The sequence below is a fragment of the Phoxinus phoxinus genome, assembly GCF_949152265.1.
Source record: "Phoxinus phoxinus genome assembly, chromosome: 8".
In the NCBI taxonomy this organism is placed as follows: Eukaryota; Metazoa; Chordata; class Actinopteri; order Cypriniformes; family Leuciscidae; genus Phoxinus; species Phoxinus phoxinus.
The window spans coordinates 26,699,032-26,769,183 of NC_136883.1; the positions used below are offsets into that span (position 1 = coordinate 26,699,032).

A 70,152-nucleotide genomic window follows, 5' to 3' on the forward strand; every position below is an offset into this window, starting at 1 on the left:
TGGCAGTTAAGCTCCATCCACAAAGAAATTGAGTTCAAGTCCCGGGTCATGTTTTTTTTTTTTCATACTTTTGGGATTTTGACGACAGGTCCCGGGTCATCGTTTTTTTTTTTTTTTCATACTTTCCTATCATGGTTAAAAGGCAAAAGATATTCTTTAAACTGATGGCAGTTAAGCTCCATCCACAAAGAAATTGAGTTCAAGTCCCGGGTCATGTTTTTTTTTTTTCATACTTTTGGGATTTTGACGACAGGTCCCGGGTCATCGTTTTTTTTTTTTGTTCATACTTTCCTATCATTGTTAAAAGGCAAAAGATATACTTTAAACTGATGGCAGTTAAGCTCCATCCACAAAGAAATTGAGTTCAAGTCCCGGGTCATGTTTTTTTTTTTTTTTTTTTCATACTTTTGGGATTTTTGACGACAGGTCCCGGGTCATCGTTTTTTTTTTTTTTTTTCATACTTTCCTATCATGGTTAAAAGGCAAAAGATATTCTTTAAACTGATGGCAGTTAAGCTCCATCCATAAAGAAATTGAGTTCAAGTCCCGGGTCATGTTTTTTTTATTTCATACTTTTTGGATTTTGACGACAGGTCCCGGGTCATCGTTTTTTTTTTTTTTTCATACTTTCCTATCATGGTTAAAATGCAAAATATATTCTTTAAACTGATGGCAGTTAAGCTCCATCCACAAAGAAATTGAGTTCAAGTCCCGGGTCATGTTTTTTTTTTTTTTTTTTTTCTTCATACTTTTGGGATTTTGACGACAGGTCCCGGGTCATCGTTTTTTTTTTTTTTTTCATACTTTCCTATCATGGTTAAAAGGCAAAATATATTCTTTAAACTGATGGCAGTTAAGCTCCATCCACAAAAAAATTGAGTTCAAGTCCCGGGTCATGTTTTTTTTTTTTCATACTTTTGGGATTTTGACGACAGGTCCCGGGTCATCGTTTTTTTTTTTTTTTCATACTTTCCTATCATGGTTAAAAGGCAAAAGATATTCTTTAAACTGATGGCAGTTAAGCTCCATCCACAAAGAAATTGAGTTCAAGTCCCGGGTCATGTTTTTTTTTTTTTTTTTTTTCATACTTTTGGGATTTTGACGACAGGTCCCGGGTCATCGTTTTTTTTTTTGTTTCATACTTTCCTATCATGGTTAAAAGGCAAAAGATATTCTTTAAACTGATGGCAGTTAAGCTCCATCCACAAAGAAATTGAGTTCAAGTCCCGGGTCATGTTTTTTGTTTTATTTTTTCTCATACTTTTGGAATTTTGACGACAGGTCCCGGGTCATCGTTTTTTTTTTTTTTCATACTTTCCTATCATGGTTAAAAGGCAAAATATATTCTTTAAACTGATGGCAGTTAAGCTCCATCCACAAAAAAATTGAGTTCAAGTCCCGGGTCATGTTTTTTTTTTTTCATACTTTTGGGATTTTGACGACAGGTCCCGGGTCATCGTTTTTTTTTTTTTTTCATACTTTCCTATAATGGTTAAAAGGCAAAAGATATTATTTAAACTGATGGCAGTTAAGCTCCATCCACAAAGAAATTGAGTTCAAGTCCCGGGTCATGTTTTTTTTTTTTTTTTTTTTTTTTTTTTTTTTTTTTTTTCATACTTTTGGGATTTTGACGACAGTTCCCGGGTCATCGTTTTTTTTTTTTTTCATACTTTCCTATCATGGTTAAAAGGCAAAAGATATTCTTTATACTGATGGCAGTTAAGCTCCATCCACAAAAAAATTGAGTTCAAGTCCCGGGTAATGTTTTTTTTTTTTTTTTTTTTTTTCATACTTTTGGGATTTTGACGACAGGTCCCGGGTCATCGTTTTTTTTTTTTTTTCATACTTTCCTATCATTGTTAAAAGGCAAAAGATATTCTTTATACTGATGGCAGTTAAGCTCCATCCACAAAAAAATTGAGTTCAAGTCCCGGGTAATGTTTTTTTTTTTTTTTTTTCTCATACATTTGGGATTTTGACGACAGGTCCCGGGTCATCGTTTTTTTTTTTTTTTTCATACTTTCCTATCATTGTTAAAAGGCAAAATATATTCTTTATACTGATGGCAGTTAAGCTCCATCCACAAAAAAAATGAGTTCAAGTCCCGGGTAATGTTTTTTTTTTTTTTTTTTTTTTTTTCATACTTTTGGGATTTTGACGACAGGTCCCGGGTCATCGTTTTTTTTTTTTTTTTCATACTTTCCTATCATGGTTAAAAGGCAAAATATATTCTTTAAACTGATGGCAGTTAAGCTCCATCCACAAAGAAATTGAGTTCAAGTCCCGGGTCATGTTTTTTTTTTTTCATACTTTTGGGATTTTGACGACAGGTCCCGGGTCATCGTTTTTTTTTTTTGTTCATACTTTCCTATCATTGTTAAAAGGCAAAAGATATACTTTAAACTGATGGCAGTTAAGCTCCATCCACAAAGAAATTGAGTTCAAGTCCCGGGTCATGTTTTTTTTTTTTTTTTTTTTCATACTTTTGGGATTTTGACGACAGGTCCCGGGTCATCGTTTTTTTTTTTTGTTCATACTTTCCTATCATTGTTAAAAGGCAAAAGATATTCTTTAAACTGATGGCAGTTAAGCTCCATCCACAAAGAAATTGAGTTCAAGTCCCGGGTCATGTTTTTTTTTTTTCATACTTTTGGGATTTTGACGACAGGTCCCGGGTCATCGTTTTTTTTTTTTTTTCATACTTTCCTATCATTGTTAAAAGGCAAAAGATATTCTTTAAACTGATGGCAATTAAGCTCCATCCACAAAGAAATTGAGTTCAAGTCCCGGGTCATGTTTTTTTTTTTTCATACTTTTGGGATTTTGACGACAGGTCCCGGGTCATCGTTTTTTTTTTTTTTTTCATACTTTCCTATCATGGTTAAAAGGCAAAATATATTCTTTAAACTGATGGCAGTTAAGCTCCATCCACAAAGAAATTGAGTTCAAGTCCCGGGTCATGTTTTTTTTTTTTTTTTTTTTCATACTTTTGGGATTTTGACGACAGGTCCCGGGTCATCGTTTTTTTTTTTTTTTCATACTTTCCTATCATTGTTAAAAGGCAAAAGATATTCTTTAAACTGATGGCAGTTAAGCTCCATCCACAAAGAAATTGAGTTCAAGTCCCGGGTCATGTTTTTTTTTTTTAATACTTTTGGGATTTTGACGACAGGTCCCGTGTCATCGTTTTTTTTTTTTTTTCATACTTTCCTATCATTGTTAAAAGGCAAAAGATATTCTTTAAACTGATGGCAGTTAAGCTCCATCCACAAAAAAAATTGAGTTCAAGTCCCGGGTCATGTTTTTTTTTGTTTTTTTGTTTTTTCATACTTTTGGGATTTTGACGACAGGTCCCGGGTCATCGTTTTTTTTTTTTTTTTCATACTTTCCTATCATTGTTAAAAGGCAAAAGATATTCTTTATACTGATGGCAGTTAAGCTCCATCCACAAAAAAATTGAGTTCAAGTCCCGGGTCATGTTTTTTTTTTTTTTTTTTCTCATACATTTGGGATTTTGACGACAGGTCCCGGGTCATCGTTTTTTTTTTTTTTTTCATACTTTCCTATCATGGTTAAAAGGCAAAATATATTCTTTAAACTGATGGCAGTTAAGCTCCATCCACAAAAAAATTGAGTTCAAGTCCCGGGTCATGTTTTTTTTTTTTCATACTTTTGGGATTTTGACGACAGGTCCCGGGTCATCGTTTTTTTTTTTTTTCATACTTTCCTATCATGGTTAAAAGGCAAAAGATATTCTTTAAACTGATGGCAGTTAAGCTCCATCCACAAAGAAATTGAGTTCAAGTCCCGGGTCATGGTTTTTTTTTTTCATACTTTTGGGATTTTGACGACAGGTCCCGGGTCATCGTTTTTTTTTTTTTTCATACTTTCCTATCATGGTTAAAAGGCAAAAGATATTCTTTAAACTGATGGCAGTTAAGCTCCATCCACAAAGAAATTGAGTTCAAGTCCCGGGTCATGTTTTTTTTTTTTCATACTTTTGGGATTTTGACGACAGGTCCCGGGTCATCGTTTATTTATTTTTTTCATACTTTCCTATCATTGTTAAAAGGCAAAAGATATTCTTTAAACTGATGGCAGTTAAGCTCCATCCACAAAGAAATTGAGTTCAAGTCCCGGGTCATGTTTTTTTTTGTTTTTTCATTTTTTCATACTTTTGGGATTTTGACGACAGGTCATCGTTTTTTTTTTTTTTTTTCATACTTTCCTATCATGGTTAAAAGGCAAAAGATATTCTTTAAACTGATGGCAGTTAAGCTCCATCCATAAAGAAATTGAGTTCAAGTCCCGGGTCATGTTTTTTTTATTTCATACTTTCCTATCATGGTTAAAAGGCAAAAGATATTCTTTAAACTGATGGCAGTTAAGCTCCATCCACAAAAAAATTGAGTTCAAGCCCCGGGTCATGTTTTTTTTTGTTTTTTTGTTTTTTCATACTTTTGGGATTTTGACGACAGGTCCCGGGTCATCGGTTTTTTTTTTTTTTCATACTTTCCTATCATTGTTAAAAGGCAAAAGATATTCTTTATACTGATGGCAGTTAAGCTCCATCCACAAAGAAATTGAGTTCAAGTCCCGGGTAATGTTTTTTTTTTTTTTTTTTCTCATACATTTGGGATTTTGACGACAGGTCCCGGGTCATCGTTTTTTTTTTTTTTTTCATACTTTCCTATCATTGTTAAAAGGCAAAAGATATTCTTTATACTGATGGCAGTTAAGCTCCATCCACAAAAAAATTGAGTTCAAGTCCCGGGTCATGTTTTTTTTTGTTTTTTTGTTTTTTCATACTTTTGGGATTTTGACGACAGGTCCCGGGTCATCGTTTTTTTTTTTTTTTTCATACTTTCCTATCATGGTTAAAAGGCAAAATATATTCTTTAAACTGATGGCAGTTAAGCTCCATCCACAAAAAAATTGAGTTCAAGTCCCGGGTCATGTTTTTTTTTTTTCATACTTTTGGGATTTTGACGACAGGTCCCGGGTCATCGTTTTTTTTTTTTTTTCATACTTTCCTATCATGGTTAAAAGGCAAAAGATATTCTTTAAACTGATGGCAGTTAAGCTCCATCCACAAAGAACTTGAGTTCAAGTCCCGGGTCATTTTTTTTTTTTTTTTTTTTTTTCATACTTTTGGGATTTTGACGACAGGTCCCGGGTCATCGTTTTTTTTTTTGTTTCATACTTTCCTCTCATGGTTAAAAGGCAAAAGATATTCTTTAAACTGATGGCAGTTAAGCTCCATCCACAAAGAAATTGAGTTCAAGTCCCGGGTCATGTTTTTTTTTTTTTTTTTTCTCATACTTTTGGAATTTTGACGACAGGTCCCGGGTCATCGTTTTTTTTTTTTTTCATACTTTCCTATCATGGTTAAAAGGCAAAATATATTCTTTAAACTGATGGCAGTTAAGCTCCATCCACAAAAAAATTGAGTTCAAGTCCCGGGTCATGTTTTTTTTTTTTCATACTTTTGGGATTTTGACGACAGGTCCCGGGTCATCGTTTTTTTTTTTTGTTCATACTTTCCTATCATTGTTAAAAGGCAAAAGATATACTTTAAACTGATGGCAGTTAAGCTCCATCCACAAAGAAATTGAGTTCAAGTCCCGGGTCATGTTTTTTTTTTTTTTTTTTTCATACTTTTGGGATTTTGACGACAGGTCCCGGGTCATCGTTTTTTTTTTTTTTTTCATACTTTCCTATCATGGTTAAAATGCAAAATATATTCTTTAAACTGATGGCAGTTAAGCTCCATCCACAAAGAAATTGAGTTCAAGTCCCGGGTCATGTTTTTTTTTTTTTTTTTTTTCATACTTTTGGGATTTTGACGACAGGTCCCGGGTCATCGTTTTTTTTTTTTTTTTTCATACTTTCCTATCATGGTTAAAAGGCAAAATATATTCTTTAAACTGATGGCAGTTAAGCTCCATCCACAAAAAAATTGAGTTCAAGTCCCGGGTCATGTTTTTTTTTTTTTTTTTTTTCATACTTTTGGGATTTTGACGACAGGTCCCGGGTCATCGTTTTTTTTTTTTGTTCATACTTTCCTATCATTGTTAAAAGGCAAAAGATATACTTTAAACTGATGGCAGTTAAGCTCCATCCACAAAGAAATTGAGTTCAAGTCCCGGGTCATGTTTTTTTTTGTTTTTTTGTTTTTTCATACTTTTGGGATTTTGACGACAGGTCCCGGGTCATCGTTTTTTTTTTTTTTTCATACTTTCCTATCATGGTTAAAAGGCAAAATATATTCTTTAAACTGATGGCAGTTAAGCTCCATCCACAAAAAAATTGAGTTCAAGTCCCGGGTCATGTTTTTTTTTTTTCATACTTTTGGGATTTTGACGACAGGTCCCGGGTCATCGTTTTTTTTTTTTTTTTCATACTTTCCTATCATGGTTAAAAGGCAAAAGATATTCTTTAAACTGATGGCAGTTAAGCTCCATCCACAAAGAAATTGAGTTCAAGTCCCGGGTCATGTTTTTTTTTTTTTTTTTTTTCATACTTTTGGGATTTTGACGACAGGTCCCGGGTCATCGTTTTTTTTTTTTTTCATACTTTCCTATCATGGTTAAAAGGCAAAATATATTCTTTAAACTGATGGCAGTTAAGCTCCATCCACAAAAAAATTGAGTTCAAGTCCCGGGTCATCGTTTTTTTTTTTTTTTTCATACTTTCCTATCATTGTTAAAAGGCAAAAGATATTCTTTAAACTGATGGCAATTAAGCTCCATCCACAAAGAAATTGAGTTCAAGTCCCGGGTCATTTTTTTTTTTTTTTTTCATACTTTTGGGATTTTGACGACAGGTCCCGGGGTCATCGTTTTTTTTTTTTTTTCATACTTTCCTATCATGGTTAAAAGGCAAAAGATATTCTTTAAACTGATGGCAGTTAAGCTCCATCCACAAAGAAATTGAGTTCAAGTCCCGGGTCATGTTTTTTTTTTGTTTTTTTGTTTTTTCATACTTCTGGGATTTTGACGACAGGTCCCGGGTCATCGTTTTTTTTTTTTTTTCATACTTTCCTATCATGGTTAAAAGGCAAAAGATATTCTTTAAACTGATGGCAGTTAAGCTCCATCCACAAAGAAATTGAGTTCAAGTCCCGGGTCATGTTTTTTTTTTGTTTTTTTGTTTTTTCATACTTCTGGGATTTTGACGACAGGTCCCGGGTCATCGTTTTTTTTTTTTTTTTCATACTTTCCTATCATTGTTAAAAGGCAAAAGATATTCTTTAAACTGATGGCAATTAAGCTCCATCCACAAAGAAATTGAGTTCAAGTCCCGGGTCATGTTTTTTTTTTTTCATATTTTTGGGATTTTGACGACAGGTCCCGGGTCATCGTTTTTTTTTTTTTTTCATACTTTCCTATCATGGTTAAAAGGCAAAAGATATTCTTTAAACTGATGGCAGTTAAGCTCCATCCACAAAGAAATTGAGTTCAAGTCCCGGGTCATGTTTTTTAGTTTTTTCATACTTTTGGGATTTTGACGACAGGTCCCGGGGTCATCGTTTTTTTTTTTTTTTCATACTTTCCTATCATGGTTAAAAGGCAAAATATATTCTTTAAACTGATGGCAGTTAAGCTCCATCCACAAAGAAATTGAGTTCAAGTCCCGGGTCATGTTTTTTTTTTTTTTTTTTTTTTTTCATACTTTTGGGATTTTGACGACAGGTCCCGGGTCATCGTTTTTCTTTTTTTTTCATACTTTCCTATCATGGTTAAAAGGCAAAAGATATTCTTTAAACTGATGGCAGTTAAGCTCCATCCACAAAGAAATTGAGTTCAAGTCCCGGGTCATGTTTTTTTTTTTTTTTTTTTTTTTTCATACTTTTGGGATTTTGACGACAGGTCCCGGGTCATCGTTTTTTTTTTTTTTCATACTTTCCTATCATTGTTAAAAGGCAAAAGATATTCTTTAAACTGATGGCAATTAAGCTCCATCCACAAATAAATTGAGTTCAAGTCCCGGGTCTTTTTTTTTTTTTTTTTCATTCTTTTGGGATTTTGACGACAGGTCCCGGGTCATCGTTTTTTTTTTTTTTTCATACTTTCCTATCATGGTTAAAAGGCAAAAGATATTCTTTAAACTGATGGCAGTTAAGCTCCATCCACAAAGAAATTGAGTTCAAGTCCCGGGTCATGTTTTTTTTTGTTTTTTTGTTTTTTCATACTTTTGGGATTTTGACGACAGGTCCCGGGTCATCGTTTTTTTTTTTTTTTTCATACTTTCCTATCATTGTTAAAAGGCAAAAGATATTCTTTAAACTGATGGCAATTAAGCTCCATCCACAAAGAAATTGAGTTCAAGTCCCGGGTCATTTTTTTTTTTTTTTTTTTTCATACTTTTGGGATTTTGACGACAGGTCCCGGGGTCATCGTTTTTTTTTTTTTTTCATACTTTCCTATCATGGTTAAAAGGCAAAAGATATTCTTTAAACTGATGGCAGTTAAGCTCCATCCACAAAAAAATTGAGTTCAAGTCCCGGGTCATGTTTTTTTTTTTTTTTTTTTTCATACTTTTGGGATTTTGACGACAGGTCCCGGGTCATCGTTTTTTTTTTTTTTTTATACCCTCCTATCATTGTTAAAAGGCAAAAGATATTCTTTAAACTGATGGCAGTTAAGCTCCATCCACAAAAAAATTGAGTTCAAGTCCCGGGTCATGTTTTTTTTTTTTTTTTTTTCATACTTTTGGGATTTTGACGACAGGTCCCGGGTCATCGTTTTTTTTTTTTTTTCATACTTTCCTATCATTGTTAAAAGGCAAAATATATTCTTTAAACTGATGGCAGTTAAGCTCCATCCACAAAGAAATTGAGTTCAAGTCCCGGGTCATGTTTTTTTTTGTTTTTTTGTTTTTTCATACTTTTGGGATTTTGACGACAGGTCCCGGGTCATCGTTTTTTTTTTTTTTTCATACTTTTCTATCATGGTTAAAAGGCAAAATATATTCTTTAAACTGATGGCAGTTAAGCTCCATCCACAAAGAAATTGAGTTCAAGTCCCGGGTCATGTTTTTTTTTTTTTTTTTTCATACTTTTGGGATTTTGACGACAGGTCCCGGGTCATCGTTTTTTTTTTTTTTTCATACTTTCCTATCATGGTTAAAAGGCAAAAGATATTCTTTAAACTGATGGCAGTTAAGCTCCATCCACAAAGAAATTGAGTTCAAGTCCCGGGTCATGTTTTTTTTTTGTTTTTTTGTTTTTTCATACTTTTGGGATTTTGACGACAGGTCCCGGGTCATCGTTTTTTTTTTTTTTTTCATACTTTCCTATCATTGTTAAAAGGCAAAAGATATTCTTTAAACTGATGGCAATTAAGCTCCATCCACAAAGAAATTGAGTTCAAGTCCCGGGTCATGTTTTTTTTTTTTTTTTTTTTTTTCATACTTTTGGGATTTTGACGACAGGTCCCGGGTCATCGTTTTTTTTTTTTTTTTCATACTTTCCTATCATGGTTAAAAGGCAAAAGATATTCTTTAAACTGATGGCAGTTAAGCTCCATCCACAAAAAAATTGAGTTCAAGTACCGGGTCATGTTTTTTTTTTTTTTTTCTCATACTTTTGGGATTTTGACGACAGGTCCCGGGTCATCGTTTTTTTTTTTTTTTTTCATACTTTCCTATCATTGTTAAAAGGCAAAAGATATTCTTTATACTGATGGCAGTTAAGCTCCATCCACAAAGAAATTGAGTTCAAGTCCCGGGTCATTTTTTTTTTTTTTTTCATACTTTTGGGATTTTGACGACAGGTCCCGGGGTCATCGTTTTTTTTTTTTTTTCATACTTTCCTATCATGGTTAAAAGGCAAAAGATATTCTTTAAACTGATGGCAGTTAAGCTCCATCCACAAAGAAATTGAGTTCAAGTCCCGGGTCATGTTTTTTTTTTGTTTTTTTGTTTTTTCATACTTTTGGGATTTTGACGACAGGTCCCGGGTCATCGTTTTTTTTTTTTTTTTCATACTTTCCTATCATTGTTAAAAGGCAAAAGATATTCTTTAAACTGATGGCAATTAAGCTCCATCCACAAAGAAATTGAGTTCAAGTCCCGGGTCATGTTTTTTTTTTTTCTTCATATTTTTGGGATTTTGACGACAGGTCCCGGGTCATCGTTTTTTTTTTTTTTTTTCATACTTTCCTATCATGGTTAAAAGGCAAAATATATTCTTTAAACTGATGGCAGTTAAGCTCCATCCACAAAGAAATTGAGTTCAAGTCCCGGGTCATGTTTTTTTTTTTTTTTTTTCTCATACTTTTGGGATTTTGACGACAGGTGGTCATAATTTTATTTATTTTTTTCATACTTTCCTATCATGGTTAAAAGGCAAAATATATTCTTTAAACTGATGGCAGTTAAGCTCCATCCACAAAGAAATTGAGTTCAAGTCCCGGGTCATGTTTTTTTTTGTTTTTTTGTTTTTTCATACTTTTGGGATTTTGACGACAGGTCCCGGGTCATCGTTTTTTTTTTTTTTTCATACTTTCCTATCATTGTTAAAAGGCAAAAGATATTCTTTAAACTGATGGCAGTTGAGCTCCATCCACAAAGAAATTGAGTTCAAGTCCCGGGTCATGTTTTTTTTTTTTTTTTTTTCATACTTTCGGGATTTTGACGACAGGTCCCGGGTCATCGTTTTTTTTTTTTTTTCATACTTTCCTATCATGGTTAAAAGGCAAAAGATATTCTTTAAACTGATGGCAGTTAAGCTCCATCCACAAAGAAATTGAGTTCAAGTCCCGGGTCATGTTTTTTTTTTTTTTTTTTTTTTTTCATACTTTTGGGATTTTGACGACAGGTCCCGGGTCATCGTTTTTTTTTTTTTTTCATACTTTCCTATCATTGTTAAAAGGCAAAAGATATTCTTTATACTGATGGCAGTTAAGCTCCATCCACAAAAAAATTGAGTTCAAGTCCCGGGTAATGTTTTTTTTTGTTTTTTTGTTTTTTCATACTTTTGGGATTTTGACGACAGGTCCCGGGTCATCGTTTTTTTTTTTTTTTTCATACTTTCCTATCATTGTTAAAAGGCAAAGATATTCTTTAAACTGATGGCAATTAAGCTCCATCCACAAAGAAATTGAGTTCAAGTCCCGGGTCATTTTTTTTTTTTTTTTCATACTTTTGGGATTTTGACGACAGGTCCCGGGTCATCGTTTTTTTTTTTTTTTTTCTTACTTTCCTATCATTGTTAAAAGGCAAAAGATATTCTTTATACTGATGGCAGTTAAGCTCCATCCACAAAAAAATTGAGTTCAAGTCCCGGGTAATGTTTTTTTTTTGTTTTTTTGTTTTTTCATACTTTTGGGATTTTGACGACAGGTCCCGGGTCATCGTTTTTTTTTTTTTCATACTTTCCTATCATGGTTAAAAGGCAAAAGATATTCTTTAAACTGATGGCAGTTAAGCTCCATCCACAAAGAAATTGAGTTCAAGTTCCGGGTCATGTTTTTTTTTGTTTTTTTGTTTTTTCATACTTTTGGGATTTTGACGACAGGTCCCGGGTCATCGTTTTTTTTTTTTTTTCATACTTTCCTATCATGGTTAAAAGGCAAAAGATATTCTTTAAACTGATGGCAGTTAAGCTCCATCCACAAAGAAATTGAGTTCAAGTCCCGGGTCATGTTTTTTTTTGTTTTTTCATTTTTTCATACTTTTGGGATTTTGACGACAGGTCCCGGGTCATCGGTTTTTTTTTTTTTCATACTTTCCTATCATTGTTAAAAGGCAAAAGATATTCTTTAAACTGATGGCAGTTAAGCTCCATCCACAAAGAAATTGAGTTCAAGTCCCGGGTCATGTTTTTTTTTGTTTTTTTTGTTTTTTCATACTTTTGGGATTTTGACGACCGGTTCCGGGTCATCGTTTTTTTTGTTTTTTCATACTTTCCTATCATGGTTAAAAGGCAAAATATATTCTTTAAACTGATGGCAGTTAAGCTCCATCCACAAAGAAATTGAGTTCAAGTCCCGGGTCATGTTTTTTTTTTTTTTTTTCATACTTTTGGGATTTTGACGACAGGTCCCGGGTCATCGTTTTTTTTTTTTTTTCATACTTTCCTATCATGGTTAAAAGGCAAAAGATATTCTTTAAACTGATGGCAGTTAAGCTCCATCCACAAAGAAATTGAGTTCAAGTCCCGGGTCATGTTTTTTTTTGTTTTTTCATTTTTTCATACTTTTGGGATTTTGACGACAGGTCCCGGGTCATCGTTTTTTTTTTTTTTTCATACTTTCCTATCATTGTTAAAAGGCAAAAGATATTCTTTAAACTGATGGCAGTTAAGCTCCATCCACAAAAAAATTGAGTTCAAGTACCGGGTCATGTTTTTTTTTTTTTTTTTCTCATACTTTTGGGATTTTGACGACAGGTCCCGGGTCATCGTTTTTTTTTTTTTTTCATACTTTCCTATCATGGTTAAAAGGCAAAAGATATTCTTTAAACTGATGGCAGTTAAGCTCCATCCACAAAGAAATTGAGTTCAAGTCCCGGGTCATGTTTTTTTTAGTTTTTTTTTTTTTTCATACTTTTGGGATTTTGACGACAGGTCCCGGGTCATCGTTTTTTTTTTTTTTTTCATACTTTCCTATCATTGTTAAAAGGCAAAAGATATTCTTTAAACTGATGGCAATTAAGCTCCATCCACAAAGAAATTGAGTTCAAGTCCCGGGTCATTTTTCTTTTCTTTTTTTTTTTCTCATACTTTTGGGATTTTGACGACAGGTCCCGGGTCATCATTTTTTTTTTTTTTTTTCATACTTTCCTATCATTGTTAAAAGGCAAAACATATTCTTTAAACTGATGGCAGTTAAGCTCCATCCACAAAAAAATTGAGTTCAAGTCCCGGGTCATGTTTTTTTTTTTTTTTTTTTTTTTTCATACTTTTGGGATTTTGACGACAGGTCCCGGGTCATCGTTTTTTTTTTTTTTTTCATACTTTCCTATCATGGTTAAAAGGCAAAAGATATTCTTTAAACTGATGGCAGTTAAGCTCCATCCACAAAGAAATTGAGTTCAAGTCCCGGGTCATGTTTTTTTTTGTTTTTTTGTTTTTTCATACTTTTGGGATTTTGACGACAGGTCCCGGGTCATCGTTTTTTTTTTTTTTTTCATACTTTCCTATCATTGTTAAAAGGCAAAAGATATTCTTTAAACTGATGGCAATTAAGCTCCATCCACAAAGAAATTGAGTTCAAGTCCCGGGTCATTTTTTTTTTTTTTTTCATACTTTTGGGATTTTGACGACAGGTCCCGGGTCATCGTTTTTTTTTTTTTTTTCATACTTTCCTATCATTGTTAAAAGGCAAAAGATATTCTTTAAACTGATGGCAGTTAAGCTCCATCCACAAAAAAATTGAGTTCAAGTCCCGGGTCATGTTTTTTTTTGTTTTTTTGTTTTTTCATACTTTTGGGATTTTGACGACAGGTCCCGGGTCATCGTTTTTTGTTTTTTTTTCATACTTTCCTATCATTGTTAAAAGGCAAAAGATATTCTTTATACTGATGGCAGTTAAGCTCCATCCACAAAAAAATTGAGTTCAAGTCCCGGGTAATGTTTTTTTCTTTTTTTTTTTTCATACTTTTGGGATTTTGACGACAGGTCCCGGGTCATCGTTTTTTTTTTTTTTTCATACTTTCCTATCATGGTTAAAAGGCAAAAGATATTCTTTAAACTGATGGCAGTTAAGCTCCATCCACAAAGAAATTGAGTTCAAGTCCCGGGTCATGTTTTTTTTTTTTTTTTTTTTTTTTTCATACTTTTGGGATTTTGACGACAGGTCCCGGGTCATCGTTTTTTTTTTTTTTTTTCATACTTTCCTATCATTGTTAAAAGGCAAAAGATATTCTTTATACTGATGGCAGTTAAGCTCCATCCACAAAAAAATTGAGTTCAAGTCCCGGGTAATGTTTTTTTTTGTTTTTTTGTTTTTTCATACTTTTGGGATTTTGACGACAGGTCCCGGGTCATCGTTTTTTTTTTTTTTATACTTTCCTATCATTGTTAAAAGGCAAAAGATATTCTTTAAACTGATGGCAATTAAGCTCCATCCACAAAGAAATTGAGTTCAAGTCCCGGGTCATTTTTTTTTTTTTTTTCATACTTTTGGGATTTTGACGACAGGTCCCGGGGTCATCGTTTTTTTTTTTTTTTCATACTTTCCTATCATGGTTAAAAGGCAAAAGATATTCTTTAAACTGATGGCAGTTAAGCTCCATCCACAAAGAAATTGAGTTCAAGTCCCGGGTCATGTTTTTTTTTTTTTTTTTTTTTTTTCATACTTTTGGGATTTTGACGACAGGTCCTGGGTCATCGTTTTTGTTTTTTTTTCATACTTTCCTATCATTGTTAAAAGGCAAAAGATATTCTTTAAACTGATGGCAATTAAGCTCCATCCACAAAGAAATTGAGTTCAAGTCCCGGGTCATTTTTTTTTTGGTTTTTTTTCATACTTTTGGGATTTTGACGACAGGTCCCGGGTCATCGTTTTTTTTTTTTTTTCATACTTTCCTATCATGGTTAAAAGGCAAAAGATATTCTTTAAACTGATGGCAGTTAAGCTCCATCCACAAAGAAATTGAGTTCAAGTCCCGGGTCATGTTTTTTTTTTTTCATACTTTTGGGATTTTGACGACAGGTCCCGGGTCATCGTTTTTTTTTTTTTTCATACTTTCCTATCATTGTTAAAAGGCAAAAGATATTCTTTAAACTGATGGCAGTTAAGCTCCATCCACAAAAAAATTGAGTTCAAGTCCCGGGTCATGTTTTTTTTTGTTTTTTTGTTTTTTCATACTTTTGGGATTTTGACGACAGGTCCCGGGTCATCGTTTTTTTTTTTTTTTTTTCATACTTTCCTATCATTGTTAAAAGGCAAAAGATATTCTTTATACTGATGGCAGTTAAGCTCCATCCACAAAAAAATTGAGTTCAAGTCCCGGGTAATGTTTTTTTTTTTTTTTTTTTCATACTTTTGGGATTTTGACGACAGGTCCCGGGTCATCGTTTTTTGTTTTTTTTCATACTTTCCTATCATGGTTAAAAGGCAAAAGATATTCTTTAAACTGATGGCAGTTAAGCTCCATCCACAAAGAAATTGAGTTCAAGTCCCGGGTCATGTTTTTTTTTTTTTTTTTTTTTTTTCATACTTTTGGGATTTTGACGACAGGTCCCGGGTCATCGTTTTTTTTTTTTTCATACTTTCCTATCATGGTTAAAAGGCAAAAGATATTCTTTAAACTGATGGCAATTAAGCTCCATCCACAAAGAAATTGAGTTCAAGTCCCGGGTCATTTTTTTTTTTTTTTTTTTTCATACTTTTGGGATTTTGACGACAGGTCCCGGGGTCATCGTTTTTTTTTTTTTTTCATACTTTCCTATCATGGTTAAAAGGCAAAAGATATTCTTTAAACTGATGGCAGTTAAGCTCCATCCACAAAAAAATTGAGTTCAAGTCCCGGGTCATGTTTTTTTTTGTTTTTTTTCATACTTTTGGGATTTTGACGACAGGTCCCGGGTCATCGTTTTTTTTTTTATTTTATACCCTCCTATCATTGTTAAAAGGCAAAAGATATTCTTTAAACTGATGGCAGTTAAGCTCCATCCACAAAAAAATTGAGTTCAAGTCCCGGGTCATGTTTTTTTTTTTTTTTTTTTTCATACTTTTGGGATTTTGACGACAGGTCCCGGGTCATCGTTTTTTTTTTTTTTTCATACTTTCCTATCATTGTTAAAAGGCAAAATATATTCTTTAAACTGATGGCAATTAAGCTCCATCCACAAAGAAATTGAGTTCAATTCCCGGGTCATGTTTTTTTTTGTTTTTTTGTTTTTTCATACTTTTGGGATTTTGACGACAGGTCCCGGGTCATCGTTTTTTTTTTTTTTTCATACTTTTCTATCATGGTTAAAAGGCAAAATATATTCTTTAAACTGATGGCAGTTAAGCTCCATCCACAAAGAAATTGAGTTCAAGTCTCGGGTCATGTTTTTTTTTTTTTTTTTTCATACTTTTGGGATTTTGACGACAGGTCCCGGGTCATCGTTTTTTTTTTTTTTTCATACTTTCCTATCATGGTTAAAAGGCAAAAGATATTCTTTAAACTGATGGCAGTTAAGCTCCATCCACAAAGAAATTGAGTTCAAGTCCCGGGTCATGTTTTTTTTTTTTCATACTTTTGGGATTTTGACGACAGGTCCCGGGTCATCGTTTTTTTTTTTTTTTCATACTTTCCTATCATGGTTAAAAGGCAAAAGATATTCTTTAAACTGATGGCAGTTAAGTTCCATCCACAAAGAAATTGAGTTCAAGTCCCGGGTCATGTTTTTTTTTGTTTTTTTGTTTTTTCATACTTTTGGGATTTTGACGACAGGTCCCGGGTCATCGTTTTTTTTTTTTTTTTCATACTTTCCTATCATTGTTAAAAGGCAAAAGATATTCTTTAAACTGATGGCAATTAAGCTCCATCCACAAAGAAATTGAGTTCAAGTCCCGGGTCATGTTTTTTTTTTTTTCATACTTTTGGGATTTTGACGACAGGTCCCGGGTCATCGTTTTTTTTTTTTTTTTCATACTTTCCTATCATTGTTAAAAGGCAAAAGATATTCTTTAAACTGATGGCAGTTAAGCTCCATCCACAAAAAAATTGAGTTCAAGTCCCGGGTCATGTTTTTTTTTTTTTTTTTTTTTTCATACTTTTGGGATTTTGACGACAGGTCCCGGGTCATCGTTTTTTTTTTTTTTTCATACTTTCCTATCATGGTTAAAAGGCAAAAGATATTCTTTAAACTGATGGCAGTTAAGCTCCATCCACAAAGAAATTGAGTTCAAGTCCCGGGTCATGTTTTTTTTTGTTTTTTTGTTTTTTCATACTTTTGGGATTTTGACGACAGGTCCCGGGTCATCGTTTTTTTTTTTTTTTCATACTTTCCTATCATGGTTAAAAGGCAAAAGATATTCTTTAAACTGATGGCAGTTAAGCTCCATCCACAAAGAAATTGAGTTCAAGTCCCGGGTCATGTTTTTTTTTTGTTTTTTTGTTTTTTCATACTTTTGGGATTTTGACGACAGGTCCCGGGTCATCGTTTTTTTTTTTTTTTTCATACTTTCCTATCATTGTTAAAAGGCAAAAGATATTCTTTAAACTGATGGCAATTAAGCTCCATCCACAAAGAAATTGAGTTCAAGTCCCGGGTCATGTTTTTTTTTTTTCTTCATATTTTTGGGATTTTGACGACAGGTGGTCATAATTTTATTTATTTTTTTCATACTTTCCTATCATTGTTAAAAGGCAAAAGATATTCTTTAAACTGATGGCAATTAAGCTCCATCCACAAAGAAATTGAGTTCAAGTCCCGGGTCATGTTTTTTTTTTCTTTTTTTTCTCATACTTTTGGGATTTTGACGACAGGTGGTCATAATTTTATTTATTTTTTTCATACTTTCCTATCATGGTTAAAAGGCAAAATATATTCTTTAAACTGATGGCAGTTAAGCTCCATCCACAAAGAAATTGAGTTCAAGTCCCGGGTCATGTTTTTTTTTTTTCATACTTTTGGGATTTTGACGACAGGTCCCGGGTCATCGTTTTTTTTTTTTTTTCATACTTTCCTATCATGGTTAAAAGGCAAAAGATATTCTTTAAACTGATGGCAGTTAAGCTCCATCCACAAAGAAATTGAGTTCAAGTCCCGGGTCATGTTTTTTTTTTTTTTTTTTTTTTTCATACTTTTGGGATTTTGACGACAGGTCCCGGGTCATCGTTTTTTTTTTTTTTTCATACTTTCCTATCATGGTTAAAAGGCAAAAGATATTCTTTAAACTGATGGCAGTTAAGCTCCATCCACAAAGAAATTGAGTTCAAGTCCCGGGTCATGTTTTTTTATTTTTTTCATACTTTTGGGATTTTGACGACAGGTCCCGGGGTCAACGTTTTTTTTTTTTTTTCATACTTTCCTATCATGGTTAAAAGGCAAAAGATATTCTTTAAACTGATGGCAGTTAAGCTCCATCCACAAAGAAATTGAGTTCAAGTCCCGGGTCATGTTTTTTTTTGTTTTTTGTTTTTTCATACTTTTGGGATTTTGACGACAGGTCCCGGGTCATCGTTTTTTTTTGTTTCATACTTTCCTATCATGGTTAAAAGGCAAAAGATATTCTTTAAACTGATGGCAGTTAAGCTCCATCCACAAAAAAATTGAGTTCAAGTCCCGGGTCATGTTTTTTTTTTTTTTCATACTTTTGGGATTTTGACGACAGGTCCCGGGTCATGTTTTTTTTTTTTTCTCATACTTTTGGGATTTTGACGACAGGTCCCGGGTCATCGTTTTTTTTTTTTTTTTCATACTTTCCTATCATTGTTAAAAGGCAAAAGATATTCTTTAAACTGATGGCAATTAAGCTCCATCCACAAAGAAATTGAGTTCAAGTCCCGGGTCATTTTTTTTTTTTTTTTCATACTTTTGGGATTTTGACGACAGGTCCCGGGTCATGTTTTTTTTTTTTTTTCATACTTTCCTATCATGGTTAAAAGGCAAAAGATATTCTTTAAACTGATGGCAGTTAAGCTCCATCCACAAAGAAATTCAGTTCAAGTCCCGGGTCATTTTTTTTTTTTTTTTCATACTTTTGGGATTTTGACGACAGGTCCCGGGTCATGTTTTTTTTTTTTTCTCATACTTTTGGGATTTTGACGACAGGTCCCGGGTCATCGTTTTTTTTTTTTTTTCATACTTTCCTATCATGGTTAAAAGGCAAAAGATATTCTTTAAACTGATGGCAGTTAAGCTCCATCCACAAAGAAATTGAGTTCAAGTCCCGGGTCATGTTTTTTTATTTTTTTCATACTTTTGGGATTTTGACGACAGGTCCCGGGGTCAACGTTTTTTTTTTTTTTCATACTTTCCTATCATGGTTAAAAGGCAAAAGATATTCTTTAAACTGATGGCAGTTAAGCTCCATCCACAAAGAAATTGAGTTCAAGTCCCGGGTCATGTTTTTTTTTGTTTTTTTGTTTTTTCATACTTTTGGGATTTTGACGACAGGTCCCGGGTCATCGTTTTTTTTTGTTTCATACTTTCCTATCATGGTTAAAAGGCAAAAGATATTCTTTAAACTGATGGCAGTTAAGCTCCATCCACAAAAAAATTGAGTTCAAGTCCCGGGTCATGTTTTTTTTGTTTTTTTGTTTTTTCATACTTTTGGGATTTTGACGACAGGTCCCGGGTCATCGTTTTTTTTTTTTTTTCATACTTTCCTATCATGGTTAAAAGGCAAAAGATATTCTTTAAACTGATGGCAGTTAAGCTCCATCCACAAAGAAATTGAGTTCAAGTCCCGGGTCATGTTTTTTTTTGTTTTTTCATACTTTTGGGATTTTGACGACAGGTCCCGGGTCATCGTTTTTTAGGCAGAGGGGGCTGGTATGCGCGGCTAAATTCCGTGCTATCGTCTCCCCCGGTTTCAAAACATCTCTTCGTTATAATTTTCTGCTCGTCTGGCACTTTGCAACAACACAACCATGTTTCGGCAGATTGTTTTCTATTACAACAAGTAAGGTTTACATTTTACGTGGTGTGAGAAAGTCATATAAACTAAGCAAAATCAAAATCACATATAACTCCATCAAAGCAGTCAGACTGAAACGGTTTTCCAAAAGAGATTTGAATAGGATTTCAAATCACATGTGAATGTAGCTATAAACCGATTTGTAAAAAATAATTTAATGTGATTTATGTTCTTTCTTTCCCATACACACTATAGCTAAATCTGATCAGATTTGCACAAAAATCGAATTTTGGACGGACAGCCTGAACATAGCAAAAGTAGCTGGAGCAACTTTTTTCTTGTTGAACGAACAACATTTAGATCTATGGCTACGGGAAAGGCCTACGCAATTTCCCGCGAAAACCATCCTATCCTATCGGGTCTAAAATATGAACACAGAACACTTAAAGGGTATATTGCAGGGGGTTTTCCCCCTCAAAATTAATATATAAACTTCTGAAAATACCACATGAAAAGTTCTTGCAAGACATAGGGCACAAATTTTGTAGAAAACTTGACTGTTTGCATGACCATGTTGAAAAAACGCTTTTTGACTGCTTTCACGTCACGAGAGGGAGTCGTTTGAGTTATCAGCCAATTAGGGTTGATTGATTAGTTGCAAATTCTTTGAAATTGGTTCATTTTGAACAGAATAAGTTACACAGTTTAACTTAAAGGATTGCTAGCCTACACATAGATTGGAGGAGGTGGATTTTTGGAAAGGGTGGAAAGAGACTTTTTTTTCATTTTATTTTTTACCACTTTTTACACTCTCTTACTTCCTCAGGATGTGAAAATCAGGTGTGAGAAAACCCTGTATGCTTGACAACTTTTTAAGGTTTCTCAGACAAATCAAAATCTATTGCAGGAATGATTTAGGCAGATTTAAATGCTTTAGTGTCAGTGTGCTGCCCTCGAGTGTTTGATGCCCGAATTGCAGAATACAAAGCTTTGCTCTTTTTTTTTTTATACCTTTTTAAAATGTAATTAAAGGTGAAAGGTGAAAACGTAATTTTAAACGTAATTTAGGTTTCGGTGTCTTTCCGGGGACATTCCACAGATGTAATGTTTTTTATACTGTACAAACTGTATTTTCTATCCCCTAACCCACCCTACTACACATAAACCTACCCATCACAGAAAACGTTTTGCATTTTTACATGTTCAAATAAACATCGTTTAGTATGTTTAATAATCCATTTCCCTCGTGGGGACTTCTGGTAATCCACAATGTTTTACTAAACTTGTGAGGACATTTGATCACATTGAACACCCCCCCCACACACACACACACACACACACACACAAGGAAGTAACACACAGGGTCACATGAGCTCTGAGGTCACCTTCACACAATTGTAGTAGAAAACATACCTACAGGAACAATAATGGTAAATTATCTGCGCTCACGCACATACACACTACTGACACACTCCTTGTCAAGTTCAATGATTAACTGCAAAGATAAAGAGAAGGCAGGTCTGCTTAAATTGAAAAGAGGAAGATATGAACTAGAAATATAGAGACAGGAAAAGGACAGGAAAAACAAGTCAGTCCACTTAGCTGCTATTCATTGCACTTACATGGAGGAGAGAGCTGAACAACCTAGGACGATTGAACTAAATGATGGCACACGCATGCCACTACTGGGACTTGGAACATGGAAACCAGAGGTAGCATTCCATTTCTATAATGGCCTCATACTAACTACATATATATAGGATAAATTCAGATCAATCTGGAAACTGTTTTACATTGAAATGACACTCAGAATTACCTGAATATGGGGTAGGGGACATTACAAGGGCTAAACTCACATTGGGAAGTTATATGGAAAACTACAAGAACTACAAGTTTTGTTGCACAAATGCTAGCAGTAATTTTTATGTTGGTTTCAATGATTATAATTATAAACAACAATAGGCTTTTCAATGTCAGGTTTCCATTGTGACAACATGCCCCACCACCCATATATGTGTGTGTAATATATGTGTTATTATTGTTATATATGTAATTATTAATTGCTTGTCTTTCCTTGTATCATTGAATTTTGTTAGATTTTTTCCCTTGTTTTAATTTTGTGATTTGTTTTTCTTAATACTTTACCAACATATGCATTACACTTTTTCAGGACCAAAGGACAGCCATCTTGTAATGTTTAACAGTGTAATAATGGCATAATCTTATGAAACAGAAACTAGCAATGTTTTAATTGTTCTAACATGGTAAACAGGCCACTGGAGCAGATATGTGTCAAAGGGCAGCTGAGGCAGCGATCGCTGCTGGATATCGGCATATAGATACAGCCTACTGCTACCGGAATGAGACAGAGGTGGGGAAGGCCATCCAGTCCAAGATACAGCAGGGCATCATCAGACGCCAAGACATGTTCATAGTCAGTAAAGTAGGTTTAAGTAATGTTGGTGATCTAAGATGAAATAGACACATTTAAAAGGAGCAAAAACATCATACATGCAATAATGATGCCTCTCTTTTCCAGCTGTGGTGTACTCACCATGCTTCTGAAGACATTCCAGTTTGCTTCAATAAATCTTTAAATGACCTTCAGCTAGACTACCTGGACCTTTACCTAATGCACTTTCCAGTAGGACTTAAGGTAATACAAGAATCAGTGACCTTACAATTCTTTGGACATTAAAGTCACAATTAAAAATATTTTGTATCAATGTATTTTATTCATATATACACTCCAAATCATTGAATTCAGGTGTTCCAATCACTTCCATGGCCACAGTTGTATAAAATCAATCACCTAAGCATGCAGACTGCTTCTACAAACTTTTGGGAAAGAATGGGTCGCTCTCAGAAGCTCAGTGAATTCAAGCATGGTACCGTGATAGGTTTTCACCTGTGTCCATTCGAGAAATTTCCTCACTATTAAATATTCCACGGTCAACTGTTAGTGGTATTATAACAAAGTGGAAGCAATTGGGAACAACAGCAACTCAGCCAAGAAGTGGTAGAAGTGGAGTCAATAGCTACAGACCTCCAAACTTTGTGTGGCCTTCAGATTAGCTAAAGAACAGTGCGTAGAGAGCTTCATGGAATAGGTTTCCAAGGCCAAGCAGCTTGGTGCACCAAGCCATCACCAAGTGCAATGCAAACGTCGGATGCAGTGGTGCAAAGCACGCCGCCACTGGACTCTTCACGCTTCTCTGTCTGGCAACCCAATGGACGAGTCTGGGTTTGGTGGTTGCCAGGAGAACGATACTTGCCTGACTGCATTGTGCCAAGTGTAAAGTTTGGTGGAGGGGGGATTATGGTGTGGGGTTGTTTTTCAGGTGTTGGGCTTGTCCACTTAGTTCCAGTGAAAGTAACTCTTAATGTTTCAGCATAGCAAGACATTTTTGGACATGCTTCCAACTTTTGGGGATGGCCCCTTCCTGTTCCAATATGACTGCGCACCAGTGCACAAAGCAAGGTCAATAAAGACATGGATGAGCGAGTTTGGTGTGGAGGAACTTGACTGACCTGCACAGAGTCCTGACCTCAACCCGATAAAACACCTTTGGGATGAATTAGAGCGGAGACTGTTAGCCAGGCCTTCTCGTCAAACATCAGTGCCTAACCTCACAAATGTGCTTCTAGAAAAATGGTCAAAAACTCCCAATAAACACATTCCTAAAAACCTTGTGGAAAGCCTTCCCAGAAGAGTTGAAGCTGTTATAACTGCAAAGGGTGGGCCAACTCCATATTAAATCCTACTGATTAAGAATGGGATGTAATCCCAAAACTTTTGACAATATAGTGTATAATAAGTGTCATTCATCCATTTTAAGTGTGATCTAAGTGCCCAAATAGATTTTTTTACCTCTCTACATGAATATCAAGATCAACATCAAATGTATTAGTAGCCTCCCAAACATGGTGTTCAGTTTCTTACAGTTCTAAAAAATGATGTAGATATGAACATATGAACTTTATTTATTGTATTCAAGTTAAAATATACTTATTGTTTGCTTTATAATGACTTACAGAAAATGGGCGATAAGCTTTTCCCAGAAAAGGATGGAAAGGTTCTCACAACGGACATAGACTATGTTGATGTCTGGAAGGTAATGCTAACCGCTAACACTCAGCATATACCGGTAATGTAAATACGTTGCTAATGATGAGTGTGCTGCTGTCTGTTTCAGGGAATGGAAGCTCTAAAAGCCACAGGAAAGGTGAAAAGTATTGGGGTGTCTAACTTCACAATCGAGCAATTAGAGAGATTGCTATATGTGGCCAAAATCCCACCTGCTGTTAATCAGGTGAATGTAGCCTACATCATATGATTGTCTACCAAGTGGTAGATCAAATGAGGTTTGGGTTTGCTGTTCACGCCATGTCATTACAATAATTAAGAGATCATAACACATAACTTTCTACTCTGAGTTGTTCATAGCCTGGTTTACACCAGACCCTTCTCAGTTGTAACTGAGAGTGGGTCTGGGGAAGGTTCATTCACAGCCCATTTCTAAAGGGGCGTCACCAACAGACGTCGCTCAAATGCCTCTGGGCGCAATTGGATAGACCTAAAACCAATCAGAGCGATCGTCGTCGTGTAAAGCCCACCTCAACGTTTGTGATAGGTGCCTCGATTTGGAAAAATTGGAAATGGGCTTGAATGGGCTCTTGGCCAGACGAACTTGCAGAGCTAATCTCAAATTTGCCAGAAGTTCGTCAGGGTTTTCCCAGGCTAAATTGTTCATGTCCTCGGACTCAAAATGAACGACAAAACGACAAAATTAATCTGCTGTGGTCATGTCAGCGATCACATGGTACAAGTCTGAGCTCTCAGAAAATTCTGAGTTTACAAGCTATAATTACAAGTTTGAAGAGGATGTGAACGCTTTTTACAAATAGGAATCTCAATTACAGTAACTCTGACATGGCCCACCTTTAAATAAGGAACTATGAGTCAATAAATAATATTAGCATGATAAATATTCAGTATAGATAATTGTTATTACCAACATTGTAAATAGCTGTTTGTTTTACAGGTGGAACTTCATCCTTACCTGGTTCAGTCTGATTTGATTGACTACTGTAAGTCCAAGAACATTGCTTTAACAGCATACAGTCCATTTGGTTCACCTGGGAGACCTTCAGAATAGTAAGTTTAAACTATGTAATTGTACAAAGACAATTAAAACACGGGTCAGATCTAAATCTTATCAGAGCAAATGAGAAGGGTGGGAATGACGAGTCCATTAAAAACATTTCTTAAAGGTTATAACCTAAACATCAGATGATATTTTATACCTCTTTCCCATTTCCTTACCTCTGCAGCCAAAGAGGAGATACGGATCCCAAGACATTACTGGAGGATTCTGTTGTCGGGGATATTGCCAAGAAGCACAGACGGACCCCTGGACAGGTCATACCTTTTCTACGATTACAAGTATCGTATTGTATTGTATTGTATTGTATTGTACCGTACCGTACCGTAATCCACTTTTCTCTTTTGGGGTTTTAATGTTGTATTTGATTGTCCTGCAGGTTCTATTGAGGTATCACGTTCAACAGAGCATTGCAGTGATCCCGCAGAGTATGAAACCCCACCACATTTTAGAGAACTCAAAGGTAAAATTCTGAATATTCCATTTATTCCAATATTACATATCATTTCTGCAAATGATGTCAGCTGTAACCGTAAGCTTTCATCTAAGAAAAATATTAAGTGAAAAAGAGTTGGCCTAATAAAACACTTCTTGTTACTTTACATTTTCCAGTCACATTTTGATAAAAATTAGGGTGTATTTTAAATACTGTAAAACTTAACAATTGTAACTACTATCCCTATTATGTGTCTGTGTGTAGATCTTTGATTTCACTCTGGATGAAGAGGATATGAATACTCTAAGGTCTCTGAATCGAGGCTGGAGGGCCTGCATCATTACACAGTAAGAGAATATGCTAGGCTATTCTATTTTTATTTTTTTTATTTTTTTTATAGTATGTAAAAACCATGAAATATGAAACTTCTTAAAGGTGCACAGTAGTTTTACATGTTTATAGTTTCAAAAATAAAAACTTTTATTTTGCATTTAAACAATTGGGAAATCAAGGAGGAGATGTTAAAAATTTATCTGATATTTTTTCCAATCAATTATTTTGGAAATGGAAGGTGAAATTAAATGCATTGCATTGTGGGATACAATGTCGCATGCAGTGACCGTAGTATACTGCATTTTGGCAAATAGCAGATAATGTGGGTATTTTGTTCATACGGAGAATTCACTGTATACTTATTAAATACTGTAAACAAACATGGCTAGCAAGCAGTTAACTGGATAGAGTTATTGCTCTTCAGATTGGAACCACATCCCTTCTACCCCTTCAAGTGAAATGCTGTTAGTCTTGGATGATTAAGAACCCACCTAGAGAAAAATGGCCAAGCACTTCTGGAAGTTGGCGTAAAGAAGATACTGTTTTTGATCGTTAGGTTCATGTATTCATGTGTGTATGGATAAACGACAACATTAAGGCACTGGAATAAAATATTTTTGAAAAACACTCACAGATGTCATTACTGTAACTTCATTGGTTTAAAATAAAGCATCAAGGAATACACCATTTAAAAGTTTGGGGTCTGTAAGATTTTTTAAACATATTTTTGAAAGAAGTATCTTATGTTCACCAAAGCTGCATTTATTTGATCTAAAATACTGTTAAAACAGTAATATTGTGATTATTACTATTTAAAATTAAAAAAATTCTATTTAAATGTAATTTATTCCTGTGATGGCAAAGGTAAATTTCAGCAGCCATTACTACAGAATTCAAGATACATTTTTTTTCAGCATTCTTTGATGAATAGACATTTCAAAAGACCAGCATTTATTTAAAACAAATATTTTGTATCAATTAAAGTTTATTTCTCTAGGTCCGAATTAAATTATTAATTATTATTATTACTTATAATAACTCACTGACCCCAAACTTTTGAATAATATTGTACTTAAAATCATAAAATAAAAAAATCACTAAAAAAACAAACAAAACAAAAAAACACGGGTGGAAACAGTCATGTAAAATGGTCACTTCAGGATGTTTTAATTGTAAATGAGAACTCCAAAAAAGCTTGTAACAAAAACTACAATATTAGTTTGTGCTTTTCAACTTCAATTCATAGTCTAACATATCACAGTATCTTCTGCTGACCTCTTTTTAAAAGGATCTGAGAGGCAGCCAATGGCATCAGGCTTATGTCAACCTACATTCAGAAAGTCAATACTCTCATAAAAGTGTTCTTCAGATCGCTTTTTTGAATCCAATAAGGTGCCCCAGACAATCACCTGTGTTGCTGTTGGCTGGAATTCTGTTTGTCTCTCTCTGTGTGTCCTGAGGTATGACCCTCAATACTATTGGTTTGCTGGGGTCTGACAAGGCACACACACGCCGAAGCTCCAGCAATGTGCTTCGGTAGATTTGGACCCAAGACCCACTGGCCCTTGTCTAGACAAAACACTTGAGTGCCCTGAGAAAAGTCCATGGCCTCCCAGGTGTACCCTCCCAGTACGTAGATCTTTCCATCCAAGACCGCCACCCCTGCCTCACTATTAGGGTACCTGAGAGGGGCTATCTTGGTCCATTGATCAGTCTGCGGGTCAAAGGCCTCCACTCCCAACACGTCAAAACGCTCCATGCTGTCCTCATGGTCATCACTGCCCCCGATGACATAGATTCTGTCCTCCAGAGATGCCATAGAGTGCCAGCCTCGCGCCAAGATCATGGCCTGTCGTTCTGTCCACGTGTCTGCAGTTTTAGGGTCATAACTTAGCATGTCACGTCTGTACGGGCCGATCTGGTAATCATGACCACCAGAGATGTAGACAATGTCCTTGAGAATAGTCCCCGCATGACCATATGTGAATCTATGAAAGATAGATTAAAAAAGGTTTTTAAAGAAAAGTTTTTTGTCCATTTGACCGTTTTTTAAAATTGAACATGAGACAGGATGAGATATGAACATCTTTTATGGTATTTTTTTGTTAATATTTTCACAAAAGTTTGTCAGCCCCAATAAATTACCTTTAGAATCAGCTTTTATTGCCAAGTACAACATGTACAAGGAATTTGTCCTGGTGCACAGGTGCATAAAAATAGTAAGAAAACAAGGAATAAAAATATTATTAATAAAAATAGACTATTTAAAAATTTAACTACACATCAGTGTAATCTGTGCAAAAGTAAAGAAGGTGCAGCATAGCAGACCGAGTGGTGTGTGATTAATGTAACGTGTATGAAACCGTGTTGATGAGGCCAGTTGCAGATGGAAAGAAAGTCCAACACATTAATTTGTGACAGTACCAAGTACACTACCATTCAGAAATTTGGTGTCGGTACGATTGAACTCTCTTATGCTTACCAAGTCTATTTATTTGATTTTCTATTTTAATATGTAATTTATTCCCGTGATGCAAAGCTGAATTTTCAGCATCATTACTCCAATCTTCACTGTCACATGATCCCTCAGAAATCATTCCAATATGCTGCTTTGTTGCTCAAGAAACATGTATTAAATGTATTAAATTTTTTTTATCAAAATTCTTTGATGAATAGAAAAGTTAAATAAAGTATTAATTTCCTTAAATAATCTTACTGACCCTAAACTTTTGAACAGCAGTGTACAATGTGGATTCAAAATACTGTACATATCCACATAAAAAATTATCAAAAACAAACAACCAACCTGGGCAATCCTGCAACATAGGCCCAGTAGTCCTCAACAGGATGGTACACTTCAACAGAAGACAAAGCACCGCTATCATTGCGTCCCCCAACGGCTATAAGACAGTCTCCCATGGTTCCCAGAAAGAAATCCACACGCCGCTGGTTCATAGGGGCACTCTGCAGATCAGCAAAACACTCGGATTAACATTCAAACTCAGGTACAATTCTATACTTGTCTCATGCTTGGAAACATGTTCGCTAATTTTGTATTATTTTTTATTAACACTTAAAGGAACCGCATGCAAGAAATGCATTTCAATTAATCATAAAATGGCCCTGATATGTCAGTAGACATTTAGAAATAAAGTGAAGTTGCAGCCCTCAACTGATGTTGATGTTGTCATGTTGTGTTTTGGCCTGATGCGCCACCCTACACCTATCTACCAATCACGAAGTCAGTAGTGTTTCGGCATCCGGGTTGCCAGCTCTGCTCTAGTCTTGCCATTGGAAGCTCCTTGTAGCAGCCTACGTTCCTGCTGGATCCTGCAACCTCGAGTCAGGGGGGAGGGGGTGATGTAAAATGATTGCAGTACCAGTTTTGGACACAATCTTACATACGGTTCCTTTAATTTGACATTTTAAATCTTCATCTATATTATTATATATATAAAATTAAAGGTCCTGTAATAACTGTGACTTCACTCTGAAGTCGGGGGCGGCATGAGGCAGGTCTACTCATTTCTCTCTTCTCTCTTCTTCCTGCAATTATACATCTTTTGAATATCATGCCATCACTTTTACTAATCCTGCCAAACTTCATCTTATTGTCATCTAGGCCTACCCCCCACCAGGTCAACTAGGCAACTTCCTGGAAGAGCTGGACGTGCTCAAGTCTAGTCAAGTCACATTTATTTATATAGCGCTTTTTACAATACAGATTGTTTCAAAGCAGCTTTACAGAGATAACAGGAAAATAATGCAACAAAGTTTGTTTCCAGAAGAAAATAGCGTCACAGTCCAGCTTAAGTAAGTTCAGTGATGTTTTATTTTTTCCATTTATATATATATATAGCCGCTCTGGAGAAAACCGTGATGCCATCGTCCAGCTCAGTTCAGTTCAGTTCAGTGTCAATGCAGGCAGATCAATATTATTGTTAAATATTAAATTAAATGTTAAATTTAGTGTCCTCTTCTCCGGGGGATGGCACGCCACTGGTAGTTCTTGGTGACTTCAACATCCACCTAGACAAACCTCAAGCAACTGATTTTCTAACTCTTCTAGCCTTGTTTGACTTCACAAGACAGCACACCCCTGCGACTCACAAAGCAGGCAAAAAGCTAGATCTCATCCTCACAAGTCCACTACATCTTTCTGACCACTTCACCAGTTCTCAGTCACTCTGCCTTCATGCTCACCACTGTATCCTCCTCTGGTCACCTTTCGCCGTAACCTCCGTTCTCTCTCCTACACACTTTTCCTCACTGGTCTCTGCATCCCTCCCTCCCACTAACCACATCTCACTCCTCAGCATTTCTTCTCCATTTATCCCATAAATGTACACATTTGACAGTAAATCATTGTTCTAGAGTTTGGATGGAGACAAAATTATGTAGTAATAAACACCTAAAAATAATAAATAGTGATTAGCAGCCATAATCTGGAGCCCTGTGGCTGAAACTTAAACATGGCTGACTTGTCAGGAGTGAAGCTTATTACCTTAACCCACACGTTGCTTCGGGGGTCATATCGATACAGCAAGTTGCTTGCAGAATCTCCCCCATTGTCCCGCGAGGAGCTCCCGCCTGCAGTGAAGATAAATCCCCCCAAAACTGCAACACAGTGGTGACTCCTCTGAGCTGGCAGCTGTGTCTCGACAACCCACTTTCCTGCTTCTTCATCCAGCCAGCACACCTCGGCACTCAACTCCTCTCCACGTTCAGACACCTCCCCTCCCACCAACAGCAGGCGCTCCACACCTCCTCGAAGGCCTGTGCGTGTTGTCTGGAGTACAGGTTGGGCACTCAGTCTCGTGTGGTAGCCCACTGCTTCCTCCACTAATGCCTCACAGCCTGCGTCCGGAGGCAGCAGGGAACGTACGGCTGGCAATATGCGCCCTATGAGGTCATCTGGCGGGATGAGAGCTAAGCGAATGTTGGAGAGAAGCTGCTGGGCGAACGCAAGACGTTCGGGTCTATGACTCAACCACTGCAAGGTGACCTGCAGAAGAGCTTGCTCATTCTCGTGCTGCACCTGCTCATCTGCGAGGTAAGCACACAGCTTGGGCAGCCGCACGTCTTGGAGGAACTCGGATGTGACGGAAAGCGTGGTGAAATGCTCCAGGATAAAGCGGTCTATGAAGGCATCCAGGCGGTCTAGACTATAAAGGAAGGCAAGCTCCTGAAGGTACAAGTAGTTGTCCTCACGTACCTCTTTCTCCAGATATTGGCAACAGAAATCGACAGCTCGCCACACCTGCAGCAAGTGAGCAGTTTCCAGGACGTAGTCAAAGTTTCCACCATCGAGTGGTAACTCTCCGCTGTACAGGAAGTCCACTACTGCTTTAACACCAATGTATGAGGCTCCCACCAGCTCTACCTCTGCCTCGTGTTCCTCTCGCATTCCCAGGGTGAACATCGCCTGGAAGTAGGGGCTGGACACCGCAAGCAAAGCCCGATGTGCAGGGATCCGCTGGTCATCGGCCACCAGAACGACATCACACAGCTGGCCATGCTGCCTTTGCTCATTTAACCCTTGAAGGAGGTAGTTAGCCTGGTCTGCCCATCGATACACCTGTTGTGCATCAGAGTTAGTTAGTGAATGATAGTTTCAAGACACTTATAACAGACTTTTTTAAAGTTTCGATAAGTATAAAATGTGCAGGTTTTCTTATCTCAATTCTTATCATCCCAGTGTTTTAAGACTTTATACTGACTGTGTGCATGAGGTTTGTTAGCTAGTCATGTGACATCAACATGGTGTATCATCGTGGCGCTCATAAGAAAGGCCACTCCTTGAAGTAGCCTATACAAAAGTTTTCTAGCAGACTGATATAACAGGAGTCTTCATTTCGTGTGAAAGGAGACGATTAACTTAACTTTAACTTACTATAAAAAAAAAAAAGTATTGCTTTTATTAAAAATGCAATCATTGAGAATCAATAATTGAGTAACAATAAATGTTTATTTCATATTATGAATTAGAATTATTATTTATAAGAACAAAATATGACAGGGTGGTGCATCAGTTATTTTATGATATTCTTTTTAATTAGCTTTATTATATTTTCTGTTTTAATTTTAGCTTCAGTTTTAATTTTGTTATGTACTTTCGTCATATTAATTGTTTTATGTTTCGATTTATTTTTATATCAGTTTTAGTCACGTTAGTACTTCAACTTAAACTTGTTTCAGTTAGTTTTGATTTAAGATTTTATATTTGTATTGCAGTTTTATTTCAATCATCGAAAATGATTTTAGCTAACCATAACAACACTACTGTTATGCATACCTTTGAATATTCACTTATTCTGTGAGGACGTGAAAGACGAGATTGCTTTCCAATGTCCATTGTGTCACCTGCCATAGGACTCTCTGCAAAATATCGTAAAAAATAAAATAAAATTATCGGGAGTAATTAAATGTAGCCATGTATAATATACAATTATATAACGCTCAAAACAGGAACAGACATAGTAAAAAAGACAAAGGCTGAATACAAAAGGAAGGGGCATTTACACATGCACAATAACTCGTGACTACGTTTCACTGATATTCAATTTAATTTTACATATTTTATCGATACATCTTGGACACAGCCGCACAGTCAAATGCAGATATTATTTTACCATTTTTCCATTCTTTGTCCGTATTAACTACTAGTTAAATACCCGTTCGTGACTATAAACAAGTTATTTTGACCGTGGCACTGTGAAGCTGAGTTCTCACTTCCGTGTTGACCTTTATTTCAAAATAAAAGTTTTATTTTTGTGCTCAATTTCGCACTGAAGAAATGTAGACTAGTGTCTAACTTACAGCTACTAACGTAACGTTAAGTTACTACTACTACTACTACTACTACTAACGTTACTACTACTACTAATAATAATAATAATAATAACAATACGGTAACGTTACATTGGCTCACTGATCATCTCCTCTAGCCTATATTGAAACGTTACAAAAAATAGTAGCCTATTGTAATGTTAAAATAATTGTGTTATTATTATATTGGTTTGACAAAACCAACATACTGAGCTAGTATTTAAGCTTATTGTTATAATGATTATATAATAATTTCGTAGACCAAATTTCTTAACTCAACAAGCTGACCACCAAACTTGACAAAGATAGCCTATATTTTTCTTACTGGTCTGACTTACGGTTTTTTAAAGCCGACGATCAAAACTCCCCAAAATCCCACATAAGTTAGACAATACAATTTTTAAATGAGTCACAACAACCCTTCAAATTTAAACTGTCAAAAATTCAAATGTAAACTCACAGAAACCTAGCCTATTTAAGCTTAAATTCTATCTATCTATCTATCTATCTATCTATCTATCTATCTATCTATCTATCTATCTATCTATCTATCTATCTATCTATCTATCTATCTGTCTATCTGTCTATCTGTCTGTCTGTCTGTCTGTCTGTCTGTCTGTCTGTCTGTCTGTCTGTCTGTCTATCTATCTATCTATTAGTCTATCATTAGTTTATTCTATTCTGAATGAGAATTTCAAGGGAAGGTATTTGCTTCTTGTAACCATGCAAATGATTTCAATAATTGTAAACTTTTATTTTTATATTAATATTTTATGTTATTTTTTTATTTAGTTTTTTTGGGGGGTCAAATTTAACATTTATTGCTGCAATTCCCCTATGGTAATTCTCGTTGTAATCCAAACATTACCGAAAAGAGCAACGTCGATGAACCCAGGTCCACAAGATGGCAGAGTAACTCAGACCAAATGTTATGACAGAACAGAACTGGGTGGATTTCATGTAGCTCAATACCCATGTTGACCATTAGGAGGTGAAAAGCTCTCCGATTCACTGGAACAGCAACCTGACAGACAAATATCACTAACGCCCATTAAGAGGCAATAGGAAATGAATCGAGTCGTGAAATTAGTAGCCTCTCCATCCCACTGAGAGAAGAGACCTCCCTGCCACACCAGCAGCAACCTCTGCCGCACTTTGGGAATTTATCTGCGATTCCTCTCATTCCCCCGGCTTTGTTCTGCATTTAGTTACATTATCTTCCTTTGCATCGTCGAAATGGCAACGCGAATTGACAAAGAGGCTTGCAGAGAAGCATACAATCTGGTGCGAGACGACGGCTCAGATATATGCTGGTGAGTGAAGCCTTGATTTACTGTTCATCCAGATATGTGATGTTTAGCGCGTGCTGGCGAAACCCGTTACATTGTTTCAACAATTTGAATGATCCGTTTAACGCTGTTTTTAATTGATTTAATGGCATGAATGTACGTGGTGCAACATGTAGGGATGGGTCTTTTAACCCAGGGGCAGTGTCTCAGAATCTAGTCTGCACCCTAAACTAGGCAGCATTTCCCCCAAAAATGTCTAGGTAGGCTGCTTGCTAAATTTTGAGACGCATCCTTTGTTTTGGCAACAGTTAAAATATACATTTTCTGTTTAAAGGGCATCTTTTAAGTATGACGGATCTACTATTGTACCAGGTGGTCACGGGTCCGACTACGAAGAATTCAAGAGTCAGTGTACAGGTGAGTTAATTTTCTTATTTACCTGCTTTATGTTGGGAGTACTTTAGGGTATTTTTGAAAGCAGTTGTAATTAATGACTAAATCAGTTGTTAAAGAGATAGCTCACCCCCAAAAATGAAAGTTTAATTAAATATAATTTACTCACCACATGTTGTTCCAAACCTATATGACTTCCTTTCTTTCTTGTTAGGGACTGACTCAGTCACCATTCACTTACAATCAAAAAAGATGCAATGAAAGTGAATGGTGAATGAGTATTAAAGGCTCTAACCTTCCCTTCTGAGTTTCACAGAAGAAGACAAAAACTTACAGGTTTGGAAAAAAAAAACATGACTAAGTAAATTATCTGATGACAAAGGTTTCATTTTGGGGTGCACTGTCACTTTAAGTTCTACATATCACATGTTAGGAAGTAATTTATATTCCAAGGTAGACCATACCAAATATGGCTTTGTACTTGTCCTAGATGACATGGCAAGAGCTACTGGTGAGATGTTTAAAGAGAGGTTTTTACTAAATACAAACACATTTGTATTAGTAATCGATTAATCAACAGAACTCATTAGATTCAACTTGATACCTAATTTAATGTGGTTTTGAGGATCTAACGAGCTGCAGTGAATTAGTATGCTATACTGCAGTGCATAAAGTATTTTTTATAACTGTAAATAACTGTCTAGCTCCACAGAGAGAATGAAATGATGTAATTTCTCGCCTCTCATTCTGTCATCCTTCATGAACAGAGATTTGGGTGTGGTGCTCAGTTCAGTCTCCATGAGTGGATTGTGTAGCCACTAGCAGATGTAAACTTCTACAAGTGTTGCAATACCTTGGCTTTTGCCATTGTGCTCTGACAGATGATCTAGTTATGTATTCCTTTATGGAGCAGTATCATGTTACAATAAGATATTTTGCTGGAGAATACTTAGTGACAACTTTAGTCATAAAGTTTACTTATGTTTTAAATCCAAACAGAAAGTGATTTGTGCTGTGACTGCTGCCCATAAACTCTTATCCAGCAATACTTTTTTTTGTAGGTTCTTGAGTAGTTGGATAATCTTTTATGTAAATGAGCATTGCAATCCCCTCTAAAAAGCTGTAGACAGGACAATATAAAAAGATTACTGCTTTATTAAGAGGTGTCATAGTGTATGTCAGTAGCATAATGAGTTATTCTAACTTTATTATGTGTTTTTATGTGATGGTGAATCTCTGAATCTCTATCATTGCTTACATTTGTGTTCTACTTAATTTTTTTTGTTAAACTTAGATTTTTACTGTAGTCCATAAACTCAAAATGGGTTTGTGGGTCAAAGTGGCTAAAAATTATAGAGCGGGTCACATTAATAAAATAATACATTTGGCAAGTTTTAGGTGATGTCTAAGAAGTTTAGTATTTTTTATATTTATTTTTGCTGCATCATCATAGCCTGGCAACCTGGAAGTATAGAGTACACATGTAGTAGTCAGCACAAATACACTGACTTTCTGGAAGTGAGCTCTTCAGAAATGTCCTGCATACTCACAAGAGGAAGTAAAAGTGCATGGAATCATTGCCACATTTCGAAAACGCCAGTGTATAGCGGTGTCTTCACACAATCGTAAAATAATTATTTTTTTTGGATTACTAGAGTCCATGCTGTTAGCATGTTGACTCATGAGCACTGCTCACTTCCTAAATGTGGTTTGTTTAAGGTTTCAGTTCTATTGAAATACAGCAGAGGTCTCTATAATGTGACTTAGATTCACCATCCACTTTGCTCTTGAAACTTTAACAGTCAATGTGCCAAATACAACTGACAGTATTACCCATGGTTCCCTGACTTAGCTTCTTAAACCTTAAGCCTAGTTAATCAACAACAGAAAACCAGATATTATCAGTCTCAAGTAGTACCAAGGGAATTCACGTGGCATTGGTTTTCCAGGAAAGTCTGTCTATCTGTCTGACTTTTAATTAAGTTATATGTACTGTATATATGTGTGTGTGTGTATATACATCAGAATGTGTGTACATTTATTGCTATGGATAAGCAGAAGTTTCAGCAGAACTATATTCACAGATACATGCTAGAGAACAAAGTGCAAAGGTGTGTATCATTAATATGTGAATGAATGGTTTAGTAAGTGCTTTCTTCCGCATAATGCTATCTCTGATACTGTCAGTGTCTAAACAGAGGCACGCCAGAGTCAGGAGCAATTGATGTTATCTTTGAATCTTGTCCTAGTGCCACTGCAATGCAGTTGTAGCACATTTGGGAGGAAGTGGGCAGCTGTTAAGCTGTGAGAGACTGGGAGTGTTACCGTTGAATTATTTCACCCTTATCAAAGTCGGTAAACTAGATCACCTCCTTTCCTCACCCACTTACTCTGTTCCTTGTTTTTCATGTCATGTGATGTCATAGAGCTTAAATTTCCCAGCCTCGTCCACCGCTCGCACGTGATGCTCTCGCATTACATTTTATGTTGTGACTTCTTTCTCTAGAAAAGAAAACAATGCAATAGTGTAGATTCAAAACACTTGCTACAATGGGGACAGTGTTTGTTCGAATCTAAGCTCTTCCTTGTTATTTAACAACAGACAAAGTTCAGCTAAACTAGAGAGACATTAAAGAAGCACATTTAATGTTAATATTAAAGTCAACATGAAATCAAACTCGATCCTATTTACTTACCTACTCACATTCCTGGTTTTATTGTGCACAATTCATTGACGCATGCAAAAATACAGACCCAAGGCATAGAGATATTTGACACATTGACAAACTAAGTGGCAAAGTGGATTTCAGTGTACTATAGGTTTATTTTTTACATTTCTTTTCTTTTATTATCTACATAAATATATATATTTTTAATTAATATATATATATTTTATATATATTATTATTCTGTTGTAATTGTTCTTTATTGCTGGGCTTTTCAATTGGGAGAATAATCGTGTGGAATTTTAATTTGTGACCTATTTCAAAAAAGAATATTGACGTCTAAAACCACTTTTTGTAATATATATTCAATATTGTTCTCGTCTGCCAGAGTAAGGTCTGATTTATCTTAATTTAGAGGCTTTTTTCAACCAATTTTGACATGTATGTGACAAATTTAATTAATGATGTATTTAATTTGATTAATATTTTTAATCAATTTGACAGTCCTAAAAGAAACAAACAATATTTCAAGAAAATGGCACGGCATCTTCCTTGTTAAGGTTCCTCCTTGCTTTCTCTCTGACTCTCAGATGACGCCCGTCTCTTTGGTTTCGTGAGGATCACGACGGGCGACGCCATGAGCAAGCGTGTCAAGTTCACCCTCATCACCTGGATTGGCGAGAACATCAGCGGACTGCAAAGAGCTAAGATTAGCACCGACAAGACGCTGGTCAAAGACATCGTGCAGGTGGGGTTTTTTCATTCTCTCTTACGCCATCCCTCATGCCATATGCAAATTTTCCGACTCACATTTACACACTTTGACACACCCAGACGCGCAGATAACGATGTTAATTTTCACTGTAAACAAATCGGTGCGCTCATGCAAACAGTCTCACATCATGTCCCTCCATTGCTTATAGTGTGTTTGCTGTCCTTTTTCCATGCAGAACTTTGCCAAGGAGTTTATGATCAGCGATCCCCGGGAGCTGGAGGAAGACTACCTCCGCACTGAGCTGAAGAAGGCCGGCGGGGCCAACTACGACGCCCAGGCCGAATAGAACTTGGGGACGGGTTTCCATAGGGTTGATTGAGAAGGAAGGGGAAAACTTCATCTTGTACACATGCACACACAGACAAACAAACATACACACACAGACAAACGCAAATATACATACCTCACCCCTATTGCCAGTCTGGGCATGGTTGATTTATCTACTGTATTGTGCATCATCTCAATGTCATCTCTGCTAGTGCTATGAGGGTTATCTTTTTTTTTTTTTTTTCAGGGGCATTTTTGTAACACTGTAATCAGAGTTTCTGAGGATGCTCCCTTGGCTCAGAGTTGTCATCACTGTGATACGCTTCCATAATCAATGGAGGGCATACGAGTCCAGCATTGTTTTATTTAAGGGGTTTATTATGAATCTTCATCTCCCTGCTGACTCCTCTAAAACAGACCACTGTGTTTACTGTCTCAATCTCCCATGGAGAGGAAGACATCATGGAATGTGTGCATTTGTGTATGTGTGTGTTTGCAGACACTGCACTGTGACTGGCTAACTTGCATGCAGGGGGTGGAGTCTTAAAGGATCCTGTAGCTGTGATTGGCTGTTTCTCTCCACCCAACTGCGGAGCAGCCATTTCTCTAGTGTAGCCTTCATTTTGGATTACATTAAAATACCCAAAAATGTCTTTTTTTTTTCCTTTTTTTTTTTTTTTTAAAAAGTAGGTTTTATTTACATTTAAAAAATACAATCTGTGCTTCTTCCTTTACAATAAAAATGTCTCCCGAGCCAAGACAAGAAATACGATGGTCACAAAAGCAATCATGTCAGAATAAAATTGTTTTTTTCAAGACTTGTCCTTGTGTTATATTTTGCTTTGTTTGCGATTCTCTTTGACGTTATTGCGCTGTGGGTTGGCCTCTGCCCCGCTTGGGTAATGCAAGCCGCTTGGCACGGCACTGCTCCTCTGCACGAATCCTAACAATCCCAGGGGGCATATGGGGGAGTCCCAGGGGTTGTCATGGCCACCGCTGCGGTCAAGCTGCTCTGCTCCAAAGCCTGTCAATAATGGTCTCTCCTCTCCCCCCAAAACATGTCCCACCCCCCTTTCCCCCTCAGTTGTAACCTCTTTTCTTCTTCCCCCTCCTCCTTCTTACTCTCCCTGCCTTGCGTTTAGTCCAACAGATGTGATCCCAACTGCATAATTGCTTAATCCATAATCTATAAGCTTCTTCCAGGCTGCTTTTATGACGCTGAGTTTTGGTAGCACAGAAAGACGTGAGGCAGGAATGTAGATGCTGAAATTGGGGCCTGTGGAAGATCTGCGTGTTCGTGTTTTGTTAATAGTTGGTTAAATTGGGTCAGTAGACCTAAGTATTGCTAAGCCCAAGTTTGGCATGTACTGGTTGTGCTAGACATGAACGATAGGAGAGATGTGCATTTACTTTTTTAAATGCATCAAAAAAAAAAAAAAAAAAAAAAACCCAGAACGTTATTAAATGCTTTGGTATTGTTTATAATGTATATTTAATTGCACATGCTCATTTAAAAAAAAATTTCGGTCACACTTTAGTTTAGGGTCCAATTCTCACTTTTAACTAACTATATTAACTAACACTTTTGCCTCAATAAACGCCTCATTTCTGCTTATTAATAGTTATGGTAGTTAAGTTTAGGTATAGGATTGAGGGATGTAGAATATAGTCATGCAGAATAAGGCATTATTTAGTATGTGCTTTATAAATAAACAGCAAATGTCCTAATATGCATGCGAATAAGCAACTAATTAATAGTGAGAATTGGACCCTAAACTAAAGTGTTACTATTTTCTTTATTTTATTACTATTTGATTAAAGAATTTAATTATTTTATTCAGCAAGGATGCATTAAGGTGACAGACAAGACATGTATAATGTTAGAAAAGATTTATATTTCAAATTTGGTGAAGTCATAGTTCTAACAAAAATATTTAGAATTTTCGCTTTTAACACTTTAAACATTTAGGCCTGGTTTTACATACAGGGTTTAGATTAAAGGCCTTAGTTCAATTAGGACATTTAAGTAGCTTTTATAAATGTGCCTTAGAAAAAAAAATATTACCGGTGTACATCTTGAGACAAAACAATGTCACTGACGTATTTTAAGATATGTTAGAGTAAGTTTCTTTCAGTTAAAACAACTCAAACATGCTTGTCTGTAAAACCGGCCATTAGGCTTGGTTTCACAAACAGGGTTTAGACTAAACCAGGATTAGGCCTTGGTTCAATTAGGATATTTAAGTAGCTTTTATAAACATGACTTGGGGGAGAAAAAAACATTACTGGTGACCGTGTGCATCTTGAGATAAAACAACGGCACTGTCATATTTTTAGATATGTCAGAGCAAGTTTCTTTCAGTTTTAAAAAAGCTCAAACATGCATTTTAGTCTGGAACTAGGTTTAAGACTTGTCAGTGAAACCAGGTTTGTTTTTAGTTTTTTGTATTTATTTAATTTTGACAAAATAGTATTGAATTTGAATATAATGTTCAAATAAGTGGTTGTGGATATAGTTGTGGATGGGCTTTTTTTTCTTTCTTTTTTTTTAACTTGGGACAAGAGACCACCTTGCAACTGCTTTGCAACATACTAAAAAACTGCACCTAGATGAACTGTGTGTTTGTAACAGATCTTCGCTCGAATAGCTTGAGTACTGAAGCAGGTGTTGCTGAGTGACTTTGGGGACGACTTTAATGAGATAAATTAGATGTGAATGTTAATTAGTCTCTCCTGACACTGGGAACCAGGGATTGTATTGATCTTGTCAACACAAATTTCATGTTTAAGCCACACAAGCACTCAGTCAGTCAGACTGGCTAGTCCTTATCTTTATCTCCCTGCCTGTTTGTGGGGCTTTGAGTTGCTTACGTGTTCTGACAACTCCAGCGTTGCTTGCTTGCGTTTGTGCAGCTCGCTGTAATACAGAATGTGTGTTTGAGAGAAAGAATGTGTGCGTGTGTGTAGACATGTTTCTGAAGATTCTTTGGCATCTTGTTCACAAGGAAGTCAGTGCCAGCTATTCTGCTCGGATCCTTCCTGCATTCCAGAGGCCTCCCAGTTTAAGCGTATTTCATACCCCACACACATTCATGTGATGATTGTTTTTGGATAATTATTACAAAAGAGAAATGTACACTATTGTTAAAAAGTCAAGGGTCGATAACATGTTTTTAATGTTTTTGAAAGAAGTCTCTTATGATCACCAAAGCTGCATTTATGTAAACAAAAATACCGTAAATGTCCATATATGATTACAATTTAAAATAACTGTTAAAAATATATTAGAATACATTTTAAAATGTAATTTATTCATGTGACCTTCAGTGTCACATGATCCTTCAGAAATCTTTATAATACACTATTTGTTGCAAGAACATACTTTATTCAGTTGTGCTTTGAATAGAAAGTTAAAAAAAAACAGCATTTTGTTTTTACAATATGAAAGTCTTTACTGTCACTTTTGATCAACTTAATGCATCTTTGCTCAAAAAAAGTATCAAGCATTAATTTATTTTAAAATATGACACCAAATCAGTCATTCATGTACATTACATAATAAATTGTTTAGCGGCTTCAAATCTATTTTGATTGGCAATTACTGTATCAAGTAAGCAAGTAGGAGGAGTCTGATGAGAACAAACACAGTGTTCTGTTAACCTTTCATTAACATGAAGAACCCAAATGGAGAGCAAGGTTCACACAAAGTTCTGCTGTTTTGCCTTATTGCTTGCTTTCTGATGCTTCAGAGGTGTTGGCAAAGGGAAATTTGTTACATTTGTTTAAATACAAACACCTTTATTTACATTTCATGGTACTAAAGGTACAGGAAATCTAGTGCAATGAAATGAAGATGGTTTGAGAGCATGGTTTACAGGAATTGCTAGTTAGTTCGGTTGAGTCTAGCATTGGGGGAAGAGGAAGATGGGATTTTACTGGGGCGAGAAAGGGGCGCCCATTGAGTGAGTGAATGGGTCACTTCGCAATGTTCCTGTGAACCATTCAGGCTCTGGCACAGTGCTGCCATTGTCATGAGCTAACAAAATGGGCTCCAAACCTGGCTCAGTGGTCCAATTGTTACTAACCTGCTGGCCAATAGTAGGGTCGCCATCACCAACACTGACTGTACCCAACAATCCAACTTGCAATGTTCTCATATGCTCTTGACCACAAATGTTGAAAGTCCTGGAGATATTTGAAAACAGCTATATTTTTACGTTTATAAAATAATACACTCTTCTTTAGAACAAGAGCATCCCATCATTCGCTGATTATATGTTCAGTTGCGGGTTGGATTCAGCCCCCTCTTGAATGTGCTATAGAGCTTTATGAAGGTTTGTTTTTATAGAGATGCAAATTGGTAGTCTGGAAAACACCTTAAGTTCAGGATAGAAAGAAATTCACCTGCAAAATAAAAAAAAAATCTTTATTTTAGTGGAGATTTGTACTTGGCCTGCCAGTTTAACTGAATTCACCACAAAACGAATGTATTTTATTTGTAGTGTCAGAAAACCAAAAAAATAAAATGTATAAACTGTTAAAAAATTTGGGCTCAGTAAGATGTTTTGATATTTCTGAAAGAAAAGGCCCGTTCACACCAAAGACAATAACTTTAAAGATAAAGATATAGGCCTAGTTCTAAAAATCGTTCTCAATATTAAAGAATATTATCTTTATAGTTATCGTTCTTGGTGTGAAGCTTCATGCTCACCAAAGATGCATTTATTTGATCAAAAATACAGTATATAACTGTTTTTAATGTATTTCAAAATACATTAAAATATTATTTATTTTGGTGCTCAGGAAACATATCTTATTTTCATCAATGTTGAAAAGTTTTTGTGGAACCCATTAGTTATTTATTTTTCAGTATTCTTTGATGAATACAAAGTTCAAAAGAATTGCATTTATTTGAAATATATATTGTTTAGCAACAATGTAAAAGTCTTTACTGTCCCTTCAGATCAAATGAATGTTGCCTTCTAAATAAAAGTCTTATTTCCTTTCAAATTTTTTTTTTTTTTTACTGAGCCCAAATTTTTGAATGGTAATGATCAGTGAAGGTAACATGCAAATGAGAATGCAGCTTCATAAATACAACTAATATAAACAGTAACCAGGATACAGGAAGTACCAGAAATCCTGTCTGAATCTGGCTCAATTTAAATATTCCAAAACAAATCTATCAATCTCCCCATACTGTTAGCCAACTAGAAATGTCCATTTAATTTGGTCTATAGCTCTTTAGTATATGGGTCAATGAACTGGATAACAAAATGATTCATTTATTGATTGGGCCCACTTCTTGCAAGCCAATGCAGGGATACACACAATGCGATGAAAGGTCAAGCGCAAATATTAAAAGAAAAGGTCAGCTTTTATAATCTCAAACAAATTCAGCTGTTTAATTATGATCTAATTAAAATATCTCAAGTACAGTCCCTTACAATAAAATATACAATTTGACCTCACCTTTCATGAAGAGTTTATTTATATTTTAAGATGGTGCATCGTATAATTCTGTATGTACTGGAAAATAAATGTCGTATAGTAGCTATACTAAAATGGAAACCAAAATGAGTGTGTTAAGAGTTAAGGGATAATAAAGACAATTTGTTTTAAACAGAGCCCTTGATACTCTTAGCCAGATATACCAGTGCATGGCATCAGTCACGCGTGAAAGCACTCATGGCATTGTTTAATGTGCATGAGATGATATGCAAATGAGGGCAGGATAGATAGAAAAATAGACAATAGCAAGAAAGAAGCAAAGACTTTTGAGAGAATTGTTAGTTCCTTATTAAACAATGTGTCGTATTGATAACAGTAATGTGGTTAAGCATAAACACAAATGAGCACCACAGAGAAAGAACAGTGTTTGCATGCATGAGCGTGGGTGCTAAAGTTTTCACCATTTCCTGTATACTGAGTGTGCTAGACTTTTACCATATAGGGCTGTAGAACGACAGTGGCAGATAAAGGAAAGAGAAAGAAGAACCAGTCGAAAAGAAAGAGAGAAACCTCATGCCTCAACTCGCAGATTGGAGGTGCCACAGACAGTGACTACGGTTAGCCTATACCGCCACTGTTTAAGAAGCATCTGTGCTGTGCCTGGTAGAATACAAAAGAGCTATAAAATGCAAATGCAAATAGTTAAAAAATTGCTATTGTTTACATTATGATTATACATTTAAAATGATTATAGAATTAAATATTAATAGTAATAAAAGTACATAAACATGCAATATTATAATAAGCAAATGTGTGGTTATATTATGATAAAGATTAGGCTATTGAGAGTTTATCAGCTTAAAAATAAATAAATCAATATCAAGAGATAATTTTTTTATAATAATGGGAAATTAATAAATTAAGACATTCCCACATTAAAGCAATACTCATTTTAAAGAAGGGTGGTGTGATTGCTATAGGCAATCTAGGAAAGAAAACCAAATAATACAAACAGCTGCAGCATATACAAATATTGCAGTCCATAAATAACTTAGTACATCAGCGGCACAGTTGTTACGCTTCATGAAATAAAGTAGTTTACTTTTTTCCGTATTCTGTCACATTTGATTGTATGTGGGTGATGAAGCCTATCAGACCAACAATATATTTACATTGTTTAAAGGGTGTAGGTTTAGGGTAGGGTTATGTATGGATGTTAAAAAAGTCTCAAACCACATGAATACGATGCTGCTACAATCTGACAGGTATTAGGTAGCATTTTCCACAATCGATTTGTGCTGTCTGTTTTAATGGGAGGTATAGAAAAATCTGAGCGGGTAGTATAATTGTCAGAACATGGGCACAGAACTTTCACAGGAACATCAAAAGTGAAAAAGGCCGGGCCTATGCATGCACATGCTGTGAGCAGGTTGATCTGCACTCTACAGCACAATAGCGGCATTGTTGAGGTTTACACCTGCTCATTAGAGACTGCACTGTACTCAGTGACAATGTACAATTAGGTTGTAAAAACCTGTTGTTTACATGTTCTATGACCTTTACGCATATGTAATATGAACAAACCTTGAATATTTCAAGAGAACCTGAAGATAATTCTCATGAAGTAACGATTTTTACCAGTTTTGGTAAATTTATGACAAATGCTCAAACTTTTTGGATCAAAAATGACTTGTGAGGACATTTAAAGTCAATTTCACTATTTTAAAAGCTCATTATTTATCATGCTTAAAGTTGGCATGAAGGTTACAAGAGTATTTTCTTCATTTGTGACATACATGTTTATCTGAGTGAATCGGCTTCTCGAATGATAAAATCATTCTTGCTCACCTGACTTGTCCATCAGGAATTGAATTGATTGGATCATTGTGGCTTTCTATTGCTGTGATCTCATGTGAGTGAGGTTGTCCCGCCTTTACGCCTGTTATCAGAAAAATGTTGCTCCAAGCAAAGGGTTATTTTGATTTAAATGTACAAGGGGACATGAATTATAATAGTACTAACAATAATAATTAAACATTTAGCCTATAATAAATACTGAAATATTCCATAAAAACACAAGAATTATCCATTTTGATTTCATAGTGACTTTAAATCAGATCATGCTTTAAATCTAATATTGTCAACAGGTTTGAGGGTTAGATTTAAGTTTAAGATGTAATAAAGAGCCTATCACTATAAAAATAACTGCGTCTATGAGAGGCGTTATTTAACTTCGAAAGTGTTTGTGTGTGTGGTCAGTTTTGGCTTCATTGTGGAGACAAAATGTCCCCAAAGAAACAGTAAAAACTTAAATCATCTACATTGTGAGAACCAGTCACAAACAAATATGGCTTAATAAGCATACTAAATGACGTCTTAATGTGGCTAGATTTAGGGAAGGAATATGAGAAATAGCTCAGTATAAAAACATTACAAGTTTATAAAAGGTTACATACATTATAAAACAATAAACGTGTGTATGTGTTTTGACTCGAGAGAAGTAAAGAATACATTAATCAGTAGAGAGTCTCAGCCCTGAGCACTGCCACAGAGTTCAATAAGCCATGCTGGGTGGATGATTGATGCGCATGCGCAGTACATTACCGCGAGGTTTTGCCATTCATTCATTACATGTGATAGCCTGTCTTTCTGTTTCCGTCGCATCGAATTGAATACTATCCCTTCCTGCAGGTCATCTGATTTGACTATTTCCATTTCTCTTTTTTTTAACCAACAGTTTCGGTTACGGAAATGTCCTTAAACGGCTTCTTTTAAAACTTCTGGTAAGACTGCTGAACGTCGACGCGTCTGCGGGCATCACGCCCAGATCTCACATGAATCTCATGCCCTTAAAAGGCGTTTTTCATCGCCTGTTGAGAAAGATCTGTAAAGCCCCACGGAAAAGACAAAGCTGCTGCTTTAAATAGCTGTGTTAGTCTGACCTCTTGTGGTCAACAAGAGGTACTACATTACTCTTCCCAATGACACAGGCAAATTAGTTCGCTGAGCCAACCTGTACAAACTAGGCTAATTATGAACTAATTATATAACCTATATTTATATATATCTAGCCTACTTGCCAATATGAAGTGCTGTTTTATCTTTAGATAAACAGAAAGACAATGTGATAATTTAGTTCAGGGGTCTTTCAATCTTTCAGATGCCAAGGACATCATCCTGGTGCCCCGTCCTAAAATGTAAAACCCTGCTATATATTTTCATGTAAAAACACTACATTTATACTGTGAAAATTTACATTAAAATATGCTTAAAATAGTCATTTAAAAAAAATATTTAGTTTCTATGGTATTACGTTACTGTGTTGTGGTATTACTGTGCTGTAGCCTATGGTGTATTATTTATTTAGATGCATTATTCTTTTTTTTAATCAATTGATTTGATTTAATCAATGGTTTCCTAATTTTATTTAATGTATTTATTTATTTATTTATTTATTTGTTGGGTTATTTTTTTTGTAAATTTCGTTTATTTATTGTTAAATTTTTGACACTGTTTATCTTTAGACTTTTCCACAAGTAGGACTTGTGGTAAAGTCCCACTTGTGGCCCCTTGGGACTCCCCCTAAACCCAGTTAGAAAACCCCTGATTTAGTCAATTTAAGGGTAATGTATATTGTGTTCTCTGTGTTGTCTTAAAAACCCTAATGCAAATACGTTTCTATATAACCAGACACCATTTGTCATTAACAGAAAGTAGGCGGTAGGCCTAAATATTACACAAATACTTACAGTTCATAATTTTAAATAATTTTAATAAAATATCATATTAATCTACAAAACTAAGATAAAAGTAGCTACATCAACATCAGACCATCTGGCGTGACAGTATCCTTTGTCTTTCTTTTGTTACCATTCTTTTGTGTGTGTGTGTGTGTGTGTGTGTGTGTGTGTGTGTGTGTGTGACAGATTCCAACTAATTTGCCTCCATGAAACCAACTATCACTCTACGGATGACGCAACCTGATCCAGCCAATCACAGCGCGGTTTGAAGTTTCTCTCCATTCATTGGTCGTCTGCGTGTGATGTAGTGCAGAACCAGGAAATTATTTTTTGTGTGTTTACATCGTGAGTCGAAATGTCAAACCACTGAACAGGTCTGAAAATCTCACTTCAGTTTTTAAGAACTCAAGTGCGCGTTGTATTTCAGAGTTTCCCTTGAGCACTAGTTTCAGTCAGCAGCTGAAACTAAGCATGTTTTTTATGAATTAATTTGTGCCCATGACAGTCAGACTAAATTCCATGAATTAATTCATTTAAGTTCACATTCATTCGTCTTCAGGGTGATGGGGAACACTGACAGTGTTGTAGCGCAGAAACGACTGGCTCGTTTTCGTCCGGGTGAAAGACCCGTTATAGAGGGGACATTTGACAGGCTTAATGGAACTGGCTCCTCTGCTTCTTCATCTGGAAAAACTGGGAAGGTTTTATCCCTAGACATGCTGAAGGTAAGGTGAGCAGCTGTAGCATAACAGCCTACACTGAATCACAAATTTTTAGGGGGGCTAGGCAGAAGTTTAGAAGCTGAAGCCCCCCTAAAAAGGGCCTAGTGACGCCTCTGGGCATAAGCATGAAACTAGATCTGTTAAACGTAAAGTTTTAATGAATTTGAATTAAATTTGTGTATGTTTGTGTATATATTATCCTTAAAGGGAGAGTTCACCCAAAAATGAAAATTCTGTTATCATGATATTACTCGCCCTCAAATTGTTCTAAACCTGTATGAATTTCTACTTCTGCTGAACACAAAAGAAGATATTTTGAAGAATGCCAGTAATCAAACAGTTGATGACCCCGGTGACTTCCATAGTACTAAATAATAAATATAAATAATAACAATACATTCAAAATATTAATAAAAACTAGGCTATAACAGTATTTCAGTGTTACTAAAATAACACTGTCTTGAGCTGAATGATTCAAAAACCATGGAAACCGATTTTTTTGTAAGTTTCCACATATTCCTAAGTCTACCACATAATTACTAACCCATCACATCAGGACAATCATAAATGATTAATGTCCAGTAAAATGCTGTCTGAAGTCATTTGTAAGAAGGCTGAACAGTATTGTAGAATAGTATTGGGACTACAGATGAAAATTAGCTCTCTGGCTAACTCTGGCGCATTTACATTTGGACTATAAACAAAAAAAGTTGATTGATGTGGATTGTCCCTTTAAAAAAATAATAATAAAAAAAATCTAATAATATAAGCATCTGCCTAAAAACAATAATGTAATTGTTATGGCTGGTGAACAGATGCAGATCTGTCAAACATTTTCTCTTTGGATTGCATGTCAGTGCAAACTTAAGATACATTGATATGAACTTTTTGCTGTTCTTTTTATTTGTTTCAGATGACAATGGGAAAGATGGCCTCAGAATCAATGATAAAGAGAGTATTCCATGGCATACACAGCATTAATCCAGAAGTGCCACTGCCCCCTGGTGATGGGGTTAGTCGTGAGCAGTTGGTTATTTTCCTGGCAGATATTCTTAGAGGAACTGCAGAGGAACGCGCACCTTTGGTCTTGGCAATGGCAGAGGGTGCAAAGGCTACTGCTACCACAGCTGAGCAGATCAGAGGTGTAAGTATCACCAAAATCTAATTATATAAAGGGTTTCAGTATTAAGTGTGTGATATACTATTATTATTTTTGTTGTTTTAATTGACTTTAGTTTTAGTTTACGTTTTAGTTATGTTATGTGCTTTTGACATTTTTATTAGTTTTTTATATTTATATATTTGTTTTATATATTGTAGATAGAAATATTTCTATATAGATTTAATTAATTTTTATTTCAGTTTAGTTTTAGTAATTTTAGTTTTAGTAAATGTATTTGCCAGGGCACATTTTCAAGGTTTTCAGCTAACAGTTATATAGTTATAATAGGATTTTTGATTGGTTTATTTCAGCTTCATTTCAATAACCAAAGTTGAGTTCATTAACACTGTTAAACATAGACCTTAAAATATCAGTTAAACCAACTAGGCCCGGTTTCACAGACAGGGAAAACCGGACATCTAAAAACCTTAGAAAAAAACATTACTGGTGTGCATCTGGAGACAAAACAATGGCACTGACATATTTTAAGAAAGATATATCAGTGCAAGTTGCTTTCCATTAAAACAGCTCAAATGTGTATTTTAATCTAGGGCTAGGCTTAAGCCTTGTCTGTGAAACTGGAGGATAGTTTGCTAACTCGTGACTATTTAAACCCACAAAGTCAATTTAATAATGAAGCATCAATACAATTTCCAAATAATTCTTGAGATCTTATTGTGGTGATTTAATGTTTATGAAATAGTTTGTGGAAGACCTGGTTTCAGCGGCAGTGCAGACTCTAGTCCACAGGGGTCTTCTGCGAGGTTGGCAACCCGATCGCATGGCTGATGGCCATCAAGGGGTTAAACTGCTGTCAGAACATTTGACCTCTGAATTAAAATCTTCAGGTTTGTATCAGAACCCCAAATGCTGTTTTAGATTACATTCAAATGAAAATAAATAAAGTGTATTTTGGAATAATGTGAATGTGAACCATTTGAATAAATCTCTTAAATAAGAGGTGTTCTTTTAGTACTATTTATTTACTATTAAAGTATTTATTAAGATTTTGAATTAGCTTTTATTTTTATATTTTACAATTTTATTCAGTCATTTTTAATAGCTTTTGTTTTTGCTTAACACTTTACAATAATTCCATTTGTTAACATTAGTTATCCACATTAGTTAACATGAACTAACAGTGTAAAAATAATTCTAAGGCATTTATTACTTTTAGTTAATGTTAATTTCAACATCAAAAGTTGTACCTTTTAATATGATGTAATTGACCTGAGCTAACATGAACTAACAATGAACAGCTATATTTTTATTAACATTTATGCATTAACTACTAATGCAACCTTATTGTGAAGTGTTACCTTGTTTTAACTAACAGATACAGTGCACAGCAAGAGGATTATTCAATATAATTAGTCCTTATTGCTTTAATAGATCAGAGTACGTGTGACATTCCATGTCTGGAAGACTGGCTTTTCCGGATCCCGGCAATGGCCATGTTTTTGGAGCTTCTGATTGGTGAGGGGCTAGGAGTTGAGTTGCCCTCTTGTCCTCCCCCAACTCTCTTGCCCCCGTGTCGGTACGCTCCCTGGAGTGACCTCCGATGTCTCTTGAATCTACCTCTTCTGATGTTCCTGTCCCCTCAGCTACCAGCGGGACACAGCGCCCCCTGGAGGTTGTTATTCTCCACAAACATACACGGGGAAAGCTTCACCCGATTGGTGGGCAACTGCAAAAGTCGGGGTCCCACTGTCATTTTGGTAAAAGACACTAAAGGCCATATCTTTGGTGGCTTTGCGTCTCAAAGCTGGGAGGTCAAGCCTCAGTTTCAGGGTGAGTTCAGAAAGAATAAACCATATACAATGTTATGCTGTCTTCATGTCATAATTGTGGTAATTATGAGATGATAACCCGGAGTCGGAGCCATTCACATCCTCGGACTCAAAATTATGTGTTTCTTTGGCAACACTATCAGCGCCAAAATGGCTCTGTAGCAGTCAGGTGGTACATCGATCACGTAGTACACTCTTAGAACAAAGGGACAGTGTAAAAGTAACCCCAGCCATTCCGTGGGAAAAGTACTGGCTTGAACTATGGGTGATTTATAGGTTCAAATAAAACCTGCTTTAACGTTGCTATTTTTTAACTGTTAATGCATTATTGTCATGTTAACTTGCCCTTAATTCAACCCAAAAGAGATTTTCTTTACACACAGTATGAGTTGCAGTCTGAAGACGTTTTTCTTCACCATTTTGATTGGCCCTGATCATCAGCTGCTTTTAAATATTTGACCGATGGCCAATTGTGTAAAGGATTTATTTTAATGACCGATACATCGGTGCATCTCTACTAAAAAGGTTCTATATGAATAAGCATAAATTCAATAAGGAGAAATGTCTTAAATGATTACTAAAGTCATTTCTATATATTAAGCGCCTGAAAGAACCCTTTAAGGTTCTATATAGAACCTTTTTTTTCTAAGAGTGTCAGAATTTACAAATTGTAATTATGAGTTCTATGAGGACATGAACGCTTACAAGGTGAAAACATACATTACAATCAATGTTTTCTTCTTTTTTTCACTAGGCGATTCTAGGTGCTTCCTCTTCTCCATTTCTCCCTACATGCGAGTGTTCACCTGCACAGGCTATAACAATCATTACATGTACTTGAACCAGGGCCAGCAGACCATGCCAAATGGCTTGGTGAGATCATTATTAAACAGTGCTTAAGGCTTTACAACACCATGGAGCAAAACAAAACAACATAGTCACTTCTCTTTTTTAGGGTATGGGTGGTCAGCATGGCTATTTCGGCTTGTGGTTGGACTGCGATTTTGGACACGGCCACAGTAGGGCTCGACCACGGTGCACTACATATGGCAGTCCTCAGCTCTCAGGAGACGAGGAATTCAAACTGGACACCGTGGAGATGTGGGGCGTTGGGCAGCCACCTGAAGAACAGGAACAGGTCTGTGATAAAATGCTGAATTTTTTGTTTTTTTGGGTTTGCATTTTTGATACTAAAAAGGATCAAAGTAATTATGCAAAATTGAAATGTTCCTGATCTTGACATTCAGGATGAGAAGAAGAAAAGCATACTAGATGCAGATCCTGAAGTACAGGCCATGATGGAAATGACAGGGAAGACCCTGCACAGCCAAGGCCTCCGAGAACCTGAGGAGGATGAGGGACAGTGAGGATGGAAAAAAGATGAAGACAACATGGAGATCAAACCAGCAGTGTTTATTTAATTTTATTCACCACTAATATGAATTATGAAGAAACCACACTGTTAAGAACCGTTTATTAAGGTGTTATTACACTGCAGTTTTTATGTGGATATGCAAAATCAAGGAGCTGGTTTCCTGCTTTCTGTGAAGTATTAAAATGTGCACACAAAGACGTTTTGATGTTCTGCCTGACTACTGTTTAACACTGAGTATTGACAATGTGTGACTGAATTCTTAATTTCTTATCAAATATCTTGACACTATGTGATAGCATTTTGTCTTAACTGATAAATTTAGTGTCTGTAAACTGAAAGATTAATTCATTAAATGGAAATTATTATTAGTAGTGCTTGCCAAAGGCAAGGCATCACTATTGTCATTGCTCATACTTATTAGCGGTGCTTGCCAAAGGCAAGGCATCACTATTGTTATTGCTCATACTTAAAATTCGAAACGCTACTCCTCCCACACCGTTTGTTGTAAACCCATGAATGAGATGTCAAATCGACCGGTTTATTGAGGAGAGGTGTGCTATGACTTTTATAAGCGATCGGGTGTACGATGTTTGCCTATAGGGCATCCCTGGCTCACAGAGGCGTATGTCAATGATATGGCATCCACTATCCATTTGGACAGTCTCTGCTTCGTGACAGGAGCCCCCTTGGACTGGCCACTGAAGCAGACAAAGAGCTGTTCTGACTGCCTATAGGACGCGGAGTGCTCCAAATAGACCCTCAGAGCCCTGACAGGGCAGAGTAAATTGACTTCCCCATCCCCATCAGAAGGGGGAAGAGCCAACAATGAAATCATTTGTGTACTACATAGCCATGTTTAGGTTTCAGAGTGACTTTAGAGTCACCTATACCAAACTCCAAACAAGAGGGGCTCACAGAGAGCGCCTGCAAATCTCCCACTCGCTTAATAGACTCCAGTGCCAATAGGAGAGCGGTCTTTAGCGAAAGCGTTTTGAGGTCAACCGACTGAAGCGGTTCAAATGGCGGACCATTCAGGGCCCTAAGGACCGTGGAGAGGTCCCACGACGGTACAGAGGGATGTCTGGGAGGATTCATCCTCCTAGCTCCCTTCAGAAACCACACAACCAAGTCATTCCTTCCCAGTGATTGGCCAGCCACCGGAGCATGATGAGCTGCTATGGCTGCCACATATACTTTGAGCGTGGACGGGGAACGACCCATGTCCAGCAGCTCTTGTAGGAAGGAGAGTATCACTGATACCTCGCATGACTTAGGTTCAAAGTGTCTATCCGAGCACCAGCTGGAGAACACTGACCACTTTGAAGCGTAGAGGCACCTGGTAGACGGGGCTCGAGCCTCAGAAATTGTGTTCAGAATGTTCCCGGGGTACCCGTTGGAGGTCCCGGGGTACCCGTTGATGAGCCACACATGTAGGGCCCATAAGTCGGGACGAGGGTGCCAGATCGTCCCATTTACCTGTGTGAGGAGATCTTTCCTGAGAGGGACAGGCAATGGGACTTCATCCACCATCTGAACCAGCTCTAGGAACCAAGGTCTGGTTTTCCAGATAGGTGCCACCAGGAGGACTGGGCATCCGCTCTCTCTTACCCGTTTGATGACCTCGGGGATCATGGAAAAGGGGGGAAACGCATACAGAGGGAAGCTGGGCCACGCATGGGCCAGCGCATCCCTGTCCTTCGAAAAGAACACTGCGCAGTGAGAGTTGTTTCTTGAGGCAAAAAGGTCTACTCAAGAATGGCCCGTGATGAGGGGCTATCTGGATATGAAAGTATGCGTCTTTCAGATCCAAAGTGAAAAACCAATCCCCTGGGCGAACCTGCGCGAGGATTTGTTTTATAGTTAACATTTTGAACGGCCATCTCATGAGAGCTTTGTTCATATATCTCAAATCTAGTATGGGTCTGATGCCACCGTCTTTCTTTGGGACTAGAAAAAAACGGCTGTAAAACCCTGAGTGTTTTAGCGCGGGGGGAACCAACTCTATTGCCCCTTTTGATAAAAGATTTTGCAGTTCGGAGCAAAGCACGGGACACACGCTGCTTCTCACCGAAGGGCTCGAGAACCGCCTGAATATTTGGGGGTCTGCGAGCGAACTGGAGCGAGTAGCCTCGCTTTACAGTGTTTAATACCTAACTCGACACACCAGAATGGCTTGCCAGGCCAGGGCCTTTGTAGCTAGGGTTTGACACATGTTTAGGGACGGGCCGCCTAACACAGGAGGACCGGACACCTTTATGTTGTGATTTGTGCACATACTGAGTGTTTGTTTGACTGAGAAGGCCTGCGCCTCGGGCAAAGTCATAGATACAACTGGGAGAGGGCCACCTAGTGTAGGGGGACCGGGAACCTGTGTGTTGTGTGCTTGAAACATATTATTTTTGTGGTTTATTTGGGTCGCCATGAAAACGGCGTTTGTGTGCTGGGGTGCGCGCAGTGCAGCGGGCCCGTTTGCCGCAATACAAAATTCTCCAGCCGCCTGAGCTGAACAGGAAGCCTCTTCGAGGGGTGGCAACGACTCGTAGCACCTTTCCACCGCGCCGTCCACAGAGTAGAGCGTTGCAGAAACTGAGGAGCCTGTGCGTGCTGAATAGGGAGCACGCCACGTTTTCGTCAGTTCTTGGCGAGGCCCACTCGAGGTCCGAGACAGCCGCGGTGAGGATCCTGAGCATCTCCTCATCCGAGTTCGTGCTAGCTGGGATGTTAGCGCTCGACTGGGACAGGTGGGGTCGACAGAGCCCGGCCAGTCCTCTTCAGAAGCCGCGATGAGAGGCTGTCATCGTGTTTGTCGTCTGACACACCAAATGAAACCAGGCCCGCCACGTGGGTGGGGGGACGCTGGTCCGTCTGTGAGAAGAGGACGGGTGAAGGTGTCAGGGCCGGAGAAAGCGAGGCACGCGGGGACGTAGCCGGCATGGGCTCGCTAATCTCCATGCTCTCGGGCTGTTGCTGGCGGCGGCGCTTCTTTTTCCTCGGCAGAAGCAGCGAGGGAAACGGAAGAGTGGGGGGCTAGAGCGAGAGCTAGCCGCGACCGCAGCACCGACACAGGCAGAGCAGCCGCCAGCAGAGAGCGCGGCTTCGTCATGGGTAGACCCCAGGAGTTTGCCGCTGAAGTTGAGTAAATCTGGAGAGACGGAGTTTGCCGCTGAAGTTGAGTAACTGATCTGCTATAATGCCGATTCCGGGCTCATTTTATAGGCTCTGCCACGCCCTGATGGCGCCTTCGCCATTGGATGTGCAGTTGCTGCAGCACAGCCAACGTGAGCCAGTCTCTCACTGTCTAGATGTGCAGCTGCTAATAGAGAGCCTAAGTCCCTCCCCTCCTCTTCCGGCTCATGGGACCTTATTTTGGAAAAATATGTATGGTAGTCAATGGCAGGAGACAACTTCTTTTTATTCCATCTGAACTGTGCCCTGAATTACACATATGATGTTTGTCAATTTAAAAGATAATTATGAAAGTTAAGAAAGTTGCAGTTTGTCATAAAACAGAAGAGTAACGTTTAGTCTTCTGTGAAAATCGCTCAATTAACTTCTCTCGTCTCGCACTATGTACGTCACCGTTGCTCGTATGTGTGCAGTCTGGTACAAAACACTAGGCATGACGGCGTAACGTTACGATTATAACGTAAGACTAAAGAAAAAAAATACAGACGTTAGCTTCAGAAAAGTTAGCTTCATTCATTGAGAGAAAAGGTATGACGTCACATGTGCGCTTTTTGGGTTTGTAGTCTTTGTAATTACGTATTTTTACATCAAACTGCGACTTTCTTGACTTTAAAATGTATCTTTTAAATTGAAAAAAATCACGTGTAGCCTAATTCAGGGGACAATTCAAACGAGAATGCCATTGACTACCATACAATATTTTTCCAAAATAAGGTCCCATGGTGGTCCACCGGAAGGGGAGGGACTTAGGCTCTCTATGCGCTTTACATTTTAAGCTTCAATAAATCTGAGGAAATGAGTTTCCCCACTGCGTATAGCTACGCAATACTAAGTGACCGTTCGGAAAGGGAACAGTGGAATGCGCGCGCTGAAGTAATGCTAGATAAGGATAGAAAAGAACGCGACTTGAATTCGACATTCTAGGCTACGGAGCCTTTTCTCATTCGCATGTTTAAAGAAATAAACATGAGAATAAGACCAATCATTCATTACTCAAACATTAACATCATTTTGGACGACAAAATGTTCTTCTGACAGCCAGCGCCCAGCTGCAAGCAACAGGTGCTTTCATTTTCATATCACCTCAAAAGTTTACTTAGAAAGTATGTCCATTTTTATACTTTGCTTGAATGCATTACGTTAGCATCAGAGTCATACATTTCGTTTTTACCGAATCATTAATAGGTTGTTAATGAACATAAAACACTAAATGAGAAGAACTTCGTGATGTCATGATTACGTCAACACGGGAAACATGCGACTGAAACTCAACCTGAATACACACAGAAATAAACGCTTCTCCACTATCCGGATCTCGCGTTTTTTGGCATATTTACACAGGCACAAAGACACAAAAGTTTGACAGCGTGGTACACACAACGCTATCTCTTCCCTGGGGATTTTGCATAGATATTTTTGCTTCCGGATTTTTTTTATTCTCATAATGTTCTCTTCACTTCCTTGTGTTAAGCGAATAGAGGAACTGACCACATTGTGACTAGACTGAACATAGAGATTTTTTCAATACTGCATAAGGCTATTTTTTATTTTTAAAATGAGAATTAGTTAGACTACTGCAGGCGGTTTTCGAAGTGGTCATTGATTGTCTTCTCAAAACTTGGGTAAGTAATCGTTTATTTGGATGTTTGGATGTTTACATTACGGGGTATTACAGTAGCTGTTTATGTGTACATTTGATTTAAAGGCCTACATTTTTTGTTTATGAAAAATACACTGATCTAGTTTTTTTAGGTCGTTTTATAAAAATAAATATGAGTTGAAGCCCCATAGTTTTCCCATTTATCATCAATGCCAAAACTGTTACTTGAAAATTATATTTGCAACAAAATGCACAATAAGTAATGCACAAAATTGTTCTATACATATCCGTGGTCTATAAAAAGCTAATTCTGCAAAGGCAGGTGTGCCTCCTCTGCCTCTTATTGTAAATTATAACAATTACGTATTGTACTTACAGTAAAGACAAACCAGATGTGGCAAGGTGGCATATACATTTTTTGACACTGTAGAGCAACAGATCTTCACTTATTCTTGTCTTATCATTTGTGTAAAAAAAATAATTGGTTTGTTAGTTGGTTCTTTTATCTTGGTGCTTGTCTTTAAATGTTAGGAATAAGACTTTAAGTCTCAAGAGAATAGACTCTCTTTCACACAGAAAGCTCACAATGGAATAATTGAGGGTGTGAATGAGATGTACAAAGGTTTCTGAATGGAAACCACATTGAGTTTACTGGGTTAATGATTTACTTTTAAAGAGGGACTTGCTTTGGGACACTTCCACAGTACTCAGCTACTCATTTGCAATGCAAATATTGGCTTCTATGGGGAACGAGACATGAAACATCTATTTTGCTTGCCATGGTTCAGCAGTTTGGAAAACTGACTTGTCTCTGAAAGGTGTACTGTTTAGTCACAGATAACTGATGGTGATATTACTCTTTAGGTTGTGATAATTTCTATTATCAGAGCTGACGTGCATGATTGGGAAATTACAGTATTAACATTGTCTTCCCCACAAAATGTACTTCTTTAAATCCAATACTGTAAAGAGGAATCAATTGTTCTAGCAAATTCGGTTTAATGAGCACTTGTTTCATTTGACAACTTAAAAAGCTTCAGTGAATGTTGTCTATAGAAACAGTAGCTGTATAATCCATTCAATAACTTCCATGCATTTCACAACACAATGGATTCATTCAGATACAAGCATTTCAAGATATCCATCACTCATCCTTGTGTCGTCCCAAACCTGTTTCAAAACTTGAATGAATTTCTTTCATCTGCAGAACACAAAAACAATATTTTGATGAATGTTTCAACCTTTTTTGTCCATATAATGAAAGTCACTGCAAACCATTGAATGGGCAATGAAAACTGAGACATTTTTCAAAAAATCTTCTTTCGTGTTCCAGAGAAGAAAGTAAGTCATACAGGTTTTGAAACAACATGAGGGTGAGTAAATTATGACAGAGTTTTCATTTCATTTAATGTTTGATTTGTTCCATGCAGTATCTTGAAATATTTGAATATCAAATACTCCGTTGTATTTTGATATTCAAAGTACAGACATTTTCAGCCATATAATTCAGTTGTTCAGAAAGCATACCTGCCAAGTATCCCCATATGCACCCTGAGACTACATGTATTGCTGCTGCCACGCAGATTGCAATAAGTGACCAGCTGTGGCTGTTTGTTTTTGCCAGTGTGTGACCAAAGGCAGAGATGGCAGGCTGCACTCAGCAGGGAGACCTGACCGAGTACAAGAAGAGTCTCATTAAGCGGGACTTGGAGATGGGGATAGTGATGACGGTGTACAGGCAGAGGATGGAGAGGCTTACCGTGCAGGTCATCATGGAGACGCGTCAGGTGGCCTGGACGCGCACCGCCGACAAGACAGAAGGAGTGTGTGAGTACCTTGCCTCAAGTTAATTTCTTGCATTTACACTTACCTTTACATTAAAGCTGTTCATTGTTTTTGTATGTGTAAAGAAAAACCCATGTTTGTTTGACCATTTAAGTTACAGGAACTTTATGATGAAAGTTTATTAGTAGCGCTGTAAAATGTATTAATCGCATACAACATAAAAGTTTGTAAATATATATACATACACACATAAATAACACACACACACAGACATACATATATACATACATACAAACTTTTTTTATGTTGGATGCGATTAATTTTGATTAATTAATTTTAATTAATTTGACAGCACTATTTATTAGAAAATTATTGTTTTACAGAAATTTAAATGTATTACTACTATTCAAAAGTTTGGTGTTGGTTAGATTTTAATTTAATATTTTTTATTTAAAGGGTAACTCTAACCAAATTGCAACCTAGTCTATTTTTGTAAATCTACCCGAGTCAAACATTCGTGTAAAAGCATAATTAGAATGGAAACGCCACTTTTAAGACTGACCGTATTTTCGTTTTCGGTCGAAATGGCTTTTGAATGGGAGTGCTTGGGGCACTACAATGATAGCATAATTTTTATTAATTTTTTTTAAAACACTAAGGAGGCTCGACACAACATTAAAAAAAAACTGTGCTCGAAGTATCACCAGGGGCTCTACACATGAACTCTAGCATTGGCAACATTGTTTGTGTACACAAAGTTTACTAAAAAGAAAGGTTTTGTACGACTCACTTTATCAGTTATTGTTTCCGGTGGCTGAAATTTTGTCAGTCAAAAGTAGTCGATCTCAAAAATCAGTGAAGCTGAAATTTCAGCATCATTACTCCAGCGTTCTAATATGTAGATTTGGTGCTCAAGAGCCACATCTTATTATTATCAATTTAGAAAACAGTTGTGCTGATTAACATTTTTGTGGAAAACCATGATACATTTTCTTATTTGTTAAATAGAAAGTTAAAAAGAACTTATTTAAAATAGAAATCCTCGCTGAATAAAAGTATCACTTTTGAACGGAAGTGTATATCACTAACAATTTATATAAAAATCCCACGGATAAAATGAACAGTGAGATCAACTTCAACATTCCAGGTTGATCTGTTAAATAATAGAGAGCTGATTTCAGACAGCAGTCATGGGCTGTCTCAAAGTGAGCTACTTCGCTGTTTCCATGGGCAGCAACAATCTAAACTCATATGGCACCATGATCTTGTAGGAGGACACTTTTGGGGATGTGGCCAGTGAACTGACTGTCTGTTGCCAGTAATTATGGCAGTCTTTAGTGACATCACACCCATCACAATATTTTTCTCACCCTATGAAGTGCCATTTCCAGAGTTTTACTACTTCTCACCTACACATTTTTATTTTTGTTTCTTTTGCACATGACTCCTTGTGCATTTTATACTATTCGTATTCATACTCTTATTTTTAGTTTTGACGTAACATGTCATGTGCCTTGTCATGGTGCTTGTGATATTTACATATATTAATATATTTATATATATTAAAAAAACATACATTTATATTTAATTCAAAACTCTTCCCCACAGGAATTATCTCTTTCTTTTAATCAGATCTGGTCCAGTGTTGTTTTATTATTTTTTTGTATATACTATTAGAGTATTTTTTTTATATATATTTTGAATTGGCATTTATTTGTATATTTTAAAATATTTTATTTGTATATAAAGTTTTAACAAATTTGTTTTTAGTATTTTATTTATATTTTATATATTGATTCCAACAATATTTTTTCAAGTTTTTCATCTTTTTTTTTTCTCTCCAAGAAACAAAAACGATTTTTAATAGTTTTACTTTTAGTTAACAACAACAACACTATAATTGCTGTCTGTTGATCTAAATTCTGTCGGTATATACAATATGTTTATGTTGCAATCTCATTTTTGCAGTGGACCTTTTTGAGATCCGGGAAGTACGACCAGGAAAAAACTCCAAAGAATTTGATCGATTCAAGGACAGCAAGGATAAAAATACAGACCCCAACACATGCTTTACCATATTCTATGGCTCTCAGTTTGTTCTCAACACTCTCAGTCTGGGGGGTATGTGTACTTTTTATACATATTACATATTCTAAGTTATAAAACCATATAAAGATAAGGTAGGCGATTTTGAACATGCTAGCGATAGCTAACTTCACAGTGCTCTCCAAAGCCACGCCTCCTTCAAAACACACGAACGCACGCAGCAGCGTCTGCAAATGTCACGAGATGAGAGATGTTAAATTACCTCATGTCTCAACGGACATAACATTACAATAATAATGAACATATACAACTTACAGAGCTCTAGTTGTACCACCTAGCCTAGCCACTTCCTTTCTTTCAATATATACATTTTAGATTTATTTGATGTTTTGATATGTATAGACTGCTTTAAAACACATTTTGCATACCTGAGTTAATGGATATTCCATTATTTGGCTGGTTTAGAAATGACTGTTAAAGGAAGAACTTGATGTGATCCTAACATTTTCTGTGGAAAAGATTGCATTGTTTTTAGCGCTGATAGTATTTGCTGTTCCACAGCTGATTCAGTGGAGGATGCAGAAAAATGGCTGACAGGACTGGAGTTACTCAGACAGGAGACACTGGTGGCTCACACACCAGAGATTATAGAGAGGTACACACACACACTTACAGAGAGTGTACCTTGTGTATTTACGAACCGTTAACCAAATCATTGTTTGTTTCATTTTCTGTTTTTCCCTCTCACTGTAGTTGGCTGAGGAAGCAGATGTACTCGGTTGATCAGACAAAGAAAAATAGGTTCTCCTCTTTCTCTTTCACCTGCTTCTCACCCAGTTTCATTACAGTTTTTGTCTCTCCTCTTTACCCCTCTTTAATGCTCTTTCATGTCTCTCACAGCATTACCTTGAAAGAGCTGAAGTCTCTTTTGCCACAAATGAACTTCAAAGTACCAGGTGGACGTTTTTTGAAGGACAGAATTTCGGTATGAATGATTCATTGTATACACATCATCTTGACGGAAGTGTATGCTTTGCATCATATGGAAAACTTTATGGCAACTGAATGGGAACATTTCCTCTCCTGATGTTTTGCAAATGATGATCTGTGTTTATCCAAAAGTTTGAATATATACATATACTACAGTATATATAATTGTTTTTTTTAAAGACATGTTTAGTTAATGGCTTTGCACTAAAAGTATAAACTTCATAATTTCAGCTGGTGGGAGCAAAGAAAGATGTCCTGGATTTTGAGCAATTTCACAAATTCTACAATCTTTTGATATATGAAAACCAAAAGATGGTAAGAGTGCAGTTTAGTTTAGCTGAATAAAATATTTATGTATATAAATTACACCCAAAGCATGTTTAATTTAGCAAAACTATATATATATATATTTAAACTACTGTTCAAAAGTTTGGGGTCGGTAAGATTATTTAAAAAAACTGGTAACACTTTACAATAAGGGTGCACAGAGTTACATGATCCTTCAGAAATTCTATGCTGATTTAGTGCTCAGGAAATAATTATTATCAATGTTGAAAACAGTTGTGCTGCATGATATTTTTGTGATTGGCAGATGGCATTATAACTGTAAAACATATTTTTGTTTATTTTGTAACATTCTAAAAGACTTCACTGTCATGACTTTACTGAATATAAGTATTAACTTCTTTGGGGAAGAACTTTTGGACCCTTAACTTTTGAAATATATATATATATATATATATATATATATATATATATATATATACATTTTGTTACATGCATATGTTGAATGTTGCTTGTCATTTTGTTAGATTCTAGAGGAGTTTAGAAAGGAGTCGTGTGCTTTCATCATGGGGTAAGAAACTGTCCATTATTTTGGTTGAATCAGTTTTTTAAATGTGCATCATGGGGCCATGCTAATGTTCTCATTCTTATTATTTTGTATTTTTTTCTCTTCAGTGTCAACGATCAGCCTGTTCAACTCTCCGATTTTCAAAGATTCCTTTTATATCAGCAAAGAGTAAGATTGATATATGTATTTGTGTACTTCCTGCTCATCCATCCATGCATTCAGTTGTTTAAGACTGAAATCAGAATCATATTATTTATAACATTATATAACATTTATTTTAGCACAGTTTCACAATTAAAGGTACAATATGTAAGATTTTTGGCATTAAAATATCCCAAAATCACAAGGCCAGTGTTATATATTTTGTTAAGTTGATTACTTACAATATCCCAAGTCTTTCCAACTATTTTTAAATCGTGAGAAAATTGCGATTTTAACCAAGGAAACGGGGCGTGTGAGCAGGGGTGAGCTGGGAGTCGCTAGTCAATGGCGTCATATCCGCGTTACCCTCGGTTTCCGCTCGTACCAAAGAGTATAGAAGAACAAGAGGCGAAACTTTTTTACCTGCAATTTTACCTGCTGGAATCGGTAAAGAATAATTGTGTTTTGACAATATAAGTTCTTTGCTCGTACTGCGTGGAGTCCTGGACAAATGCGGAAGTTGTAGTTGTAGCGTCTATCAATCAACAAACGTTAGCTTGTTTCGTGCAGTCGTTATGGAACACAATTATTCTTTACCGATTGCAGCTGGTTCTGTCGACAAAGACAAGTCGCATAAACGTAAACGTCAACGTCTGGTTTTTATGACCATGTAAATAAATATAGCATGTGTTATACATAAAGATTAATCAGTCTTTTGGGAAATTATGTGGGTATGTTCGAATGTACTTTTACAACAATTGTTTAGAACACGTAAAACTGTGCAGCGCTATCACAACAATGAATTCGACAAATACAGTAACATCTATGATAACCAATTTAGTATCAAACCTTACTTTTCTTGCAGTTAATTCATTTTAATTAAATAAAAGCATGTCATTAAACGCAACATATATAAAAATAGAACTTTTCCTCATCCATGAACATGATTTTTCAATTCACGTCTGACTAATTTACATCCACGGTGGAGTTGAAAACGACAGTTCCAATCATTCCACGCTCCTTCACATCGTCATCAAGCTAAGCCGTTGTTGTTTGGAATGTAGCGCCCTCTAGCGGCAGAACATGCATATCGTACCTTTAAGTGAACATGGCGTGAATTTTAAATCATTTTAATTTTGCTACTTCAGTTTGTCTATGTGGCATTATCCTGACATTATCACACAGTCAATCTAGCTATATTTATATACTGTATATTTCATTCAAATTCTATTTGTTTTGTTTATAAAATTCTGTGAATTTATTTTGTAGGATTTATGGGCCAACAATCTGAATCAAGTCAGAGAGCTGATGACTATATTTATTGATGACACCATGAGGAAGACTAATGATCCAGCCTTTACCGTTGAAGAGGTACAGCTTATAGAGATCTGTTGACTCTGTAAATTTATATATGCAGGTGTTGTGTTTATAGAGATTTTCTCTATATCTTTCTAGTTCCTCAGTTTTCTCTTCTCCAAAGAAAACTCAATTTGGGATGAGAAGTTCTCAGAGATTCACCCACTGGACATGAACAATCCTCTGTCTCACTACTGGATCAACTCTTCTCACAACACGTCAGTGCTGCTGTTCTTCATGCTGATGACACACATGCAGCTCCTGCTTGTCATGATGAACTTCCTGTGTTACTTCATGTGTTTCGCTTTTTTCACAGATATTTGACTGGAGATCAACTGCGCAGTGAGTCCTCAACAGAAGCTTATGTGCGCTGCCTTAGGCTCGGCTGCCGCTGTGTTGAGTGTCAGTGAACCACACCCTCATTTCAACAAAAATACTTTTTAATTCTCTGCTAGACTAATGCAGGTCCCTTTCTGCTTCATTATTACAGTATGCATTGATGATGATAATAATACATTGAAATCTGAAATCAGTGGGAGTCAGTATGATGAATGTATTTATTTTTTTCAATTCAGTGGACTGCTGGAATGGTCCAGATGAACCTATTATATACCACGGCTGGACCAGAACCTCCAAGATAAAGTTTAAGGATGTGGTTAAGGCCATCAATGATCATGCTTTTGCAACATCTGAGTTAGTCATCAGCAACACACACATTCACACATTTATTTTGGTGACGTTATCTCTTTAAGTGGGAAATAGGCGAATTTAGCAAAACATGTAAAGAACATGCCCGGGTCATAGTGTGTCCCATTTTTAACAGAAATAAGCAGTTATATTTTGCATAAAGACTATTAAGCCTATTTTTATAGATTATTTGCATTGTGACATTATTTTTATGACAATAAAACAAACTTTCCCCCTAAATTGCCATTACTGCTACATGAAAAAAAAAATGTTTTACATTTTAAATGTAAAGTGTTATAAAGCATGGGTAGAATTTGTTTTTCAGTCAGTCACGTTTCACATACGTCCATTACGTCCATACGTCCAATCACCGTTGGGTAGTAAGAAAACGGGCCAATAAAGATTGGCGAGTGAGATTTGCATGCCAAGGCACTCCCCTGTTCATACGGGTATGTAAGCTGGCCTACAACTCACTCGTTTAGCTTTTTGCTTTGATGCCGAGCGGTTGTCTTAACTCGCTCTACCATTCCTCCTCGCTAGAGAGGAGACATTCTTGTTTAGCCCCACGATTGCACTGATAAGTGCAGCGATTCCACCCCTGGTTGCTTTAACTTTCCCAGGCCGATGCGAGCGTCAGGCTTGAGAATAATTTCACAATGCACAGAAATTTTAATAGTTTTCATTCTCTTCATGGCAAATATAATTTCTTCTTTTTTTTTTGATTTTGAGATTAAAGGAACACGCCAACTTTTTGGGACTTTAGCTTATTCACCGTATCCCCCAGAGTCCATACATACCCTTTTTATCTCCGTGCGTGCCGTAACGCTGCCTGACGCTCCCACCGCTAGCCTAGCTTTGCACAAAGACTGGAAGTAAACGGCTCCAGCTAGCATACTGCTCCCAATAAGTGACAAAATAACGCCAACATTTTCCTATTTACCTGTTATGATATGTATAGTCACAGCGTGTACACATAACAAGGTCACGTGAGACACAGCCATTTTCTAACCGTATACATACTGGGAACTATATTCTCCGAAGGCGAAGCACTGCTACTTGGGCGGAGTGATTAGCGCAACACTCTGAGCGAACTCTCTGCTTCTCACCACGGGGCTTCTCAGGTGCTGCGAGCAAATCACTCTGCCTTCTGAGAATATAGTTCCCAGTATGTATACAGTTAGAAGATGGCTGTGTCTCATGTGACCTTGTTATTTGTACATGCTGTGACTATACAAATCACAACATGTAAATGTTGCCATTATTTTGTCACTTATTGGGAGCAGTATGCTAGCTGGAGCCGTTTACCTCCAGTCTTTGTGCTAAGCTAGGCTAGCGGTGGGTGCATCAGACAGTTACAGCACGCACGGAGATGAAAAGGGTATGTATGGACTTATCTAACTCCAGGGATATGGTGAATAAGCTTAAGTCCCAAAAAGTCGGCGTGTTCCTTTAAATACGACCTCTGCATTTTTCTTCAACTTTCATCTACTGATTATGTTATACTTGTAGGAGTATTTTTTTATGATAATGATTAAAAATAAAATTACTACACACATTTTTTAGTTTTTTTTGGAAATGCACATAATTTATGTTAATAAATGGGTATCCTTTTTGCAGGTATCCTGTGGTACTGTCCATAGAAGAACACTGTGACATCAAGCAACAGAAAATGATGGCTCAGGTGTTCAAAGATGTTTTCCAGGACAAGCTTCTGATGGAGCCACTGGAACCAGAAGCAGAACAACTGCCATCACCAACCCAACTGAAGGGCAAGATCATCCTCAAGGTAGAAAAGCTTCACTGGAAAATCCTGCATCCTTTCAGGGTACAATGCAATACCAAGACACACAATCAATGTTTTGCTACTAACTTTTTCATACAGCACAAGAAACTGAATCTTGATGGGACTTTTGGCAAAAAGGATCTACGAAAAGGAGATAAGCAGGGAGAGCTCTTCATCTGGGATCCAATAGATGAGGTGCCAAAATCCAGTTAACATCATCATGGGCTTGTGTGGTTGTTTCATCTTATTTCAGTTCCTTTATTGATTATGAGTGTAATTTCTGTGTGACTGTGTCCGTGTGCAGACATGGTACAAGCACTACTGTGTGATCGAGAACAAGACTTTGTATTATGCTGAGGAGAATGAACCAGAGGACGATGTTGGAAAGGTAAATCACTGAGACTCAATTTCAGAATGAGATTTACTTTAAAATGCCACAAATTAAGGAAATAAACGGTGTAAATAACATCTCCTCAGTCGTCCCAGGGAGGTACAGAGCTTCATCAGTCAGAGCCCTGGTTTCACGGGCGGATGTCAGAGGGCAGACAGACTGCCGAGAGACTGCTGCAAGAATATTGTGCAGATTCGGGTGGAGTTGACGGAACGTTTTTGGTGCGGGAGAGCGACACCTTCGTCAATGATTGCACCCTCTCATTCTGGTAATGTAGGCCTGTTCTCATTCTCTTCAAAGAGGGAGGAAAGATTTTTTTATTTTTATTCTGTATTTTCTCTTTATTTTATTTATTGTCTTTAATTTAGTCTTTACAAATGGAAAGCATATGCAGTTGATATGGTTAATTCCTACTATCCAGTACATTTTCATGTCCCATCATAATGTTAGATAAAATACTAGATAAAATATGAATCTGGCAGTTGTTTAAGACTGAAATCAGAATCATATTATTTATAACATTATATAACATATTCGTTATTTTAGCACTGTTTCACAATTAAGTGAACATGGGGTGAATTTTAAATCATTTTAATTTAGCTATTTTAGTTTGTCTATGTGGCATTGATTATTCTGACATTATCACACAGGAAGTGACAATATTTGGTGGGGCGAAACAACAACACAAACATCATTTAATCATAGCAATATATTTGATGATGTCAGTGATTTTTTTTTTTTGTAAAAAAAAAAGAGATTCCATCCTCTGATAAATTTACAGAAATCAGTATGATAATATCAACATTTCAAAGATGGATAAAAATGTCGATTAAAGGGATAGTTCATCCAAAAATGAAAATTCTGTCATCATTTACTCACCCTCAAGTTATTCCAAACCTTTATGAATTTCTTTCTTCTGCTAAACAGTGAACACAAAAGAAGATATTTTGAAGAATGTCGGTAACCAAACAGTTGATTGACCCCATTGACTTTTTTCCCCTACATACTATGAAAGTCAATGGGGCCAATCAACTGTTTGGTTACCGACATTCTTCAAAATATCTTCTTTTGTGCTCAGCAGAAGAAAGAATTCACACAGGTTTGCAATAACTATCCGTTTAACTTTAAGTTGACACCTTCATGTTAGCTAATTCGCTAATACCTTTTTTATTTAATTTATTCTACTTTAAGTCATGTATTACAGTCATTTTTATTTGTATTGATATTGTACTCAAACTACAGTACTAAAATCAACACAACACAAATACAACATCAATTATAATCAGTACAATACAAATTCAATCAAACAGTTTGAGCATGTCCTACAGGCATTACGTTTTTCATAATGACATCATCCTCCAGGAAGTTACTCTCAATGTCTCACTGACCAATGGCTAACTTCAGCACTTTGTTTATCCTGTTAGTTTAGTTTTCGTTTACATTGTGTAAATGATTCACAATTAATACATCTATGTGCCTGATGTTGACCTAAGTATATCTCTAAAAGAAATACCCTTTTATAGAAATACTTCCATTACAATGCATTCATATGGTGCTGCATAACAAGAAAGACCCATAGTATTCATATTAATTACTTTTTTTCTTTGGTCACAATTAAACACACAATGCACATTTTGCTAAATAAATTCTTTGTGGTCTTTGCAGGCGCAGCGGACGAGTTCAGCATTGTCGAATCCGTTCCTGCATAGAAGGAGGTCACACTGTCTATTTCCTTACAGAAAACTTGCATTTCCCCAGTGTGTATGCGCTCATCCAGTATTACAGGGAAAACCTGCTCCGCTGTCAAGATTTCTACCTGCGCCTCACTGAACTTGTGCCTCGACCAGACCAGCACCTGCGAGAAGGGTTAGTCGATACTTGATGTGCACAAACAACTTCATGGTGTTTACCACATCCCGGCCAGTAGGGCTGTAGAAGACCACGTGGTCAGGCTTGCAGCTTCTCCTAACGCTCACTACAAAATGCAGGCACACCGTAGATGTGAAGCTGTGGGTTTTTTTGTCTTCAGGTGGTTTTACAGTAACTTGAGTCGAGGCGAGGCGGAGGACTATCTCATGAGGATCCCTCGAGACGGAGCCTTCCTCATCAGACAGAGAGAAGATTCAGACTCTTACGCCATCACCTTCAGGTGCTGCTCTGTTTTCCATCTCTTCGTTAGCATTGCTTTTTAAGATTGTTTAAAAAAAAACAACACACGTAACCCTGAGTATTACACTCAAATACTTAAGTTGTCCATCCATTCACATCCCATCATGTGGAGAGATTTGTATGTATATATACTGTATATAAATTCATGTAATTTTATTAAACCAGTTAATAGATTTCAATTATTGATTTAAACACATAATTTAACAACTAATCATTAAATAATAAAAATAAATGTTTCAATAAACTTTTTTTGATACTTTATTGGGTCACCACTTGATTTCCAATACGAGCCCTGAAGTAAAATGTGCTGTTACTTTTCTAAGTGGTTTTCAAACAGACAAAAACAAAAAAATTCCTCTAGACTTGGTTTAGTGTAGATCATGGGATACTTCATGAACCATTTATTATTTAAATTATTTATCATTTATTTATTATTGATATCATATTATTATTATAAACCGTTGAAGTGCAGTAAGCAGTGAAGGACAGCTAATTTTGCTATATGCGCATGCTGTCAGAGAGACTGCTTCCCATTGCGGTCTGAGAGATGCGCACATATAAAGCTGCTGTTCATAAAGCGTGAGAACTGAACTGAGTGCTTTTTCCCAACTAAATGAGCTTGAACGGTTAAATATACATGCTTATGTGTCAAAGACTTTACTTGCAAAGACATGGTCAACAGTGATTTATGTCTTAAAGTGACAGCATCCAAATTTACCTGCTGTCATTATTAAGGTTAATCAAACAACAACAACAACTCTCACTGCTCTTGACTGATTCACTTTTGTAACTATATACTAACTATATACTCCTATAATAAGTATAAATATATATTTTATGTACACAGTGAAGACTATGCTGTGTTTTTTATACATTTGATTACTTTATACAATTTATGTAGTATTTCTTATTTCTAGTGCTTGAAGTTTTTAAGGTGGGTCTATTTAATTTGTGTCTTTGCTCTATTGGAGTTTGTATTCTGATATGCTTGTAATTAGTTTCTTTGTTCTTTCTTTCTCACTGTTTACTTGTCTGAGTTTTTTTTTACTTGGACAAGTTTTAGTTTTTTTGAAAAATCAAGACATCCCAGAAACTCAATTCATCTAATTCATAGCCTCAAAACTGGGGCAAAAGACCAACAGTAGCACGTTGTTGTTGGTGTTTATATTGTTTAGTTAAATAATTATTGTAATTCATTGTGAGTTTTATTTGCTGAAACAGAGGTGAAGGGATGGTGAAGCACTGCC

The 70,152-nt window shown here is 36.5% G+C and overlaps 5 protein-coding genes across 10 annotated transcripts in view; 4 read left to right on the forward strand and 1 right to left on the reverse strand.

Moving 5' to 3' along the window:
- The first annotated feature begins 20,905 nt into the window (after positions 1-20,905).
- On the forward strand, positions 20,906-26,089 carry LOC307003157 (aldo-keto reductase family 1 member B1). The gene is made up of 10 exons (XM_079621315.1): positions 20,906-21,238; positions 21,799-21,969; positions 22,066-22,182; positions 23,564-23,641; positions 23,723-23,839; positions 24,572-24,684; positions 24,861-24,948; positions 25,071-25,154; positions 25,392-25,474; positions 25,885-26,089. The coding sequence occupies exons 1-10, from the start codon at positions 21,149-21,151 to the stop codon at positions 25,916-25,918; spliced, it is 975 nt and encodes a 324-aa protein (XP_079477441.1). The 5' UTR covers positions 20,906-21,148; the 3' UTR covers positions 25,919-26,089.
- Positions 26,008-34,387, reverse strand: klhl36 (kelch-like family member 36). 3 transcript variants are annotated; one of them, XM_079621314.1, is made up of 6 exons: positions 34,140-34,387; positions 31,756-31,838; positions 29,965-31,038; positions 28,267-28,424; positions 27,606-27,655; positions 26,603-27,448 (listed from the first exon to the last, which is right to left on the reverse strand). In XM_079621314.1, the coding sequence occupies exons 1-6, from the start codon at positions 34,201-34,203 to the stop codon at positions 27,351-27,353; spliced, it is 1,527 nt and encodes a 508-aa protein (XP_079477440.1). In that variant the 5' UTR covers positions 34,204-34,387; the 3' UTR covers positions 26,603-27,350. The 3 variants fall into 3 exon arrangements, with proteins under 3 accessions (XP_079477438.1, XP_079477439.1, XP_079477440.1); XM_079621312.1 differs by lacking the exon at positions 27,606-27,655 and having other exon boundaries at positions 26,008-27,448; XM_079621313.1 differs by lacking the exons at positions 27,606-27,655; positions 34,140-34,387 and adding an exon at positions 32,093-32,213 and having other exon boundaries at positions 26,008-27,448.
- Positions 32,246-38,086, forward strand: cotl1 (coactosin-like F-actin binding protein 1). Its single transcript, XM_079621316.1, has 5 exons — positions 32,246-32,671; positions 33,166-33,601; positions 33,912-33,994; positions 37,227-37,384; positions 37,587-38,086. The coding sequence occupies exons 2-5, from the start codon at positions 33,525-33,527 to the stop codon at positions 37,695-37,697; spliced, it is 429 nt and encodes a 142-aa protein (XP_079477442.1). The 5' UTR covers positions 32,246-32,671; positions 33,166-33,524; the 3' UTR covers positions 37,698-38,086.
- A 7,627-nt stretch (positions 38,087-45,713) lies between these two features.
- meak7 (MTOR associated protein, eak-7 homolog) lies at positions 45,714-52,555 on the forward strand. Of its 3 annotated transcripts, none has more exons than XM_079620341.1 (9): positions 45,714-46,090; positions 47,056-47,243; positions 47,429-47,594; positions 48,505-48,735; positions 49,457-49,601; positions 50,146-50,544; positions 51,298-51,416; positions 51,499-51,681; positions 51,791-52,555. In XM_079620341.1, exons 3-9 carry the CDS (start codon positions 47,433-47,435, stop codon positions 51,908-51,910), a joined length of 1,359 nt encoding a protein of 452 aa, XP_079476467.1. In that variant the 5' UTR covers positions 45,714-46,090; positions 47,056-47,243; positions 47,429-47,432; the 3' UTR covers positions 51,911-52,555. The 3 variants fall into 3 exon arrangements, with proteins under 3 accessions (XP_079476467.1, XP_079476468.1, XP_079476469.1); XM_079620342.1 differs by having other exon boundaries at positions 47,056-47,214; positions 51,791-52,432; XM_079620343.1 differs by lacking the exons at positions 45,714-46,090; positions 47,056-47,243 and having other exon boundaries at positions 47,462-47,599; positions 51,791-52,432.
- Positions 52,556-55,842: 3,287 nt separating this feature from the next.
- Positions 55,843-70,152, forward strand: part of plcg2 (phospholipase C, gamma 2) — a 22,987-nt gene continuing 8,677 nt past the window's right edge. The window contains exons 1-20 of one of the 2 annotated variants that reach the window (XM_079620339.1): positions 55,843-56,726; positions 58,329-58,531; positions 60,458-60,610; positions 61,097-61,190; positions 61,289-61,336; positions 61,436-61,520; positions 61,757-61,840; positions 62,338-62,381; positions 62,486-62,546; positions 63,789-63,890; positions 63,975-64,093; positions 64,192-64,277; positions 64,451-64,568; positions 66,180-66,348; positions 66,445-66,540; positions 66,650-66,733; positions 66,823-67,004; positions 68,402-68,602; positions 68,766-68,885; positions 70,127-70,152. The exon at positions 70,127-70,152 is cut by the window's right edge and continues 155 nt beyond it. In XM_079620339.1, coding sequence (XP_079476465.1) covers positions 58,348-58,531; positions 60,458-60,610; positions 61,097-61,190; positions 61,289-61,336; positions 61,436-61,520; positions 61,757-61,840; positions 62,338-62,381; positions 62,486-62,546; positions 63,789-63,890; positions 63,975-64,093; positions 64,192-64,277; positions 64,451-64,568; positions 66,180-66,348; positions 66,445-66,540; positions 66,650-66,733; positions 66,823-67,004; positions 68,402-68,602; positions 68,766-68,885; positions 70,127-70,152 — 2,056 coding nt within the window. In that variant the 5' untranslated portion in view covers positions 55,843-56,726; positions 58,329-58,347. The remainder of the gene's footprint in view (positions 56,727-58,328; positions 58,532-60,457; positions 60,611-61,096; positions 61,191-61,288; positions 61,337-61,435; positions 61,521-61,756; positions 61,841-62,337; positions 62,382-62,485; positions 62,547-63,788; positions 63,891-63,974; positions 64,094-64,191; positions 64,278-64,450; positions 64,569-66,179; positions 66,349-66,444; positions 66,541-66,649; positions 66,734-66,822; positions 67,005-68,401; positions 68,603-68,765; positions 68,886-70,126) is intronic. The other variant, XM_079620340.1, reaches the window with a different exon arrangement.

Bases quoted from the DNA above. Each gene is read 5' to 3' on its own strand.
- LOC307003157 (XM_079621315.1), top strand. From the start codon at position 21,149: ATGGAGGAGAGAGCTGAACAACCTAGGACGATTGAACTAAATGATGGC. The intron at 21,970-22,065 runs GTAGGTTTAAGT...TCTCTTTTCCAG, and splicing joins ACATGTTCATAGTCAGTAAA to CTGTGGTGTACTCACCATGC. The intron at 25,155-25,391 runs GTAAAATTCTGA...GTCTGTGTGTAG, and splicing joins ACATTTTAGAGAACTCAAAG to ATCTTTGATTTCACTCTGGA.
- cotl1 (XM_079621316.1), top strand. From the start codon at position 33,525: ATGGCAACGCGAATTGACAAAGAGGCTTGCAGAGAAGCATACAATCTG. The intron at 33,995-37,226 runs GTGAGTTAATTT...TCTGACTCTCAG, and splicing joins ATTCAAGAGTCAGTGTACAG to ATGACGCCCGTCTCTTTGGT. The intron at 37,385-37,586 runs GTGGGGTTTTTT...TTTTCCATGCAG, and splicing joins TGGTCAAAGACATCGTGCAG to AACTTTGCCAAGGAGTTTAT.
- klhl36 (XM_079621312.1), bottom strand. From the start codon at position 34,203: ATGGTGACTGAGTCAGTCCCTAACAAGAAAGAAAGGAAGTCATATAGG. The intron at 31,039-31,755 runs GTATGCATAACA...GATGCACAACAG, and splicing joins GAATAAGTGAATATTCAAAG to GTGTATCGATGGGCAGACCA. The intron at 27,449-28,266 runs GTTGGTTGTTTG...TATCTTTCATAG, and splicing joins TATGTTGCAGGATTGCCCAG to ATTCACATATGGTCATGCGG.
- meak7 (XM_079620341.1), top strand. From the start codon at position 47,433: ATGGGGAACACTGACAGTGTTGTAGCGCAGAAACGACTGGCTCGTTTT. The intron at 48,736-49,456 runs GTAAGTATCACC...TTTATGAAATAG, and splicing joins CAGCTGAGCAGATCAGAGGT to TTTGTGGAAGACCTGGTTTC. The intron at 51,682-51,790 runs GTCTGTGATAAA...CTTGACATTCAG, and splicing joins CACCTGAAGAACAGGAACAG to GATGAGAAGAAGAAAAGCAT.